General features: G+C 32.6%; 3 protein-coding genes across 6 annotated transcripts in view; 1 reads left to right on the top strand and 2 right to left on the bottom strand.

Moving 5' to 3' along the window:
- Nucleotides 1–44,262: 44,262 nt before the first annotated feature.
- LOC137835365 (myosin-2) lies at nt 44,263–55,057 on the top strand. 2 transcript variants are annotated; one of them, XM_068643840.2, is made up of 24 exons: nt 44,263–45,406; nt 46,043–46,144; nt 46,241–46,384; nt 46,469–46,619; nt 46,713–46,740; nt 46,884–47,052; nt 47,200–47,263; nt 47,397–47,410; nt 47,500–47,584; nt 47,845–47,948; nt 48,057–48,195; nt 48,367–48,485; nt 48,584–48,736; nt 48,821–48,910; nt 49,421–49,498; nt 49,675–49,833; nt 50,519–50,716; nt 51,386–51,591; nt 51,671–51,806; nt 52,355–52,484; nt 52,710–52,820; nt 52,902–53,014; nt 53,675–53,887; nt 54,251–55,057. In XM_068643840.2, exons 1-24 carry the CDS (start codon nt 44,999–45,001, stop codon nt 54,719–54,721), a joined length of 3,585 nt encoding a protein of 1,194 aa, XP_068499941.2. In that variant the 5' UTR covers nt 44,263–44,998; the 3' UTR covers nt 54,722–55,057. The 2 variants fall into 2 exon arrangements, with proteins under 2 accessions (XP_068499941.2, XP_068499940.2); XM_068643839.2 differs by having other exon boundaries at nt 53,672–53,887.
- Nucleotides 55,058–57,542: 2,485 nt separating this feature from the next.
- Nucleotides 57,543–59,271, bottom strand: LOC137835366 (chlorophyll a-b binding protein 13, chloroplastic). Of its 2 annotated transcripts, none has more exons than XM_068643842.1 (3): nt 58,921–59,271; nt 58,658–58,819; nt 57,543–58,142 (listed from the first exon to the last, which is right to left on the bottom strand). In XM_068643842.1, the coding sequence occupies exons 1-3, from the start codon at nt 59,056–59,058 to the stop codon at nt 57,633–57,635; spliced, it is 810 nt and encodes a 269-aa protein (XP_068499943.1). In that variant the 5' UTR covers nt 59,059–59,271; the 3' UTR covers nt 57,543–57,632. The 2 variants fall into 2 exon arrangements, with proteins under 2 accessions (XP_068499943.1, XP_068499942.1); XM_068643841.1 differs by having other exon boundaries at nt 58,658–58,822; nt 58,921–59,155.
- A 12,116-nt stretch (nt 59,272–71,387) lies between these two features.
- Nucleotides 71,388–72,089, bottom strand: part of MRE11 (DNA repair and meiosis protein (Mre11)) — a 10,451-nt gene continuing 9,749 nt past the window's right edge. For both annotated transcript variants that reach the window (XM_068643843.1, XM_090302138.1), the window contains exon 20: nt 71,388–71,673. In XM_068643843.1, coding sequence (XP_068499944.1) covers nt 71,641–71,673 — 33 coding nt within the window. In that variant the 3' untranslated portion in view covers nt 71,388–71,640. The remainder of the gene's footprint in view (nt 71,674–72,089) is intronic.

Raw genomic sequence — 72,089 nt, 5'->3', positions numbered from 1 at the left:
AGGATCCTCTTCTATGAAAGCCTGCTTCAGTATCCTCGAATCTGAGGTTGTTCCTTCCCACCCGGTTAGAACATACGTGAATTTCATATCCAAATCACAAGCTGGGAATACATTTTGAGTTGGCCAATCTTTTCTTCCTCGAAAACGAAGTGCATCAACAGCTGGAACCTTCACACGTACATGAGTGTCATTAATGGCCCCTAAACAATCCTGATGGTAACCAAAATTTTAGGTTTTAAAAAATACAAATACAAAAGACATTATGAGAATTGTAAAGGAAATTTGTAATAAACAAACCTTAAAGTACGGGAAAAATCGGTTGTTGTGTAAGATTTGGGGTTGGACATCAATACCATATGCTTACTTTATGAATTATCCTTCCAACATCAAAATTGCATTTTATACGTTGTGAAAGTGACGAGAAACTGTTTCTCCAGACCGATGGAAAAAATGAAACACTTCGATTCTTGACGTTATGTCCAATAATATGAAGAAATTTAGCAACTTGTTCTTCAACTGTTGAACGATATGCATCCTTAACAACTTCGGTTGCCCTAATTTGTTCACATAATTGAATGAATGTTTTTGGTCCCATGCGAATAATGTCACCAGAACGTTCGGTGTGCACCAAATACTCCATTAATTCTTGTCTGCGACGCTCTTTTCTTGGTTCAAACTCAGTAATAGAGTTCGTTGTATCACTTAACATACACAACAATTTCAAACCAAAAGCAATGATGCAAAGGATCATCACTGATGCAAGCTGAGTAATTCTTTTCAATTGTTCTTGTATTTTTGAAATTAGATTCATATTCGCACGAGCAAGATCATTATAAATTATAATTGTATCCTCAAATTCTTGCATGTCTTTGTCGTCTTAAAGTGGTTTCCAATTGTTCTCATTATCCATGTAATCTTGTCATTGACAACCATAAAATAGTTTATGGATACATGTGAAATAGTTTATGCTACGAATAACTCTAACCACTTTAAATTGGAGTTACGGTAATAGCATTAGAGTTATGATTAGGGTTATATGAAAAATACTAGTAGGGATAAAATGTTCTAAAAATTTATGAAAATGTATTATGGAAATCTAAATCCAAAAAATCCCGAAAAGTGATTTGGAAATCCAAATTTAGAAATATTTTCATAAATCCAAATTAGTAGGAGTGGCATGTGGGGGATGGGTTATGCCGTATGATTTTTTTTGTTTTTCATAATTCCTTTTCTGGAATATGTTTTCAGATTTTGTTTTTTAAAATTTTATTTTTGCAAAAAAATCATTTTCAGATATTTTTTTCCAGAATGTATTTTTTAATTTCAAATTTTCAATTTTAGAAAAAAAGAGGAATTTTTAAATTTCCAAAATTGATTGAGTGTAGATTCAAAAGCCCAATCCATGTGATCTAGAACTACATTTTCTTTCTGCATAGAAATTACTCAAAAAATGTTTTTGACACTACATTCCCGACAAATACAAAGAGGACAAGGAAAACAAAAGTTAAAGTAAATGAATTATCTGACAAGAGAGTACGTAGAGAAAGGAATTTTCATCTTTTAGAATGATGCGCAATCATAACCCTTCTCACTGTCTCAACATCACCTCACAATATACACTTGCAGTTGTAGAAGAAACTAAAATATTAGAAAAAAATAAAAGGAACAAATTTGGTATGATTGAAAGTTAGATGACAGTTAAAAAAACATTTTTATCCTTATTTAATGGTTTATTTTTCCGTATAACAAAATATTGTATTGAATTAATTTAAAATGTAATAAAAAAATTATTTCTTTCAGTATTCTCAACAATTTTACATTACTTAAGAATGAGAGTCAAGATGAATAATAATTTATATACAACATTTTTTTTAATTTAAATTTATTAAAGTATCTTTTAAAAATAAATTTATAACGAAACTACGAATTTTAATTAATAATACCTCATATAATTAATCATAATGATATCATCTTAATAAACTTGAAGTAAAAATATTATTTATAATATTATTTTTATTTTGTATTTTTTTAATTCAGTGTCTATCTTTTATGATTCATCAAAGTATTCTGATAAATTATAGTTACATTTATTATTTAGTTTGTTACTTTTTTTTATGATTTTATAGGAGAATGATTTACATTTTCATTTTCTTAAACACAACAAAGAAGATTGACGTTTATGTAAACGTTATACAGAATAGAAGTAATATTTATTAAAAAAATAAAAGAAAGTGAATGTATATTTTAAAGAGGAGTGTGAGAAACATTTAATATAATTTCGTTTCATGAGAGATAAACGCAATTTCTAGATATTTAAGAAAGATAGAAAATAAAATAAAAGTTAAATGCATTTGGTTAAAAATAAATAAATAAAAATATGTGAGGAATTAAGTAAAGAAATGTTATATTTCATTATTTTTATAATTGTATTTTGTATAACTCTCATCCATAAAACATTCTACGAATTTCATCTTCATCCATCTACCATGTTTTTTACCAAAAATTTAAGGATTTTGTTGTATGACAAGTTATGTTAGATGAGGATTTTGGTACTCTCTCCCTCATTTTCAAAGTAAAGTTAAAAAAATGGAGAAAGAACTCTATATTTCAAGGTTAATTCAAAAACTAAGCTTTACTAAAATTTGATTATACATATAAAAGAATAATGATTATGCCATTGACCTATTATCTGACATGCAATTCCCTAAAAAGATTACATTAAAAACCACATTTTTCATAATGTAATAATATTTTATTTGAATTATTTTCCCACTATTATCACCTCATTGTAATTGCCAAAAGCTTCAACTATCACTAACTTCATGTTCTGTTGAAAGTTTGGTTGAAAGGAAAATGTAAGTGAAAACATAAAGAAAGTACTTATTGGGTTAGGTAACAAAAAAAATGTTACTTTTCATTACATTCATATCTTTAATTTGAAAAATAAAATATTTATTAATTATTTACATTTTATAGTATAGTATATAAATGAGTATAAATTTCACCTTATGAGTCAATTGTCTAAGATTGAATTAAACTTAAAGTTAACTTCTTAATACGGTATTAGAGTTTTTTGGAGTCCTAGCCGAAATTTATTGAGTTTGAGATTGATCCATAAATATATAGTCTCATGATAGAGAAGTGCCTTCATGATTTTGTAGAATTGTTGGTGATCGACAGAAGCTCTGTGGAGTGTAAGCGAAACAAGATCTTCCTAGGAGGTATGGTGACCTTGAAGGTGCATACTAGGTAGGAGTTGAGAGTGGTGAGGCCATCTCTCTTTGGTAAGGGGGAAATTTGAAGATCAATAGCCTAACCTAAGAGGTTTTGGGCAAGAAGTAAAATTGGCTCAAATTTGGCAGCAATTCACTATGTATATTAATCTTGTAAAATCAAGAGCCAAGACACTCCTTAAATAGCAATGGAGGCCGGTTTACACCAAGGTGAAAAGAGAGGGAAATTCAAAGCTATTCTAAATGAGAATTGGCGCCTAGAATTGAGCACATAGGAGGTATGTTCTAGAATCTAGCATGTGCAATTAGATCTAGAACTTACGCTCCAATTTAGGCTAGCTTGGACCGGCCTAAGTTTAATTAAGAGTTTACGAAACTCTAATTAAACTTAGGTTGGTATTTTAGGTAACAATTTTCATTTTTAACAAAATTACAAAAGAAATATTCTATGCTAATTTTGACAAGAATTCTAAAAGCTATTCTACACTAGGAACTATGGCGTCTTTGAGCATGTATAGGTAGGTCTCTCTGCCATCAGTGGCAGTGTTCCAATCCTCTTCAAGCTTCCTAGATATGACCCTAGTGATTGGCCCAATATGACATGTTGGTGGGCTCTCAATTGAAGTGGTGCTTGGGCCTCTTCCATCATCTCATGCACGAGTTTTTGGATCTCGACGTGAGAGGAGTGTCACTAGTGGAAAAAAACTCATTTACGACATCAAATATACATTATTTTTACTGTCAAACATTGTCCATCAAAATGCGGTGGTATTTTTGAAATTAAAAAGGATCTGAAATGGCGGTTGTTGGTTAAATCGCCGTTTTACCTAAGAACCGTCGTTTCAGACCCCTTAAATTATCCTATTTCGAAGCACGCCACTTACACTTTCATTCTTTCGTTTTGTCTTTTCGCGAACTTACTCTCATGCGCTCTCCAAATCTGGTTTTTCATCTCCATTGCAACATTCTCCACTATAAGTTCTTCCTCCATATTCATACGTTGTATTCTCTGTTTCTCTTATTGGTTTCTCATTCCATTCATTTCATTAGTGAATGTTTTCATTGCCTTTGTGTTGTTTCTTTTCTATGCTGCCACCATTGCCACCACTGTGCCTCTTTATTGTTTCATTGCTGACGCCGTTGCCCGTCGCCACCGCTGTCACCACAGCCGCTGCCCTTCACCACCGGTTCTGCCCTTAACATAAGGTTGGTGGTTTTAATTTTTTTGAATAATTTTTTTATTAATTTGTATATCTTTTGTATTTATTATTAATTTATATTATGTTAATTGTTAGGTTAGAATATAATTATTAACTTATTACATTGTAATTAGAGTATAAAATGACGCTTATGACCATAACAGTCGTTTTATGTGCGTTGATACACAATGGTTCTAGAACCGCCTTCTATTTTACAATAGAATAGACTACGTGTTCATAAGCAGTGGTCCTAGATCCGCGGTGTAATTATCAAAATAACCGTTGTGTATTACCTTTTCTGCACCCATATCTCTTAAATAGGTGTAAACTTCACCTTCTATAAATCGGTTTTGTAAGATTAAGTTATAGTTAAAATTTACTTCTCAATATTAATAAATAAATCATTTTAATTTTTTTTTAAGTTAGCAAATTGAAGCTAATTTTTTAATCACAATTCTTACTACTTTTACCCCATTATAAAATCAACCATTACTTTTTTTTTGAAGAGAATAAATATTAGTGTAATTGAAGTTTTTTAACCTGATTTGAAATACACCCACTTATTTGTTTGTGAAATAATGATGAAATATAGCCATTATTTAAACTATCTATAGTTGGTTTTAAACATGTGAATTATTTTTCATTGAGAAGATTATTATATTTGTCCTTTTACAACTCCTAAATCAGAAAAACAAATGCACTTTTGAGTTATTAATTAATTAATATGATTCGAATACATGATTAATTTAAAACTTTTCATCCAAACTCCAAAGGGAGGAAGTATCATATTATATACACTACACTCATAAATTAACAGATTATGACAAATTAGTCATCAAACTGTTATTGTATTGATAATGATATTCGTCTCATAATCATGAATATGACAATGATATGCGTGATTATGATAAACATAGCTATTTGCCTTGTTTAATTGTTGAAGATAAGAATAACTGTAAAGTGAATGGGATGTGGAATATGGAGCTTCTTCATCACTTCATGCACTTTGCCATTAATTAAGACTTGTGTTGGCCCTACCTTCGTAACGGTCTTAAATATAATGTTCAAATATAAAACCAACTTTATTATAAATAATTGCTCAGATTTTTTAATAAAATCAATCTTCAATAAAAGATAGTAAATAATTCATATATAATATGATAATCTGAAATATATAAAATGATTTTTTCCACTTATTATATATATATATATATATGTTAATGTAAAATTTACCATTAACAATGAATTTTAACTACATTACAAACACATTTCAAAATTAATTATATCAAAATATTTTGACTAAAATATAAACCAAAAAACTACTTAGTAATATGTGTATATATCATAAAGAAAAATAATTTTCTTAAATTAAAACATTTAAGAAATAGTTAACATAACTAACATATTGTTCTTCCTTTAATTAAGTTGTTTATGATATGATCTTTTCAAAGATTATGTGTTAGTGTAAATTCATAATAGTCTCTCCTAATCTTTGTTAGTTTTTTATTATCAACAAAGAAAAAATAAAATTAATAGAGGTATTTAAGGGAGATCTCAATCATTATATAGAGCAGAATAAAAAGAAGCTGTAAAATAATAGAACTCTATAAAGCAGCATGCCTAGAAACTCTCAAACATTTTCAAAATAATAATCTAATTTGTTCTAACCTCCTACATATTGCAAACACATAGAATAAAAAAAGAGCCCCCTCAAGGACATAAAACTGCATAAAGGGCTCGTCTACGACACAACACAACAACTAGAAATCATTTGGGTTCCTTTCACATCAAATTGAAACTACTACTTATGTTCCTTTAGCAACACCTTTGGGTGGGAAGACTAGCTGGAGAAACAAAGGGTGAGAAACGACCCCTTGGATGGTTGTAAGCGTGTTGCAGTTGCTCTATGCATGCTATACAACTGCCTACCTACACTACAAACAATTCTCTCATCCCATAGATCACCCAAAACCTTAAAAATCTTATTCCTTTCATCCAAAAATCAAACTCCTTGGTGCTCCCTACAACTTCAATTTCACTGCCTCTTTTCACTGACGAAAGATCAAGATAGAAGTGGTGCAAAAAAAGCTCCAAACCCTCCTTCTTTGGCTACAACACGAAACAAAATCGTTTGACCTTTGTTGCACAAGAACACAATACACATCAAACAAAGAATGCGAAGACCAAAACCTACAAAATATATTCACCTTCCTACACTCATTGAATATATATATAAAGATCCTTACAAACACAGTCTACCTTTAAAACAGGATATAGACATGGAATAAGAAATAAACAACCAAAAAATAAAAACCACAAGTTTCACCAAAAAAACAAAACTTTTTAAGCATGATTTTATTTTCTATTAGAGCTCCTCACAAAACTACCAACCTATACACTCCTTATGACCGAAAACACCCATCATCAACATAACCAAGAACTTAGAGGGGAACCTTCATCAACCATCCTTACCCAACTTCAAAAAATCTTGCATTATGATAAGGTTCTTTTTCCTTATAATAGATCGCAAACAATCCTTTGGCTCTAAACACCATTGGGGATATGTGAAATTAGCCAAGTTTTCTTTACATGTTAACCAAGTCCACCCCTTGAGTTGTACACGTGTGAAAATCTCCACACTATCTACTTTACCCTTCCTAAAAATGATGTGATTCATTTGTCTCCAAATCTCTCCGATCACTGCTATCCATATACCCTCCACACTTTATTCTCCACTTTAGAGGCCTATTCTAAGTTATGAAGTAGAAAGTGAGCTCTTGCTTCCCCATGAAGATCCGTTGACATCCCTAACCAAAGGTTACACCTACTCCAGACCAACCATGCTACTCTACATTTGAAGAATAAATGATTCGTTGTTTCCTCTGATTCTCCACACATAATGCAGAGCATTCCATAACCATCCCTTTACTCTCCAAATTCATTCTTGCAGGAAGCCAATCTAGTAGAACCCGCCAATCTACCATTTGCGTAGGTGGTGAAGCTTTAATACTCCAAAAAGTATTCATATAAGAACCTTTCTTCCCCACTTAACTCACTTCACATGATTCTATAAGCAAATTTAACCGAATACTCGTGTTTTTCATCTTCCTTCCAGATCCAAGATTCGTTTCTCTCTTTCATCAGACTCTTATTTTCAAACAATTGCTTTAGTTGTCTTTCCTCACCAACTTCCCATTCAAAGAAAGTTCTCCTCCATTCCCGATTCCAAAACCATTGATTATTATTCCACCACCCCATATGGGACAAATTGGTAGTTTTAAAGAGTGAGATCGAGGAAAGCCTTGGGAAATTAATACATAATGCTTCATTTCCAATCCATTTATCTTCCCATAAATTTATGCTCTAACCATCACCTAAAACCCATTCATTTTGTCTTCAAAATTGTTCCCCCAATCATCCATCATCCAAATTTTCTTTAGGTCCCGCCACCATAAAGATTTCTTATGTTTCCTTACATTATTTTTTAGATCTCTCTAGCCTCCATACTTTGATACTAAGATTTCCTTCCATGGTCCCCCCCATCACAGATTGACTTTGCCAAATCCATTTCCCTAGTAAGGCGTTATTTAATCCCTAACTCCCCTCTTCCTTCAATTCGCATACATTCTCCCAAGCGACCCATGCTATTTTTCTTCCTTCCCTCATCCCCATAAAAACTTCCTCTAAATTTTCTTAATGGTATTAACGAGCGACACTGACATTTTGAAAACAAAACATATAGAATAGAAGGAAGGGAAGTAAGAACAAATTTGAGCAAACATATCCTCCCTGCCAATGATCAAAACTTACCTTTCCATCTGTCCAACCTTTTCCTAATCTTATCAATAATACCTTCCCAAAAGATGATCCTTCTATGATTACCTCCTATCTCCATTCCCAAATATTTAAAAGGAGTTTTCATAACATCACAATTGAGCATAGACGCGTAATTACGCATATGAAGCTGATTTATACCCACTCCACCTAACATGTTTTTAGAAAAATTCACTTTTAACCTTGATGCTAGTTCGAAACAACATAACATTGCTTTCATAGCCATTATATTTTGAGTGTCATATTTACAGAAGAACAAAGTGTTATCCGCAAAGTGTAGTGTATTAACATTACGTTATTCACACCTAATTCCACACTATGCAAAATACCTTTTCACACTACATGCCTGACGAACCTACTAACCCTTTTGCCACTATTGTTGAACATAGGCTTTGATGTATCCAAATCCATGAAGATTGCTTGAAGACTTTGTTGTTGCTTGTGTGTGTGGATTTTGTGTAGTTTGAATTTGTAAATCCACTCATAGATTTGATCCAAGGTTGCTTGATTCAAGTTCTTTTGAAAAAAAGTGTTTTCTAAAGAAAGTGAAAAATCAACCTGTTGAATTGCCGTTTCAACCGGTTGTTTCACACTTAGTGTTTTTGAAAACAATTTGAAAAAGCTTGAAATTGGTTAACTTTGTTGTCAAGCCAATTCAACCGATTGTTTCGTGTTTTCAATCGGTTGAGTTTTGAAAATTCTTAATAGAATTCAGTTGGACTAATTTAATCTGTTATATTTGTTTTAAAACTGATTTGGCTTTTGCATTAATTGTTTTTAACAACTGATTGGAGTATATATAATCTGTTTTACACTTCTAGTTGTTACTGATTCATAAGAATACTTTCAAATCAAGTTTTTCCAAGATTGCTTCAAGCTTTGGATTCTTTCTAAGAGTGGAATAAGATTACATTGTACTTCTTCTTTTCTGTGATTGTATCAGATGTTATCATTCCTTTTCTCTCTTGACCATTGTATTTTTGTAAGAACTGTTGGTGTGCAGATTTAGAGGATGTTCTTAATTTTGTGGTGTGATTGCCAAAGGTGGTGTGTTTTCTTGTATGGTTCAAGATCACCACTTGTCTGTGTGTGTTGTAATTAAGGTGTTTGGATTATTTAGTGGAATACTCAAAGGTTTTTTGGGGACTGAATGTAGCTCTTGGCTAAGAGTGAACCAATATAAATTTCCTGTGTGAATCTTTATATTCCTTATCTCTTTAAATCTGTTTTTGCTTGAAGTTTATATCTGCTGCTATAAACAACCATTTGTTTCGCAAAAACAACTGGTTGATTTTCTGCCGTTAAGTGAATTTTTTTTTAACTCAGCTGAACGAATTTTTATTTGATTGATTCTCATTGGCTTTCATTATACCTTCAAAACTTGCGAAAATCTTTCATAAACAATTCACCTCTCTTTTTTAAGGCGTACAATTCTAACAACTATGAGGAATAAGAAAGGTGCTAGAGGATTCCCTTGTCTAAGGTCCTTGCCCATATGGGACTCAACAGTTGGGCTCCTATTCACCAAAACTGATGTCGACGATGACACCAGGCATGCCTTAATCCATGTTGACCATGTATTGCAAAAGCCTACCTTCATTAGCATATAGAAAAGAAAATCCCAATTTACTGAGTCATATGTTTTTTCATAATCCACTTTCAGGAATAAGCATTTCTCTTTCTTTATATTAACCTCTTCTAGAGTCTCGTTAGCAATACTCAAATTACTTTCACCTAATACACTGTGCAAACTGCCTTTGATCAATAATTTTATGTAATAGTCTCTTTAACCTCCTTAACAAGATCTTCGTCACAATTTTATATAGACAACCTACTAGGGAACTCATTTAATGTGTTAGTTTGAATTCATAATAATCTCTCATCGAATCGAATGTGAGTTAGTCTTTTTTGGGACATGTTTGTCTACGAATCATTAAGACAAATTATTTCCACACATTTTTTTCAACCCTACTATTATTGGTTGGTAAACATGTTTAACTTGGTCTAATACCACATTATAGAGAGAAATCATTAGAAAGATTTGATACCAATGACTTAAGAAACCTATATACTATCACATATCATAACCAATAATTTTGTGGGGCCAAAATAATATATTCAAACTTAGTTTAATTTTAATGTTTAATTTCTATGCAAAGTCACTACACTAGTGCAGACAGGCCAAACGAGTGTGGCTATTTTACATTTACAAGGGCGGTTATATAGCCGCACTTGATCAGCACGCATTCTTAAATCGAAGATTTACAAGTGCGGCTATTTAACTGCATTCGTAAATGCGATTTATAAATGCGGTTATGGTAAATAGCCGCATTCTTATTTGATTTTTTTTTTAAATTTAAACCCTAAGGCAGCAATAGCGGTGACAACAACAACAACGGAGCAAATACAATATAGCAAAAATCTAAACAGCAGGCAATGAAGCTGGTGACCTTCGTCAATACAAGAAAACAAATAGATAAGAGAAACGAAAAAAAAAATATATAAATCAATGGTGAAGAAGAAAGAGAACTCGAAAAGAACTTACAATGGCACAAAAAAGACAATGAAGGCTCGTAGAAAATGGGAGGAAGCATGAGAGCATAAACAAAAGAGAAAATGAAGCATCAAAGAATCCTTCACCAATGTAAGAAAACAAACAAATAAACAAGTGAAACGAAAAAAAATTATAAACCATTGGTGAAGAAGAAAGAGAGCGAATCGAAACGAACTTACATTGGTACGAGAACACAATGAAACTCGCAGAAGAGAGGAAAATCAAAGCAGAAACAAAGAGAAAACGCGAAGCGCCAAAAAGGAAGAAAGTATGAAAGTGTAAGTGGCACACTTCAAAATTAGGGTAAAAAGTATTTAAGAATGCGGCTATTTAAATAGCTGCATTCGTAAACCATGCACTTTGATTTAAGAATGCGACTATTTAAATAGCCGCATTTGTAAATGAAATTAATTAAAAAAATGCCACCGCGTTTTGAATGACAACGGCTAACCCTAGAACTGCATTAAATAAATAGTCGTTGTTTATACATTTTGTGCTAGTGCTAAAGTCCATTTTTCACACGTCACAAAGTAGCATGGAAGAGTTTTCCTCCTTCCACACTTACACGTGAATAAATGATATGAAACAACTGACCACTCATTAACTATCAACGACCTTCTCATTTCTAATTAATATGATTTATTTTAACCAATACTTAAAATTGGTAATTAATTATTAACTAGTTGTATAATTAATATTGATTGTGAACATTATAATAAGAGAGTTAGTTGAGGTTTAGTATAGTTAAAAGTTCATTCTAGGATTTAGTTTTCATGTATTAGGTGAAAGTAATTTGAGTGAAAGAAAAAAAAGGTGGTGTACTAGGTGGGTACAAAAAAAGGCAGTTGGTGTTGTAATGTTATATGGCATATGGTAGGGAACAAGGCAAGCATATGTACTCATGGATGAAGTTTTGTCGGAGAAGAAAGAGCAAAAAAACCACACCAATTCACCTTAGTTGTTACCCATGATGGAAAATATGGCTACAACCATTCTATTTATCTTCTTCTTCTTACTTTTTTTTTTAAAAAAAAATTGTGCTTATTGTATTATATACAACTTAAATTTTGTATTTTTTTTATCACTGCCTTCTCCCATTTCACTGTTATTTGCCTTCTTTTTCTTCCTCTTTTATGTAAAATAATTTGAATTTTTTATGAACAATTACCACGGAGAAATTAAAACCTAAGAACTTTAGTATATATTCTATCCAAACTCTTAGGTCAAAAGATGTTTCATAATTGATTGTATAAAAAAGAGACAGGAATTGCAGAAAGAGAAGTGTAAAGTAAAGACGTGGCGAGTGATATGATCTTCACTACACATTTATCATAATCTGCATGTGTGATGAAAAAAAAAATGAATAGTACAAAATGTTGTAAAATAATGAGTGAGGATAATATTATTTAATTAATGATTAATAAGGTCACAAAAGTGTTATATTATAATCTAATTCTAATTAGGTAATTAATGACTAATAGTATTATTATAATATAAAGGAAAACGAGCATTGGATTTTTAATACTGTGCAGGACTGTAGGCCTGTGTATTATTTTTAAAAAATTTACTCGTATTTTATTTATTAATTCTTATATTCCAGAATTTTAGAATTGAATGCACGGCACACTATTAAAAAAGTTAACTATATATTTAATATTTTCACTCTTAAAATTGAACACACTGCAAACTATCACAAAAGTAATCTCATAATTATTTAATATTTTCATTTTTAAAAATTGAATACACCCGCGCGCACTATCAAAGGATAGTCTCATAATTATTTAACATTTTCTTATTATTTTGAATTAAAAAATAAAATAAATATAATTAAAATATTAATTTATTGAGTTGTTAGGTAACTGTATCAAGAAATTTACAAAAAGTTAGATTTTTTAATTAATACATTAAGAATGGATTAAAGATTTAAACATCACTAGAATATTATAATTTATAAAAAAAAGTAAAAAAAATCTAAATGCATTGATAACTTTTATTAATGAATAGTATTACTATAATTTCAGTGAAACAGTATTCAAAATTGAAACCAATAAACTTTATTTGCATTTCAAAAGTATAATGTGTTAAAAAATTGAATCTTACAAGGAGCAAAATCGAACCCTGTGGCAAGAGGGAGCAAAAATAAATTGGAAAATGCAGGCATTGTAATATCACCATCATCCAGAATGTTAAGTCTCAACTAACCAATTATGCACCATGGTAACTGCTGTGCATTGCATAAAACAAACAAGAAAAGAACAAAGTGGCCATGAAATGAAGCTTTACATGAACAGATTCATTGCACATGTCGTCTTCTAACTTGTATCAATTCAATTCAGTTGATTTAATTAGTGAAGGTGTGCAGTGGCCATTGCTTTATTGATTCCATAACTCTCCAATCTATGTGCGAGCCACATTTACTTAGAACTTGTATCAGCAACCTTTGGAGTTTGAAAAACTCTCCTCATGAACCATTTTACCCAAAACATAAAAATCTCACCCACCAAAATAATTGACATGACTCTTTATCTTTTATCAATCTCCCAGCTAATACTAGTTCTAGTACTTTTAATTTTTATCTGCTCACATCTTTAACTTTGGTTTTGTTGTAAGAACACTAAATATCCAACATATTGTTAGATAATGTATTCATGATGATCATCGAATATTTTATTTATATGTAACTACTTCTTTTTTGTATTCATGATGATCATATATTTTATTTATATATAACTACTTCATTTATGTTTTTTTAGTGATTATCAACATTGAGTTTGATGTGTTTATTGTGTAAAGTTTTGACTAGTGAACTTTAGTTATGGAATATTTAAAAAATGTTTTGTAAAATTATTGATTTATACTAATTATAACAAGAGATTTCATAGGTGTAATGTTGGTGTCAATGTTCATTTTCTTGATCATAAATCATTAAGATTGTATTAATATATGATTACGAAAAAAAAACTTTATGATTGTTTTTAAAGACTTATCTTATTTATATTGTGCAAATCACTAAGGTTAAATAGTCATGTAACAAGATTAAAATTTCGAGTAAGAATTGTTCCGGCCGGTTGACCTGGGTCGTCTTTATGCGTGGTTTGTTCTAACGAGTTAGGGCATCTTCGTTCTGCTTCGTCTGTGAGTACCTGAAAAAGAAGAACAAAGGGGCGGCCTCGCGGCCGTTTGCACTCCGACGATCAAGTCAGCTAGCGAGAAACACCAAAGTAACTAGAAACTGTGGAATAATCTCAACGACTGAAACTGTGTGGCTAAAACTGTGTTGCCCTAATTGCCTTGTGTTCTCAGCGGATGCGCCGTCAAGAACAATTAGGGTTTGTGCTCTGTGCGTCTATCTCAGAACTAGGTGAAAACCCGTGTCACTGTGAAAGCGTCCCTCACTAGGGTCCTTCGTGCCCTTTATATAGGTGAAAACTAGGGTTTACCTTTGAGAAGGTCCTTGCGCCGCTATCCTTAGGATCTTAGCGTATCTGGCCCATGGACTTCCCTTATCTATCTGGAGTGCAATTAATAACCTTGCGGCCACTTGGGCTCTAACTTAGGCCCTATATTCCTCGCGCCATCATACTATTTGGGTGCCCTAATTAATCACGTGTCATGCGTGCAGCCTTCCTTGGAGATCTTTAATGAGCACGTGGACATTGTCACGTGCCCCTTTGACTCGATCATTTATTCTGTGCGGAGGGTCCCACAGTGCCGCCACCCAACTTTAGGGCGATGTCTTACTTTGGGGCGATGTCTACACTCGGCGACGTCTTACTTGACGGCGTCTTACTTCTGCGCAATGCTTCTCTTGGGCGAGGGGCGATGATCCATCTTGGTGGTGACACATCTCGGCGATAACCGATTATTTATACTGCAGAACGCCGCTTCTACATACGACGACTACGTTGACTTCTTGAGCACCTACCTTTCTCTTGTCCACGTCATCACACCCGATGACCTGGTCGGTACAAGAATTTATATTAATGAAAAAATAAAATATATATCAAATAAAAGAATGGTAAAAAGGAAATAGTTCTCCTCATCACATGGGTAGGAGAGAAATTGACAGATGTTTGAATTGAAAAATGTCCAAGAGACCCAATCACATGTATCAACTTCATATGTGTGAAGTCGTGAATAACATAATATGAGACTTATGCCTTTTGGAATACATAAAACTACTACAATATTTACTATAATAATTGTAATATGATGGTAGTGATTATTGTGACAAAAATAAACATGATAATGATGGTGATAAAATCAAAAGTGGTGAAAGTGATGTCATAATGAGAATAGTAAAATGATAACAACGATAATGCAGACATTAAAAATAAGCGTAGACATTAACAACTTCATATGTGTGAGGTCATGAATAACATAATATGAGACTTATGCCTTTTGGAATACATCAAACCACTACAATGTTTACTATAATAATAGTAATATGGTGGTAGTGATTATTGTGACAAAATGAACATGATAATGATGGTGATAAAATCAAAAGTGGTGAAAGTGATGTATAATGAGAATAGTAAAATGGTAACAATGATAATGGAGACATTAAAAATAAGTGTAACTAAGAGGGGATGGAGTGATAGTATGAGAAAAATTAACTATCATATCATGTTATGTCCTTGTCATCAAATGGACAAAGTATCATGATCTCAAATAATATAATTAGTTAAAACAGAAAATCAAAATAAGTGCATGTGAATTTTGAAAACTAAAAATAACATATTAACACTTTTGAAACAATATAACTCACTAGTAATATATATATATATATATATATATATATATATATATAAACCTTACACTTTTAAACCATCATAATAAGTCTAACTTACTAATTTGATTGTATACAAATTGTTATAAAAACTACAAAATCAATGTAAAATTTGATTTTTAGACCATTTTTATGACAATTATGATAAGAATTAACACTAACCCCCCGTTTGCTTCTATGGATGTACTGTTCATAGGCAACAAAGAAGTGAGGGGATATAAACTATTTGGATCTATGGTTGTGTGAGGAAGAGAGGGAGAGGATATACCTGTGAACAGTAAATATCCCCTCCTCTCAAAATGAAGAGATGTAGAGGGAAAGCCATGTCAGCATCCCTTATTTCCAAATTTATCCTCATTTAAATGTGTCAAAGTGCTTCATTTGAATGTATTAGTATTTAAATTTTTTTACTGTACAATGTTTAAAATATATATATATATATATATATATATATATATATATGCAATATTTTAAAAAAAGAAACAAATCATCATAAATTTTAAGGAAGTTTTAAGTTTGTTTATTATTTTATAAAATATAAATTATGTAAATAATGATAAACCAGTGTAAAAAAAAATTATAGTTAAATAAAATCTTCCATTTATATATTAGTTATTAGAGTAAATCATGTTATACCTATTTTTCAAGTTCTAATAAGATATTTTATTAAATGTGGTTGGATTTAATTTTGTTTAAAGAAAAGAATATACTATATCTAATTAACATTGAAAATATTACCTGGGTTGGATCATGGGCATCACCAATACTAAACATTTTTCATTTTATTTTATCCTTATTTTTTATTATAATTTTTTATGAAATCCTTTTCTATGGTTAATTAAGGTATATTTTTGTTGCTGTAGTATTTTTTTATTGCTTTATTGTGAGGTTTTTTAATATTAAAAAATAGTAAATTTCTATTTATATAAAATGTGATTTATTTTCTAATTTTATAGTATATGTTTAATATTTAAAGAAATTATTTGAAGTTATATTTTTATTTAATTTGTTGTTGTATTTATATTAATATATTTCTATGTATAGTTATTATGTTTATGAGTTATAATTTATTTATTATAATTTTTTATGATTTTTTTTCTATTATTAATTACGTTATATTTTTTTTAGTATTTTTTATTTTTCATTACTACAAGGTTTTTAATTTTAAAAAATAATATTTTTTATTTATATAAGATTTGATTTATTTTTCAATTTTATAGCACATGTTTAATATTTTAAAGAAATTACTTGAAGTTCTGTTTTTATTTAATTTGTTGAATACGTATTTTTTTTTTCTAATTATAATTTTTATATTATACATATTTACATTTAACATATTCTTTTTTCTATTTATAATTTTTAAATCTACGAAATATGTGAAAGTTGTTATTTTTAAACAAAAACAACTCATTTTATTATTAATTTTTTTAATTGACAAGGGTAAATCTGTAAAGTAACATTTCACACCTTTAAAAAAAATTAAAATTCTCTCAAAACTATCACATCACTCACAAAGTCCTATAAACTTTCCTCACACATCCACCATAACATACCCCAATCCAAACACCCTCACTTTCTTCACACTTTCTTCACACATCCACTCCCTCAAATCCTCACACATCCACTCCCTCAAATCCTCACACATCCTCTGCCTAATCCAAACAGAGCCTAAGGGTGTGTTTGGATTGGGGAGGGTATGTGCGGGGATTTGAGGGAGTGGATGTGTGGAGATGTGAGAGAAAATTGTGAAGAAAGTGAGAGTGTTTGGATTGATGTATGTTAGAGTGGATGTGTGAGGAAAATTTATGGGTGTTTGTAAGTGATGTGATGATTGTGAGGCAGTTTTATTTATTTTTTAAAATTGTTAAATGTTACTTTACAAATTTATCTTTGCCTATTTAAATTTTTTAATAATAAAATGAGTTTTTTGTTTTGTTTAAAAATAATCAACTTTCACATATTTCGTATATTAAAAATTAAAATTACAAAATAAATATAAATAGATATAATTTAAAAATTATAATTAAAAAAAATATTAAAAAAATTAAATAAAAACAAAACTTCAAATAATTTCTTAAAATATTAAACATGCATTATAAAATTAAAAAATAAATCAGATCTTATATAAATAAAAAATAATATTTTTTATTATTAAAAACTTTATAGTAATGAAAAATAAAAAAAATAACGTAATTAACAATAGAAATTAATTTCATAAAAAACTATTATCAAATAAATTTCTAACTCAGAAACATAATAATTTGAAAAAAAAATATTGATATAAACGCAACAACAAATTAAATAAAAAGATAACTTCAAATAATTTTTTAAAATATTAAATATATACTATAAAATTAGAAAATAAATCACATCTTATATAAATTAAAAAAGATACTATTTTTTAATATTAAAAATCCTTGCAGATGAATGAGAGTAAATTTAGAAATAACACATGTTGATGTGGTTTTCCCTCTACATCTCTACATTTTGAGGGGAGAGGATATTTACTGTTCACATGTATATCCTCTCCTCCTGTTTCCTAGAAATCCCTTCATCCAAACTACTGATATCCTCTCACTTTTTTCCTTGTGAACAATACATCCATAGAAACAAATAGAGCCTAAAAGTCTAACTTACTAGGATAATTTTAGTAATATATTCTAATATCTTCATGCATGTAAAAATTAATTTCCAAATAAACAATTGTAAAAAATGGCTAAAATATAACATTTAGTTATATATTTAAATAAACTAAAGAATTATACAACTTATGAAAAACACTTAAAATAATGAAGTTTATGGAATCCTAAGGTCTTTTATATATTTATCATTCAACAGGGGTGAGTTATTGAATAACTACAAAAGAAAATTAACTTAATAAATAAAAAGTGAAATTTATAATTAAATAATTAAGGTATTTGAGTGAATTTTGTTTTACCTCTCTCCATGAGTCAATAATGTTTACATATGTGATTGTGTGTATGTTTTTTAGTACATAATATTCATACTCATAATTTGATGATTGATGTGGACCTTGCAAATTAAATACTAATAATTAAAATATATTTTATATTATAACTAATTGTAGTGAAATAAATAAGTTATGTTAGGTTCAATTAATTATATCTTCTTCCTAGCTATAGGTAGAAGTCCTTGCAACCTCGAAGTCATTCATTAAATCATTTTAATAATTAACATATGATAATAAAATAAAAAACTTACCCGTCTAGAATTTGTTGATGGCCAAAAAGTTTTTTTTATGTAATAAACACAAGAGAACCACGAGAAAATGGTGAGAAATAATGATTAACAATTGCTAATGTACGGTACAAGTTGTAATAACATTAATAACAAATAAGTTCTACATTAATTAATGTAATCTAAAATTGTATATATATTGATACAAGTAAGGTGCTATTATACAAGTTTCTTCAAATGTGTAATTTCTAGATACTATAGTCTCTAGATATTGTTGGTTTTGGAGGATTGACAACTTTTGATTTTTTTTTTAAATCATCTTAAATTTAAATAAAATTATTATACAAAGGATATATACATAATTATACCAAGTGTGAAAATACGCTTACTATAATCGACATTGCCAAGATAAAATTCTTTGGGGTCTGTCTCACTATTATTTGAAGCTCCTCTACGGACACAAGAACTCGAACAATATAATCTCGAACATCTACAACCATCACTCGTATCATATCATCCTTAATCGTTTGGTGGTATATGGCCTATCTCAACATATAAATTTTACCTAAGACCATAAAAATATATGGGAATAAACAAAATATAAACCAAAAATATATAATTGAAATAAAATTTACCTGCACTACAATAAAATCTTTAAATAAAATTAGTTTTAGAGACAAAAAAATAATTAGTTACTATATTGATTAAATTAGTTACAATTTTATAGACTAAAAAATTATTGGTATCTAAATTAGTTTCTATTATTAATAAAAATTTATAAACTACTTTCCAAATTTGTATCTGATTAACTAATTGATATCTAATTAGCTACCAAGGTTTAAGAATCTAAAGTAGTTGGTAGATAAAACCTTGGTAGCTAATTAGATATCAATTTAGAAACTAGTTTATAAATTTTTATTAATAATAGAAACTACTTTAGATACCAATAATTTTTTTTGTCTATAAAATAATATCTAATTTAGTAAATATATTAATTAATTATTTTTTGTCTCTAAAATTAGCTTCCATTTAATGATTTTCTTGTAGTGTGCTAAGACTAGCAAATGTTGGGGGGGGGGGGGGGGGGGGGGGGGGGGGAGGGGTTATGAACGTATAGTTCATAGTCAACAAGGGCATCAACACCACCATCCCCTAATTTTTTTAGGAGCATGACAACTTCCCTTTGTGTTGACAATAATAGGATAAGTATTTGGAGGTAGAGGGACAATAGGAGGCTAAATGGACACTCCCATGCATTCTAACTCTGCTTATATTTATGAAAACAACTCCTCCTTCAACATAGGGAATATTTCCTTCTTAAACTCATCTTTGAGAAGTTTTCTCTCAACCTCACTATGTTGTCATAAAGTAACATGTCAAGTTGGAGTACCAAAGAATTGTTTGATGCTCACCCTTGGTCCAGTACCACGTACACGTCCTGAATGCACTAATCGTCCGATGACAATCGTCAATATGTCTTCACACCCTGCACAATGAATTATCCTTGAGATCTTTGCTCCACCAAGTGATCCTACAAAAGAAACATTTTAATGCACATTTTACAAAATACGTCCCAAAGTAAGAGTAATAAATACATTAAAATAATTCCTAGCATCAATTACTTATAATTTACTCAACTATGATATGAGTTTCTTCGTATGTGTAATCTTTTGATAATGTTTTGCGATCGTCAGTGGGAACCGAGGAAGAGACCTCACAAATCATAATCTACTATAATCCATCATATCCCCCATGAGACAATATGCGAGGGTGGACATTCTTTTATGAATGTCCTGTTTCGCTTTTATCCTCACCTATTATATACATTACACATTGAAAGAATTAATAAAAAGATATGTAACAAACCAATTAAAATATTAACCTTAAATATAAAATTCAATTTACCTAATAGGCATGGTCTAATAGTCTCTTCTGAAAAGCCTGCCACATTTCCTCGTTGAGGGACTGGTGTATCTCATAGGGGTTCTTATCACTCAATTGACCATAAATATAATGACTAATAAAGTCGCTCTTAAAACCCCACCATCTCTGCCTAACATATGAAATTCATTTTGTCTTTAACACGTTATTTTTTGGGACGTCATATCTGAGCAACATAATAAATACCAATTATATATATGTTTTTTGCTAAGCTACACTTTCATGATTTTTTTTAGTTTATTAACTCGTTTCTATAACCAGATTTTTATGTATAAGTTAAACATAAGGTAGACATATATAACATTCTTTTAATAAGAATTAACTAATGTTTTGCATGTTAAGAAATAACATGAAGAAATAATGAAGTGAAGGAAAAAATTTATGAAACCAATCATAACTTAGAATTACAAAACAAGTAAGACATTAGCCAAGATACTCATTGATAGATGTTGTTTAATAGTCAAATTAAATTGATTTCAGTGGAATCCATCTAACACTAAAAAGATGATAGTATAGATAAGGTCAAATAACCTCAAGTTATCTTGAAACAAATCTAATAGTAAATCCATTTAATCAGTATTTAAAACATATCTGTAAGGTTAGAAATACAATAAAGATAAAAATATGGGTTTTGAGCTTTTTATGCAAAAAAGTAAAATATATGCTAAAAAATAATAAAGGAAACATGTTGACTCTTAGGTTCTTTTAACAATGAATTTATCATTCATTTTCTTAGATTAATATCATTTCAATTGTCTAACATAATCAATTTTAATTAAACAAGCGTTGATCAAATTCAACATAATTTTTATCAATAAAAACAAGTGTCCAATGATATATTTAGTGTCTCATTCATCTCCAAACGTTTACTCGTGACACATTTATCTTCTACCTTTTGAACTAAGCGAACAAGAAATTGACTACAACTTAGCGAACTAATCAATAATTATAATTAAAGAAAAAACTGGATTATTAAAAAGCGATAAAAAAAATCCTTTAATAGAAATTAGAATTCAAAAACACAAATAGCAAAGCATAAGTTGCTATAGTAAATTGAAGAACAAAAATTTATTGTACAGAAACCTCAAAATTCATTGCGAAATCACAAGAGAATCAACTCAAAAGAATCTACTCTTCCATTCAAAGGTGAAACGAAAGAATTACAACAAAGAAAATAAGAAAACTATTATGCTCTATTTTTCGAATGCTTCTCGCTGTGAAAACTTGTTATGTTCTACTTGAAGCTTGCATCTTTTTATAGGTTTCTTTACTCCAAGGATCTCGAAAATATGATATTATTCACAGTTGCTCAGTTTCCAACTTTCTAGAATTTTCGGATTTTGTTTCCAGTTTTGTGAACTTTGTTTCTTCATGTGTTTGCAAATTTGCTTTCAATTTTGTATATGTGATTTTGTAGATTCTTTAACTCTCCTACTTAGATTTCATTTCTCATTTTGATTCGAAGAAGCAATCTTGAGTTTTGATGGACATTGGTAGACGCTCCCTTCAAATCGTTTACCAGATCATGTCATCTTTGTAATTTACATTAGACTCTTTCTACACCTTCGTCTTCATTACACTTGATGTTTTTAAGGTGTTTTCTTCAGTTGAGTCTTGGTAGGTGTATCATTGGACCGTTTATTCCATGTAACCTCTACCCCAGATCGTTTACCCGGTTAAATATTAAACCATCTATCCTATGAAATTTTAGACTGCTATTGCGAGTAAAAGCACAAGATTACCAAAATTAACAATTTAGGTCCAGATAAATCCTAATTAAAATAGTAGATTTATTCATGACTAGAGTCCAAGAATTATATGATTAAAGCTTAAAAGTTTGAGTAAAACTATGCCCATCACTCTTATTTGTAATAGCATATGCACACAACAAATCACTGCAACTAACTTTTGTATTGAAAGTTGAGCACAAAAAAAGAAGTTAATTCACATTATGTTTAGGAAAAATTCAACATCCTATAATTTTGATTAAGTGTTGAAAATCACAAAGTATAAAACATGAATCATGCATCGTGTGTAAGACAAATGGTTTCAACAATAGATCATGTAAGTCGCAAGTGTTTCTTCTGTCAGACGATACAACAATGTGTAGTCATTTCTTATGTTTGATAAAACACTCTCATGATAAGATCATACACGTATGAAATCGAGTGAGTGAGTGCGTGCGCGCTTAACCCTTTGAAGCAAGAAATGTTCACTACCTTCCATCTGACCAAAAAGATATGTTCAACATAAAGTACAAGTCATTAGAAGAACATTGAGAATGTTCATTCAACCACCTAGGATAGAAAGCCTAAACTTGTATTCGTAAAAAGACGTAACTCGTCCCTAGAATGCAAGATGATCCAAACTATAAGAGAAAATTTAAGCCTCGTATTCGTTGAAAGATGCAAACACTTCCTAGTAGTCAAACTCAATGATCAGACGATCATCCAAACCTTCAACCTTCTTATGTTAGTCATGAGTGGCTAAAGGAAAAAGAATACTTAGTTAAGTTAGGAGTGACCTGTGGAAAGAATACTTATGGGGTTAGCTAGGAGTGACTATAACCCCCAAAAATACTTAGTTAAACTTGTGTCAAGAATACTCAAGGGGTAAGCCAAAAGTGGCTACAGACCTAAAGAATACTTAGTTAAGCAAGGAGTGACTATGAGCCCAAAGAATAAACAATTAAGTAAGTAGTGACTTGTGCCAAGAATACTCAATGGAATAGTTAGGAGTGACTAGTGAAACTCAAAATGTACTTCACAACAGTAGTCTGTCTAGTGAAACTCAATATGTTAATTAAGAATCAAATGTACTCTGTTGAAATAGATGAACCAATATAAATATTTAAGCATATTTCTCTTTCCTATCTTCTTTAAATTATTTGTTATTATGATCTGCACTGACCTATGAAGGAAAGAACTGTGAGATTATGCAAAGAAAAATGGTTTTTGCCTAAAGGATTTTGAATTGAGTTTTTCATTTGCTTCAATAGTTGGGTTTCATACATAAAGTATTAAACTTGCATCTGACTTTACCTATCAGACAAATGAGCCCATCAAAGACTAGCTTTTTTCAAAATATGTTTCTTTAACGGGAAAAACTATTAAACATTTAAGTTGGATTTTTTTTAGCTTAGTCACACATGTCTTAGTAAAAAAAACTTCATGAGAACACTTTCTTAGAAAAAGATTGATCCAACAAATCAATCTAACTCTAATTTTGTGTATGTTTCCTTTTCACATATGGGAAACCTAACTTTCTAATAAATATTAATATATTTTATTAGTAAAAGAATTAAGTAAGGAAAACAATTGTTTGGTCATTGAATTCTATTATACACCATTTGACCATTTCCACATTCCTATGAAACATAAAACCCTGAAAAGAAAGCAGTAGAACAAAAAACAAATATGGTTGCTTATTTGAAAAAGACTTTGTATAATTGGATAATGAATACAATTATAGGCCAATCAATAATTATAGATTAGAAATATAGACCAAACAAAATGTTCTTGCCAGTTGACTGTGTCGTAGGTTGACTTTAGGTTGAACGTTGCCTCCTAGATCTGTCTCCTCTAGAACTAGAATCACGTCTCCTTGTTGCACTAGAAGGAGGGCTCCGTTGGGATAGAGGGCGCCCTACCTGTTGATTACACTTCGACGATCAAGTTAGCTAGGGCTCACCAAAAAATAACAGTTTAGTAAAGTGTGCAAAAAAACAACGTCCCTTTTCCTGGAGACCTATTCTCCTTTTTATCACTGCTCATGCAACATGCAACCACTCTCCTTAGAGCTCAGCGAATCTTAATTGAAAATAATTATATTAAAATTTTATTCGTAATAGAAAACCACCTGCCACGGACACCAATGATCTTCAGGTGCTATCCGCAGGCCCACCTTCTGTTACCCAAGCATCTCCCTATATTACTAGGGTTAATAGCAACTAGCCACGTATAATAGATATACAACATATTCGTAACAGAGAAAATATTGCCACATACTAACAATCATAACAAGATTATATCTACCACACAAATATATCTTTTAACGGGTGCATCAATGAAATTACTTTGTGTACTCATCATGCGATCTAGGCCCAACCTGACCAAGATCATTGGCCCAGGTTTACTTAGGCCCAAGCACCGAACAGGTGCCTCACAACGCAAAGGAACCGAACAGGCCTATCGTGGTGCAAAAGAACCGAGCATACAAAAATACTAACGAGAACTGGGCACTGGTCAGTACACAAAATATATAACAAGTATTTGAAAAATATAGGGTATAAGCACACAAAAATGAGCAGTTCAACCCAAATAAGCACATTTCTTTAATGTCTTTAGCAATTCACTTTCATCAAACCTATCAACTTTGACCAATGCTTTTACATACTCAAAAAAGCTGAGGGATCATTATGCAAAGATGGTTGACTTTCAAATACTTTAATCACAACCTTATGATAATTTAGATGGTAAAGTTCCTTAAGATAAGCAACTTCAGTGGCTTCAACTGCATCATGTGCTCGATGAGCTATACTGCCAAGGTAGCTAGATTGAAGTCTTTCTTGGGAACCTAAAAGCAATTAGAACAAAGGGTTTATAATTAGATGAGAGCATCGATGGTGAGCACAAAATGTGAGTACAAATTGCACGAATCACAAACCACGAGCATGAGCATAATCCACAAATCATAAACTGACGAGAAGAAGGCACCACACGAAGCACAAACCACAATCACAACCACAACCACAAACAAGTAATCATAACCACGAAGAACGAAGAGAACAAATCACCAACGATGAAAAACCACAAATACTAAATTGACAAACACAAAATGTGAACAAGATTAGGGTTCGAAGAGAGAAAAGAGTTTGGAGTCAGAGAAGAGAGTGCGAAGTTTGAAAAAATTGAAAAGATAAAGTACTTACTATGTCACTTAAAGTTAATCTAATATAAACAAAAAGTACTGAAAAAAAAGCACTTATTATGTGAGTTTCGATTTCAAATAACATAATAAATTTAATATTTATAATAAAAATACCACGATACTGTAAGAAATTATGTAAATTAACTTCTATAAAGTGACTCACATGACTTAGAGTTGGGCTTTGGGCCCGAATATGATTTAATAATAATAATAGAATTAAAGGGCCCATTGGTTAACGTGAGAAATATATATATATATATATATATATATATATATATATATATATGATGATATACCTAATGAAAACCTACGTCTGATGGAGATTGGGAACTAAAGGCTATAGGGTTCTGTCTCTGCAAATAATAGTTGTCTTACTATTAACCATCACGCAAGTGTGAGACAAGAACGAAATTGCTAAAAGATAGATTGGGACAAAGGTGATAAAGTAATTGGTCAAGTAGGATCACTCATGGATCAAGGTAAGTGCTTATTCCTTCTTGTATGATTGTGTGAGAATCATGATATGATAAGATCTGTATGTGAACATTATTGTATGCGTTCATAATCATGTTTATTTATAATTAACTTACATGATGGATTTGTGTCTCTTTTCTTGCGGTTTTTGTTGATGAATGCGGAAGCTCCATGGATTGATGGTGGAACAAGGCTCTCCTAGGAGTTGTGATAGCCTTGGAGGTGCATGAGAAGTATGAAGAGAAGGAGTGGTTCGGCCAACTCCCTTTGTAGGTGAAGGTTTGAAGATTAAAAGCCTATTCCTAAGAGAGTTTAGGCAAAGAGTGAGAATGACACAATTTTGGAAGCATTTCACTATTCAATTAATCTTGAATTTACATGACCCAAACTCCTCTATATATAGCAAGAGTGGGCTGAAAATGAAAAGAGAATTGGAGGGAAATTCAAATGTTGGCACATGGGAAGGTGGCTCCTAAATTCAGCACATGTGAGGTAGGTTCTAAAATTCTTCCATGTGCTAGGGGTTCTAGAACCTTACGCTCCACTTAGGCTAAATGTGGGCTGGACCTAAGTTTAATTAGGAGTTGGAAACTCTAATTAAATTTAGGTTAACCTTTTAAGTACCACTTTGCATGTTTCAACAAAAATACAAAAGAATTAAACTATGCTACTTTTGACAAAAATGTAAAAACTATTCTACACTAGAGTTTATGACATGTAGAATGTGTCATCTTGACCCCTCTTTGACCATAACTCTAGTGGTTTCCTCAATTTGATATTTTGGTGGCCTTTCAATGGATTGGTGTTGAGGCCTCTTCCATCATCCCCTCCCTCTTGAAAAGTCCAAGGCTTCATCCTCGTCATTAGTAGGTGGATGTATATGGCTGGATGGTGTCCATCATCTCCTCCTTCTTGAGAAAATCTATCCTCAGATCCATAGGGTCGATTTCGGATAGCAGCCTCTTGCTTTGACAACTATGCTCGTCCTCCCGGATCAAACGTCCATCTATGGGAATCATCAAACAAAGCAAATGAGTTAGTTGAAGCAGTTGTATAAAAATCAACTTTATGAAGTTACCATTCCTCTTGTTTTTCTATTGTTTTTGGCAACTTCTCATTATATTTCTCTATTTGTTGTTGTATTTGTTCTTGAATCCTCTCATGCATTTTTTTTAAGAAATTAAGCTTTTATAACTCCTTCCTTATGCACAAAGGTATGTGGATTAGGAAGGGGTAATAAATCTAAAGGAGTAAGAGGATCAAACCCATATACAACTTCAAATGAAGAAATATTAGTAGCCTTGTGAACTACTTTATTGTTTGCATAATTATCCCTAGAGTTGTGATTGTCTCTCATGATTACTCTAAACATGGTAGAAAGAGTTATATTTTCAACTTCATTTTGGCCATTCGTTTGAGGATGATAAGAAATTAAAAAGTTCAACTTAGTTCCAAGTTTTTCCAAAAGAATCCTCAAAAAATGGTTTTCATATTTTGGATCTCTATCTAACACTATGCTTGGAGATAAACCATGAAGTCTTATCACTTCTCTAAAGAAGAGCTTATCCATAACCATAAAAATGGAATCAAAACCTTTTGTTGTCTTAGGAAGTTCTAATATAAAATTTATGCTTATGTCTTCCCATGGAGCACTTGCAAAAGGTGAAGGAGCATGGAGTTCATGAGACATTGCCTTAGAGTTAGTTTTAAAATAAGAAATACATATAGGGTAATGTCTTTGAACATCTTTCCTCATGGGTGACCAAAAGAATTTTCCTTTTAAAAGCTCTAGAGTTTTATCAACTCTAAATTGACCCATAAGTTCTCCTTCATGAAGAATTTCTTTTTTATGTGTGAAGGTAGTCTCGTTGATACGACCATTGAGCATGGAAATTTTAACACTTTGCAATGGTCGTCTCAATAAGACATGACAAGTTTCTTTAGGTACTACCTCACATAAAAGTTTATCTTTGTTGATGCCTATAAATAACTTGACCCTCACTTGTTGGTGGTATCTTAGCATATGCTCAAAATAATCTACTACATATTTATCTATGCAATCCTCTTTTAAGGGTTATTTTTTCACTATGCTTGTAAGGGATGTTGTAAGATATTCCTCATTCTTTCTAGATTCACACAACCCCTCACTTGGCTTTTCTATTTCTTTCTTCTTCTTTTTCTCATTAGGTTCATCTTCACAACTAATATATTCATCTATTCCTTTCAAAAATAAGGTTCTTTGGTTTGGACATTGTGCTTGCACATGTCCTCTTTTAAAGCATTTAAAACAGTTGACATCCCTAGTGTGAATGGCTGGAGTGAGGGTATCTTTGCCTAAGGGTTTGGTAGTCTCTTTTGGTTTTTCTTTGGATGTACTACCCTCCCTTTTGAAATCTCTCTTGGGAAAGGAGTTAGGATATGAACCTACCCTTTGACTTGAAGTTTTCCTTAAATTTTGTTGTTCAACTTTTGATAGCTTGAGCTCTTCATCTTTGCATTTTTGATGTGGAATTAGCGGAAGCATCCATGGATTGAGGTGGAATAAGGCTCTCTTAGGAGTTGTGTAAGCCTTAGAGGTGCATGAAGAGTGTGAAAATTAGAGAGGTTCGGCCAACTCTCTTTGAGGTGCAGTTTTGGAAGATTAAGACCTAAATCCTAAGAGATTTTAGGCAAGGAGTAAGAATGGCACATTTTGGTAGCATTTCATTACTCAAAATAATCTTGTGAAAACATGAACCATGCACCTCCTTATATAGGCTTGGAGGGATGGAATTGGAAGAGCCAAATACAAATGAAATGAGAGCCAAATTCAAAGTGTTGTCACATGTGAAAAGTGGCGCCTATTTTCAGCCCATGTGAGGTAAGATTCTAGAATGCTTCCATGTGCTAATTCATCTAGAACTTACGCTCATCTAGGGTCAAATTGGGCCGGTCCTTAGAATTTAGGAAATTCTAATTAAACTTAGGTTAGCTCCTTAGGTACGACTTTGCATGTTTCAACAAAAATAAAAAAAGAATTAAACTATGATAATTTTCTCAAAAAAATGTAAAAACTATTCTTCACTAGAGTTTATAACATGAAGAATGTGTCCTCTTGGCCCCTCTTTGACCATAACTCTAGTGGCTGCCTCATTTTGATATTTAGGTGGCCTTTCCATGGATTGGTGCTGGGGCCTCTTCCATCATCCCCTCCCTCTTGAAAAGGATTTGTCCTTAAATCCATTACTTCTTCTTCTTCATGGCTAGGGGGATGGATGTGGCTGGATGGTGTCCATCATCTCCTCCTTCTTGAGAAGATCTATCCTCATATCTACAAATTTGATCTCGGATAGCAGCCTCTTGCTTCTTCAACTATGCTTGTCCTCCCGGATCAAACGTCCATCTAGGGGAATTATCAAATAAAGCAATTGAGTTAGTTGAAGTAGTTATATAAAAATCAATTTTATGAAGTTGCCATTTTTGTTTTTCTTTTGTTTTTGGCAACTTTTTACGATATTTCTCTTTTGGTCGTTGTATGTGTTCTCTAATCCTCTTATGCATTTTAAAATTTTCAATTTTTTTTTACTTTTTCCTTAGGCACAAATCCTTTAGGAAATGGTAACAACTCAAAAAGAGAAATAGGATTAAGCCCACATACAACCTCAAATGTAGAAATATAAGTAGTTTTGTGAACTACTTTATTTTATGCATGCTCATCTCTAGAGTTGTGTTTGCCTTTTATGATTACTCTAGGCATAGTAGAAAGAGCTATGTTTTCAATTTCATTTTGACCATTCTTTTGAGGATGATAAGAATTTGAAGAGTACAACTTAGTTCCAAGTTTTTCTAAAAGCATCCTCAAAAAATGGTTTTCAAATTTTGGAGCTCTTTTCAATACTATGCTTGGAGATAAACTAGAAAGTCCTATTACTTCTCTAGAGAAGAGCTTATCCATAAAAATGGAATCAATACCTTTTGTTGTCCAAGGAAGCTCTAATATAAAATCTAGGCTTATATATTCCGATGGAACATTTGCAAAAGGTGAAGGAGTATAGAGTTCATGAGACATTGCCTTAGTTTTAGTTTTAAAACAAGAAATGCATCTAGGGTAATGTCTTTGAACATCGTTTCTCATGGGTGACCAAAAGAATTTTCCTTTTAAAAACTCTAGAGTTTTATCAACTCTAAATTGGTCCATGAGTTCTCCTTCATGAAGAATTTCTTTTTTATGTGTGAAGGTAGTCTCTTTGGTACGACCATTGAGCATGGAAAATTTAACACTTTGCAATGGTCGTCTCAATAAGACATGACAAGTTTCTTTAGGCACTGCATCACATAAAACTTTATCTTTGTAGGTGCCTATAGATAACTCGACCTTCACTTGTTGGTTATTTTCTATTTTCATATTTTCTTTACTCTCACTAGTTTCTTTTTCTTGGCTACTATTGTTATCTTTGTTCCTTAAGATCATAGATCTTTCATTGGAACAATGAGATGCTAATTGATCATTACCAAGGTATGTAAAACATGGAATTTTTCTAACTTGAGTGTGTGAGATATGCTTGGATAGGTTTTGGGAAAGTTCTAGAGATGTTTCTTTTATATGTTCTTCCCCTCTATGGAACTCATCCTTGTCATAAGATACATAGTATGAACTTTGTTTTCGACTTGATTGTTTTCTCAAAATTTGTTTTTCAACTTTAATGCTAAGTTGAATCAAGTCATTTAAATCTCTATAAGATAAAAGTTCAACTTTGTTTCTTATCTCAAGTTTGAGACCACTTAAAAACCTAGATATGGTGGTATGGTTTTCTTCATTAATCCTTGCCCTCTTAATATATGACATCATCTTTTGCCAATATTCTTCTACACTCATATTTCTTTGATGAAGTCTTTGGAGCTTGTCCATCAACTTCCTATTGTAAAGTGAGGGAATATGGTGACATCTCAAGGCTTCTCTAAGGTCATTCCAATATGTAATGGGAGGATCCTTGTGGAGATGTCTCTCTCTTTTTAGGGCATTCCACCAATACATAACATCACCTTGAAAACTTAAGGTAGCTAAGGGTACTTTCTTTTCTTCACTCACATGGTTGCAAGCAAACAATTGCTCTACCTTCATCTCCCAATATAGATATGCTTCTACATCTTCTTTTCCATAGAAATGAGGTAGCTCTACCTTAACCTCCTTTAGGTTTTCTTGTCTCTCTTTTCTAGCTCTCCTAGGGGAAGGTTGATGATATTCATTTATCCAAAGACTTTCTTCCCCAAAAGAATCATGAACTTGAGATCTAGATGCATGAGAACATATTTTTTTTTGTTGAGATTTTTCATCATTTTCTTTAGTCAACTCATTGATTTTGGCTTCATGCTCCAATTGTCTATATGAAAATGATTGAAAGTCCTTAGATAAATGTTTTAAAAGAGATTTAATGGACTTCATATCACTTTCATTAGATTTAGAGTAGTGAGTTGACATGACTAAAGATTTGTGATTAAAAGTATTTTACTTCAAGAAAGAAGAGGAAAGTTAGTGAAGGTAGCTTTCCAGGTAAGAGAGGTGGGTCACTAAGGACTTCTTAAGTACCAAGTCTTGCCTTAGCCAAAAACTATCCCTAAAAAACTTCACACAATTCTTTTTCTAAGTAAATTACTTGGAACACAATAAGGAATGAAAAATCAAATTTTATGAAAGGAAAAACAATGCAAACCTATTTAACAAATAAAGCAATTAATCAAAGCTTAAACAAAAGATAAACGTAAGCAATTTTAAGCAAAGCTAAACAAGGATTAACGTAAAACAATCTAGCTAACACAAATAAAAATTGCTAATCTACAAAGCTTTAAACTAGACGTTTCCTAGGTGAGGCTTCTTAGACACTTTGATCCTTTGAAGACACACTCACCGTCTAAACGTGATTAATCCACTAATTAAGCAAAGGTGAAATGTAATTACAACTCAAAGAAATACAAAGAAATTGAATTGCACAAATTTAATTTTAGCTTGCTAAACTATGCACTCCTTTGGCTTGTTCTTGCTCTTCTTTGTTGTGCCCTTCAAAGTGTATGGTTTGTTTTTGGTATTTGTATTTGATACTGCTCCTTGCCTTGAACCTCTTATGATTTAAGCAATTAAATTCTCCAAAACAGTACCTACTAAGTAGAGCTAGACTCTCTTCAAGTCAATTTCCACTTAACAAGCACCAATTGAAATTTATCCACCAACAATATTGAGGTCAAGAAAAGAAAGCAAGAAACAATTAACTTTTAAAAACAGCACCACAACAATTGGATTTAATGATATGACACAACTAGAAAGAATTCAGAATGATATTGGACAAGCAAAATAAAAAAAATAGGCACTCAACAAAGGTTGACACACAAAAGGAACCTAAAGAAACACATTAGAATTGATTTGAAAAACCAAAACATCACTATTGGAAAATTTAGGTTCAGAAAGCGTGACTTAAAATATTTATGCTGAGCTAGCTATTTTGAATTTGCTTCTGAAAATTTAAACACAAATGATTGAGTCTCTTAGCAAACTTTTGACGCTAGAATCACACCAAAAACATGCACCAATTAATTGTGATAAATTTTTCAAAATCAATGTCCAATTACCGTCAGTTTTAGCACCAGAATGCACACTTTTTTTTGTGTGATTTATCTTTTTTTTTCTATTTTGCCTTTTCAACTAATTATTTTTTTCTTCTTTTTCTAACTCATCAAACCACTGAAATCCATAATCTCAGAATTTTTCTTCCACGCATTTAATTTTCATAACACAAAACAGTCAGTACAGAATTTGTAAAAATAGAGGAATCCTAATTCTGGAATTAAAAAAAAAACAGAAAGAGAAACTTCAAAAACATAATGGAGTGAATGTTATAGAAATTTGTATGGATCTATCATACAAATATGAACTCAAACTAAAAGGAAAAAAAATGCACCAAAGAAACAAATCAAGTCAGAATTCAAATTAAACACTCAATTCAAAACAATAAACAAATGAATCAAGAAAAGTACTACTAGGATTTGTTGACATTCTTGGAATTACATGACTAGACAAAACATATAGATTCAGAAAATAAAATGACTCAAGAACATCATATTGCACCGAACAAAAATTCAAACAAGACTCAAGTAACCTAAAATCAAAATAGCAACTCAATTCACCATAGATTCCTACACAAAAATTGAAAATAAGGTGCTCAAGAACAATTTGAAAAATTTCTACCGATTGAAATGCTTAGAACAACATCTAAATCAAATTTAAAATGTAAAAACAGCCAGAAAACATGAACAAGAGCTGAACAACATGAAAATAAGAAGAACTCAAATAGAAAAATGAAAAGAGACACTTATCTCTTGAAGACCATAGCTCTAGATACCAAATGATAGTTTGAGCTCTTCATCTTTGCGTTTTTGATGTGGAATTAGCGGAAGCATCCATGGATTGAGGTGGAATAAGGCTCTCTTAGGAGTTGTGTAAGCCTTAGAGGTGCATGAAGAGTGTGAAAATTAGAGAGGTTCGGCCAACTCTCTTTGAGGTGCAGTTTTGGAAGATTAAGACCTAAATCCTAAGAGATTTTAGGCAAGGAGTAAGAATGGCACATTTTGGTAGCATTTCATTACTCAAAATAATCTTGTGAAAACATGAACCAAGCACCTCCTTATATAGGCTTGGAGGGCTGGAATTGGAAGAGCCAAATACAAATGAAATGAGAGCCAAATTCAAAGTGTTGTCACATGTGAAAAGTGACGCCTATTTTCAGCCCATGTGAGGTAAGATTCTAGAATGCTTCCATGTGCTAATTCATCTAGAACTTACGCTCATCTAGGGTCAAATTGGATCGGCCCTAAGTTTAATTAGAATTTAGGAAATTCTAATTAAACTTAGGTTAGCTCCTTAGGTACGACTTTGCATGTTTCAACAAAAATACAAAAAGAATTAAACTATGCTAATTTTCTCAAAAAAATGTAAAAACTATTCTTCACTAGAGTTTATGACATGAAGAATGTGTCCTCTTGGCCCCTCTTTGACCATAACTCTAGTGGTTGCCTTATTTTGATATTTAGGTGGCCTTTCCATGGATTGGTGCTGGGGCTTCTTCCATCAACTTTGATACAAAGTTGAACCAAGTCATTCAAGTGTTGATAAGGTAGAAGTTCAACCCTATCTCTTATCTCAAGATTTAGCCCACTTAAGAATCTAGCTATGGTGGTGGATTCATTCTCCCTAATAGAGGCTCTCATCATATAAAGCTCCATCTTTTGCCTATACTCCTCTACACTCATGGTTCTTTGTTGGAGTTTTTGGAGCTTGTCCATCAACTCCCTATTATAGTAGGAGGGTATATGGCGGCGCCTTAGGGCTCTCCTAAGGTCATTCCAATACTCTATGGGAGGCTCCCTATGAAGACGTCTATCTCTTTCTAAAAATATCCACCAATATATAGCGTTCCCTTAGAAACTAAGAGTGGCTAGGGGTACTTTTCTTTCTTCACTCACTCTATGGCAAGCAAATAATTGTTCTACCTTCATTTCCCAATCTAAATAGACTTCTACGTTTTCTTTTCCATGGAAATGGGGTAGGTCTACCCTAACCTTTCTTGGGCTCTCTTGTTCTCTTCTATCTCTTCTAGTTCTCCTAGGGGGTGGTTGATAATACTCATTTATCCTAAGGCTTTCCTCCCTAAAAGAATCATGATCTTGAGAACTAGATGCATGAGAACGTATTGTTTTTTATTTTTGAGAAATCTCATCCTTTTCTTTGTCATTCTCAACTCCTTGATTTGGGCCTCATGCTCCAATTGTCTAATTGAAAGTCCTTGGCTAATTGTTTCATAAGAGATTTAATGGAATTTATATCACTTTCATTAGATTTAGAAGACTGTGTTGACATGACTAAAGATTTGTGTTTAAAAGTATTTTACTTCAAGAAAGAAAAGGAAAGTAGTGAAGGTAGCTTTCCAGGAAAAAGAGGTGAGTCACTAGGACTTCTTAAGTACCAAGTCTTTCCTTGCCAAAACCTATCTCTCAAAATTCACACAATTCTTTTTCTAAGTAAATTACTTAGACATGAGGAATGAAATGTCAAATTTTATGCAAAGAAAAACAACGCAAAACAATTAACAAACAAAACAATTCAGTAAAGCTATACAAGTAATTGACGTAAACAATTAAGCAAAGCTACACAAGTAATTAACGTAAAGCAAACTTGCTAAGCACAATTAAAGATTGCTAATCTACAAAGCTTTAAACGAGACGTTTCCTAGGTGAGGCTTCTAGACACTTTGAGCCTTTGAAGACACATTCACCGTCTACACGTGATTAATCCACTAATTATACAAAGGTTGAATGTAATTACAACTCAAAGAAATACAAAGAAATTGAATCACAAATTAAATTTCAGATTTCTATTCTATGCACTCCTTGGCTTGTACTTGCTCTTCTTTGTTGTGTCCTTCAAAGTGTATGTGTTTGGTATTTGTATTTGTGTTTGTTGCTGCCCCTTGCCTTAACCTCTTATGAATAGAAAATTAAATTCTCCAAAACAGTACCTACTAAGTAGAGGTAGACTCACCACAAGTTCAATTCTACTTAACAAGCACCAATTGAATTTATCCACCAACAATTTAGAGGTCAAAAAAAGAAAGCAAGAAACGAATTAAATTTTAAAACAGTACCACAACAAATAGATTTGAATTATGTGACACAACTTAGAAAGAGTTTAGAATGATATTGGACAAGCAAATAAAAATAGGCACTCAATAAAGGATGACACACAAAAGGAACCTAAAGAAAGGCACTAGAATTGATTTGAAAAACCAAAACAACACTACTGGAAAATTCAAGTTCAGAAAGCGTGACTTAAAATATTTATGTTGAGCTGGCTATTTTGAATTTGCTTCTGAAATTTTAACCACAAACGATTCAATGTCTTAGCAAACTTTTGGCGCTGGAATCACACCAAAACTTTGCACCAATTAATTGTGATAAATTTTTCAAAATTACTGTCCAACTACCGTATATTCTGACGCCAAGATGCACTCTTTTTTTGTTTTATTTATCATTTTGTCTTTTCATCTGATTCTTTTTTTCTTGATTTTCTAACACATCAAACTGTATTAATCCAGATTTTCAGAATTTTATCCAACATATTTGAAATTTCATAACAAAAAACAGCCATTACAGAATTTGGAAAACAGAGTAATCCTAATTCTGGAATTTAAAAACAGAATAAGAAACTTCAAAAACACAATGGAGTAGATGTATATGAATTTGTATGGAACTAGCATACAAATTTGAACTCAAACTAAAAGAAAAATAAACCAAAGGATCAAAAAATACAGAAATACAAATCTGGACTCAATTCAAATCAAGAAACCAAAATTATCAACAAATTCAGCACAACAAGGATTTGATGACAAATTAGGAAATACATGACAAGACAAAACATCATAGGATTCAGAAAATTAAATGACTCAAGACACATCATATGAACCAAATAAAATTTCAAACAAGACTCAAACAACCTAAAATCAAAACAGCATCACAATTTCATATAGATTCCTACACAAAATATGAAAATAAGAAGCTCAAGAACAATTTGAACATTTTGTACCGATTGAATTGCTTAAAACAACAACTAAATCAAATTAAAAATGTAAAAACAGCAAGACAACATGAACAAGTGATGAACAACACAAAAATAAGAAGAACACAAACATAAAATTGCAAGAAGACACTTAGCTCTTGTAGAACCTATGCTCATGATACCAAATGATGGATTTGTGTCTCCTTTCTTGCGGTTTTTGTTGATGAATGCGGAAGCTCCATGGGTTGATGGTGGAACAAGGCTCTCCTAGGAGTTGTGATAACCTTGGAGGTGCATGATAAGTATGAAGAGTAGGAGTGGTTCGACCAACTCCCTTTGTAGGCAAAGGTTTGAAGATTAAAAGCCTATTCCCAAGAGAGTTTAGGCAAAGAGTGAGAATGACACAATTTTGGCAGCATTTCACTATTCAATTAATCTTGAATTTACATGACCCAAACTCCTCTATATATAGCAAGAGTGGGCTGAAAATGAAAAGAGAATTGGAGGGAAATTCAAATGTTGGCACATGGGAAGGTGGCTCCTAAATTCAGCACATGTGAGGTAGGTTCTAGAATTCTTCCATGTGCTAGGGGTTCTAGAACCTTATGCTCCACTTAGGCTAAATGTGGGTTGAACCTAAGTTTAATTAGGAGTAGGAAACTCTAATTAAACTTAGGTTAACCTTCTAAGTACCACTTTGCATGTTTCAACAAAAATACAAAAGAATTAAACTATGCTACTTTTGACAAAAATGTAAAAGCTATTCTACACTAGAGTTTATGACATGTAGAATGTGTCCTCTTGACCCCTCTTTGACCATAACTCTAGTGGTTGTCTCAATTTGCTCATTTTTTGTGATTCTCCATTAATGTTTTTCCAAAATCAAGGAACCCTAATTTTAAAATATTCCCAACTTAAGAATCATAATTTAAAATTAGGTTTATAGATTAAGGTTTTCGTTCCTCTATAACAGATCATTGATTGTCCTAAACCATCCAAAAATAAAAAAACCCTAATTTTAAAATAATCTCAATTGAAGAATCCTAATTTTAAAATTAGGGTTTATGGATTAAGGTTTTTAATAACAGAACCCTCTTCTTCTTGCACCCAACGCCATTAATTGCGTTAACACCTGTGAACCCATATGCGTCACCGCCGCAAGCCTTTGTCCCTGTCGGCGTGCACATCTCCGTCACCACACATATCTGCAGCCAACGACGCAGGTGGCCGCGACCTGGTCGGGATCAAGGAACGTGGTGGTTCGTGCGGTGAATGTGGATTTGTAAGGATCGAGCCCAGGGTGCGATGGCGTCGGCGTTTAGCGGTTCACTACCAACGCCGTTTTGCGGCGCGGTGATTCGCGCGGTGGATCGGCTGGCGGCGAGGTGGTAGTGTTGTGGCGGTGCATCACGTTGGTGTTCAGCATGATGGAAGAAGCTGAATGGCGCAGGTGGCGGTGATTATGTTTTAGGGTTTTTTGATTTAGTAAGAGGGAAAATAAACCATATGTGAATGATTCCCTGCAATTAATGAATCACGTGTGCACCTTACGTGCTGCACTTTTGATTGTGAATAATGTGGGGTAGCATTTTGGTCCCAGTTTTTTCTTTTAGAATTCAACTTTACGTCATCAATTTTATTTTATTTTGATAAATGTTTAATTAAAGTTTTTAATTCAAATTTTATTATGTTATAATGTAATTTAATTTGCATTAAATTAAATTTTAATTAATTATAAAAGTTTAATTAATTGATTGAAAGTGAGGAATAAAAAAAAATTAATTTTTCGTTTTATGTATTAATTTTTAAATTAATGATATGATTTTGGAATTATTTGTATGATGGATTTGTAATCACCAAAGTGATCAAATCTTTATGTTTTATTTAATTCTAAATTATAGATGAAATTTTATTTCAACTAATGATATTATTTATGGAATTATTTGTATGATAGATTTGTAATCACCAAAGTGATCAAATCTTTAAGTTTTATTTAATTCCAGATTACTGATAAATTTTATTTCAATTACCTATAGAATAGATGCTAAATTATTTATATATGGGTAAATGGAAATTCATTATTATAAGACATTTTTGGATCATCCAAAGGTTGATTAGTTGTCCTTATAATTAATGGATATGATTGTTGGTAGTGAGTATGTGTTATTAGTTTTTCTTGTATATCCAAAGATAACAAGTGTTTCTAGTTAATGCATATATCTTGCCAAATAAAGTTAATACTATTGGCATCATTATGTTTTGTGTATTAATGAATCTCCCAAAGGAGAACATTAGTATACATAGAATGTTTTATTAATCTGTATTGTGTGTTTAGTTTATGACTCAAAGTATTAATGTTAAGCATGTGTGTTTGCAGTATCTGTTCCTGTAGCCGGACATTCGCAAGCTATGTCTGTTCCAGTCTTTAATGGTCTAAATTTTTTTGACTGAAGTGAAAAAGTCCAATTTCACTTAGGTGTATTGGATCTTGATTTGGCCATTCGAATCGAGAAACCTGCTACTATTACTGATGATAATAGCAATGAGGAGAAAGCTCATTATAGGGATTGGGAAAAGTCAAATAGACTTATCCTGATGTTTATGTGAATAAGCATAACAAACAATATTAAGTATGCTCTTCCCAAAACCGAGAATGCAAAAGAATTTATGAAATTTGTGGAAGAGCGCTCCCAAAAAGATGATAAGTCTCTTGTTGAGACATTAATGAGTACATCAACCACCATGAATACTTATTATGTATGTTTCGAATCAAATTTAACTGAAGTTCCACATAACTCTTGGTGGATTGATTATGGATGGACAACTCATGTTTCTAACATGATGCAAGGATTCCTTTCAACCCGAACCATAAAGCCAAATGAAAACTTTGTCTTCATGGGGAATAGAGAGAAGGTTCCAATGGAAGTAGTCGGGACTTATCATTTAATCCTCGACACTGGATTTTATTTAGACTTGATGGATACTTTTTATGTACCTAGTATATCTAGGAATTTAGTTTCATTGTCTAAACTTGATGTTGCCGGATACTCTTTTAAATTTGGGAATGGATGTTTCAGTTTATATCAACGTACCTATTTGATTGGATCTGGTACTCTTTATGATGGATTATATAGATTGAATCTCGATAATCTATATGCTGAAACTCTTATGAACTCGCATCATAATGTTGGCACTAAACGTAGTTTAGTGAATGAATGTTCTGCTTTCTTGTGGCACAAACGTTTGGGACATATTTCCAAAGAAAGGATGGAAAGATTGGTAAAGAATGAAATACTTCCAAGTTTGGATTTTACTAATCTGAATGTATGTGTGGATTGTATTAAAGGCAAACAAACAAAACACACAAAGAAGGGAGCCACAAGAAGTACTCAACTTCTTGAAATTATACACACTGATATATGTGGACCTTTTGATGCAAGTTCTTTCAATAAAGAAAGGTATTTTATCACCTTTATTGATGATTTTTCACGTTATGGTTATGTCTATTTACTGCATGAAAAATCGCAAGCAGTGAATGCCTTGGAAGTTTATATAAATGAAGTGGAAAGGCAATTAGAATGAAAGGTGAAAATTGTCAGGTCAGATAGAGGTGGTGAATATTATGGAAAGTATGATGAAAGTGGACAACATCCTGATCCGTTTGCTAAGTTCCTTGAGAGACGTGGTATTTGTGCTCAATACACAATGTCAGGTACACCACAACAAAATGGTGTTTCAGAAAGGCGTAATCGAACCTTAATGGATATGGTTAGGAGCATGTTAAGTAGAGCATGTTAAGTAAGTCAACTGTACCTATTTCATTGTGGATGTATGCTTTAAAAACTGCCATGTATCTATTGAACAGGGTTCCTATTAAGGCAGTTCAAAAGACACCTTTTGAATTGTGGACAGGAAGGAAACCCAGTTTGAGACACCTGCATGTTTGGGGATGTCAGGCAGAAGTTAGAATATACAATCCGCAAGAAAAGAAAGTGGATGCAAGAACAATCAGTGGAAATGTACGAGTTAGTATCTGAATTTTACAGTTTAATGTGAAATGGATCTTAAAAAAAGTTAGAACTCCTTAGCTAATCTTAATATATGATCCCAATAAATTATATAGAAGAGTTTTTTTTTATCATGTGGTAAGCAGAGGATATTAATAAATTTTAATCAATGTTAATATAACATCTCTTAGTTATATTTCCCTATCCATAAGTTATATTAATAAGATGTGGGGATAATATTATTTTTGTTCAATTATTATGATGCAGGCATGCAGGGCCACAAATATATCCCCTCCCCATAAGGTTGTTGCCTTGTCTTTGGCTAAAAAGCACCTTTATTGACGTGATTTTCAGGTAACAAAGTGATAATGGAATACAAGTAATGTTTTGGCTCAACGTGCTTGTCTTCAATATTATTAATAACATTTTATGGTCAATGTAATATTAAGAGGAGATGATTTTTCATGTCAATTGTGTGTTGAAGTTTTTTTTTTTTTACGGTTTACTATAAGAAAATAATTAAAAAAAATTATTTTTTTATAAAGTTATTAATTATTAAATTAGATATTATTTAAAAGATTAAACAAATTATTAGTATTTAAAGTAATTTTTATTATTAATAAATTATCTTAGATACTAAACTTTTTATATATTTCAAAAATTATTTATTAATAATAAAAATCATAAAATAATATTTAATTTAATTAATATAATAATTAAATATTTTTTTAAATTAATTTTTATTTAATAATTTTTTTAGTGGTTATTTTAGATTATTTTATGTTTGGTTGTAGAAAACCATCTAAATTTAGGTGGCATAAAAAGTTTAAATAATTGATATACTTTTTTTTTTTATCTTAGTTAATTTTAACACACATAAATGTAAGATTATTGTTTAGTTCTTGTTATTTATTAGACATCTCAAATTTTTTATCCAACCAACTTCTAACTAGTTTATCCACTAAAAATTTATTAAATAAAAATTAGTTTTACACAAAATATTTAATTATTATATTAATTAAAGTAGACACCATATTATAAACTTTAAAAAATTATTAATATATAAAATAGTTTTTATTTTTAACTTAATTAATTTAATTAATTGTTTTTTATTTTAAAATTAGTTTTTATTTAATAATTTTCTAAGTAATATCCTCACTCTTTTATTTACGATACAATAAACTACTGACAAATAAAGTTAAATTTAAAATTGAAGTGATTGTATTAGCTGGATAAAGAAAACCAATTTTTTATCATCATCTTTTTTTTTTCAATTTTGTTAAACTATTTTAAATGTTTATAATTTTATTTTTTTAAACTGAGTCATTGTAAATTTGTCAAATTTATAATGACAACATAATTTCGTCCCTTGTGCTATGTTGTTATTTTTGTGAATAAATAAATTTTAATTAATAACATGTCATTTTACTTAAATTTTCATTGTTGTGACGTTGTTATTATTAATATAATGAATGAGATTATATTAGTTTATTTTTTAAAATAGTGAAACCAAGCTAAAAAGGTTTAAAATAATAAAAAAATAATAGAATGAAACTAAAAAATAATAATAAATAAGAAAAGCTATTAAACTAATTTTAAAATAACACTTTTTGTTTTATTGGACCGAATTTAACTAGCCTATTACTAAACTTTAGACTTTATTTAAGAAACCTTAAACACATAAATATCATCATACCCTCCCCTAAATTTTTTTATACACAATTTTCGTATAACATACACCATCACAAAAATTTATGATAATCTTAAAAAGTTCTAAAGTTAAGCATGTGTTACCTTTAATTATAATTAAATTAATAAACCATAAATGTGAAAGTATCATGTCAACTTATAGCTATATGTTAGACTAAGCTCTTACTCACATTGTTTAGTTTTATGACATGTTTTGATAAATAGTTTATTTAGTTGATTTTTTATTACACAAATTTCACTTCATAGAATAAATTAAATGCAGCATGAAACTAGGCTATATATATGTATAGTAGTAGATATAGAAGAATAATCATAAATGCTCTTATTAAATTTTTCGTATGGTAGGTATTAAATACATTTATATTTTCAAGACTTTAAATGTTTTATTAAATACATTTAATATTTTCTGGATAGTAGGAAAATGAAATATTAGTCAATACCTAAGGTAATAATAAAAAAGGGAATAGGTTGAAGTTTTAATTTTCGACATAAAGAAGTTAACATTTTATTATATGCCCACTGCTGTAAAAAAATTAATAGTGAACCTCTTTATCTCAATAGTTTAAACTCAATAAATTTTCTTAACTCCCATTATTTAAATCTTAATCACTTATCTTTATTGAGCATGCAATTTAATTTCCAGTTTCCTTTTAGCCATGCAATTTGCCATCCACTTGTGGCAAGGGGCATCCCACATTAATGATATATTTTGGGTTTCCCTAGCTTCAAAGTGAAATCAGAAATTCATTATGGTGTGAATCAGAATAAGCAATTCAAAGTGAAGAAGAAGACAAGGATTTGAAATTTAAATCAAATAAAAATAGAGAAAAAAGATAAATTTTGAATTTTACTTTTAATTTTTTCATACAAATTATTATAATTGTTTAAGAATTATTTTCTCTTGACAAACTAGTAATTATCCCCTTTGTCTTAAAATTGGAGGTAGAGTAAGGAGTAATTAACATACAAATAGAAAAAATTTTAAATGTGTTCTTCGTCCATGTAAAATTAGTTTTGCTTTTTATCTAAACTTTATACCTTCTAAGTATTGGTAATGAAAATATTAGAATGGATAATTATCAGTATTCTTAGATGATGTGAATTATAATATTAAAATATTTCATGATAATTCAGATGTTTTATAATACTATAATACAATTCACATTATAAAATTCATTTGTTATATAAAAAAATATTAATAAAAAATTATTTTAATAGTTTTTTATTATAAATATAAAAAAATCAAAAGTTTAAACTAGAAGAAAAATCAATTTGACGTAATAATACATTAATAAAAAACATACTTAACCCTACAAAAATAAAATGCACATTTTATATTAAAAAAATATGGTATAAGTTATTTTCTTAAAGTGAATTACTATTATATGCATACAAATGCTTTCAAAACAGTCAATATAAAAATAATAAATTTGTTAAGGAAAGTATAATTGTTGATAGGTTGGAGTTTCCAAATATAAATATAATTTAGTAATATTAATTAGGAAATGTTTTGATGAATTAATTAGTTTCAAAAGTGGAGGGTTGTAGCATGGTAATTGGATTAAAAGTGGAGCCCATTTAAGTAATATAGTTTTTGAAGCTAAGTGTCAGAGTCTTCCCACGTTCCCGCACTCACATCCATAACCATTTTGAAAAATAACGCATCAAAATCATTTCAAATCCACAACTTATTTTAATATTCAAATTATTATATTTAGTTTATTCATTTATTATACTATTCTTCCATTTAATTTTCTTTCGTAAGTTCAAATAAATAATAATACTATAATATTTTTTGGCCTGTAAGATGCAAACGGTTTGCCGAAGGAAGGAATTAAGAATATTGGAAGAGTAGTTAGTTGCGTCGCCAACTCATCGGAAAATTTGAATTTCTGGGCAGAAAGGAAATAAAAGGCATCATCACCTCCTACAGCGACAACAAGGACAAACTTAAAAGTTCCTGTTCTGTTTTCAGGAACACGATTTGCAACGATAAACGTTTCATTCCGTTTTGCAAAGAACAGAGCAGAGCAACACTCGCAATAGCGAATTTTCCCAAATTGTTCGTGTTCGGTGTTTCTGCCCTTTTTTTTATCTCTCTCCTATCTTTTTTTTGGTTTCTCTCTCTTTCGCTCTGTCTTTGAGACTCTGAGGAGGTTTGTTTTTGTTTCTCGTTCGCAACAACCTCAACCTCCTCATTCAAACCTCGGAACTTTCGCTTTCAGCCATGGAAACCTTCATCGTTCCTCGATTTGGCAAATGCACCTCTGGAGTTCGTTTTCGAAGGTTTTATTGATTGCTCCAACGACCCTTTTCGTTCTTCTTCTCACCCTTTTCGACCTTATCATTTTGAACAACCTCCGGAGAAAAAATACATTTTTTTTTTCATTTTTATTGTCATTTTCCGCGTCAATTCTGAAATGGGTTGGTGGAATCAGCAGATGGGGTGTTGAAGATTGAAAAATCTCGAGTTGGGTTGGGTATGAGAGTTTCTGAATTTGAGGGAAACGTTGTGAAATTTGGGTGAATTTTGTTGATTGAGGTTTTCAAGATGATGTTATCAGCTTCGATGTCTGCTCTAACGAGGAGTTCGCTGGAGGAGATGCTTGAGTCACTTCGCAAGAGAGACGAGGAAGAGAGGCCGAAGGACTTGCCGCCGGCATTGCCGTCACGGCCGCAGTCGAGGGCGCGGATGCCGCCGGCGAGGAGGTCGTTGCCTAATAGCTTCAAGGTTAATGGCGAAAATGATGCGATGGGACACCGAAGGAAGGGTAGTTTTGGGTCCAAGAAGGTCAAGTTGCATGTGGAATCCCCTTATGAAGTCATATCAGAAGAGAAAGTGGGTGAACAAATATCACCGTGTCCGGTTCCAACTGCAAATGATTCTTCTACTGATTGTGAAGCTCCTCCTCAGTCTGAAGAGTTGGAGGATGATAACGTTGCTTATTTCATAAAAAAGGTAATTGGGGACTTGAAAATGTCTATGATCATTAATAGTGATAATTAAGAACTGGTTGATTAATGGATTGGAGTTTTAAAAGCAATTCTCAGTGTTTTGAAATCCTGAGCTTGTTTTCAGTTGTCTGCCTTTTTGTGTGTTACGTTTTTTAGTCAGAGAATGGTAAGTTTTTGGTGTTTGGATAAAAATAATGAGCTTGAATGAAATGTGGAAGTTGGCGTTTAAAAAAACTGTAATTTGTAATTGTAACACTACTGCACAATCTTTTCCGAATTGCAAATAGAAATAGACTCCACTCATGTCAATTAGATTAGATATCTGTTTGGCTAATTTAAAATTTTAATTAAAAATTGGCTGATGTTTAGATTCACAGATTTTATTTGTTTGATGTTTCATATCGGCAACACTTATGCATAGGTAAATTGTTTGTGGCATGCATAGCGTACTTTCAGCTCAATTTTCTTTCTGTTTATTGTGTTTCCTAAGCCTCCCTACTCGTGGAAAATATGAAAGTTCGTTTTAACTTTTTACTTGAGGAGAATGTTCGTTTGCGGCTTTTATCTATTTGTATATCAGCATGTTTATGGCATGTCTTGTCTGTTAAATTTATTTTCTGTTTTTTGGTTTTTTCCACAGAAACTTCATGTTTGGTGTAGGCAACCAAAGGGGAAGTGGGAGCTGGGAATGATACAGTCAACTTCTGGAGAGGAAGCATCTGTTTCTCTCTCAAATGGAAATGTGAATTTCTGAGCCTTTTTTTGTCTTTCAAAAGTAGTATTCATTATCGAATATGCAAAGTAACATGTGATTTGGGCCATTGGGTTGTTACTGCAGGTTATGCAAGTGGCCAGGTCAGACCTCCTACCAGCTAATCCTGATATTTTAGAGGGTATTGAAGATCTTATACAGCTCAGTTATTTAAATGAGCCTTCAGTTCTTCACAATCTTCAGTATAGATATACTCAGGATATGATTTATGTAGGTCTGCAGCTTTGGCTTGTTTTTCCTACCCAGTTGATTATCTATCTATTCTCATATGCTGTTTGTACTCCTTGTATGCAGAGTAAAGCAGGGCCAATTTTAATTGCACTCAATCCTTTCAAAAATGTCCAAGTTTATGGAATTGATTATGTCTCAGCTTATAGGCAGAAACTTACGGATAGTCCTCATGTTTATGCTTTGGCAGATGCAGCTTATAATGAGATGATGAGAGGTGGATGAAATTACTATTTTTAGTCCCCTTCTTGAAACCTGTATAATGTAGTTGTCTGATTTGAAGTTTCTGTTTGCACATTGTACATTGCAGATGAAGCAAATCAGTCTATTATCATAAGGTTAGCACTCAGCACATTAAGCAGTCTATTTCTTGCACGCCTCTTAATATATGTTTCTGAACTTAATATCATTAAAATTTGTAGTAATAAGATGGTATAACCACTGGTATACTTGTTAATTGCTGTCATAAATTTGTTTACAGTGGTGAAAGTGGAGCTGGGAAAACAGAGACCGCCAAAGTTGCTATGCAATACTTAGCTGCTATTGGTGGTGGCTGTTCAGGAATAGAAAATGAAATCCTTCAGACAAATTATATTCTAGAAGCTTTTGGGAATGCAAAAACATCTAGGAATGATAACTCTAGCAGATTTGTGAGTTTGCATTTCTTTTCATTGTAGTGGAAGGAACTTACTCCACTGTTCTTGTTCTATAAGTTTTCTTTTTGGAGATTTGCAAATTTGTGGATGTTATCTACTGGCTGAGCAGTTTAGTTGATATATGTTTATAATTTGGTGCAGGGGAAGTTGATTGAAATTCATTTCAGTGCAATGGGGAAAATTTGTGGGGCAAAAGTTCAAACATGTAAGATTACTCCAGTTAAATGTTACATAAAATTAGCTCTTTTCTTTTCTTCTTTTTTGAATTTACTGACCTGACTCATTTGGGTGGTTTTGGTGTTTCTCATATGTCAATTCCTATATGCTAACTTGAACAGTTCTGTTAGAAAAGGTAACTTGTAATGCCCTATTTGAACAAGAGTGTGGATCTGAAATATTATTATTCTTCATTTCTGAAACCATCTTTTCTCTTGTGGCCAGTCAAGAGTTGTTCAACTTGCCTTGGGCGAGAGGTCATATCACATATTTTATCAACTTTGTGCGGGATCTTCATCCGATCTAAAAGGTGCATTTTCCATGTGATATATCTATTAATTTGTATACTTCTGTGCACCTTTGAGATAATCCATTTAAATGACCGTTCACTGCTATTATCCCCTATTATCATCTGCAAAGATGGCCTCTGCCCTATAAACTTATTTACAAGTTTTAAATGGATTGTTCATTTTATATTGAAATTCATGGACACCAATTTCTGTGTGTGACGTGATAAGTTGCCTTCTCATTTTGATAAACCGTATGGAATTATTCTCTTTTCCTGTGCAGAAAGACTGAATCTTAGGGCGGCTAGCGAATATAAATATCTTAACCAAAGTGACTTCACAACAATTGATGGTGTTGATGATGCTAAAAAGTTTAATAAATTGATGGTATATTATTTTACAACTCAGTTTTGAACATTAGCTTCTTTAATGTTATGTACAGCCTCCTAAGATCTCATGTCATTTTTCCTCCTTTTGAATGTGTTTTTTCCTCAGAAAGCATTGGATGTTATTCGAATGTGCAAAGAGGATCAAGAGCTAGCTTTTAAGATGCTGGCTGCGATACTATGGTTGGGAAATATAACATTCCAGGACACTGATAATGAAAATCACATTGAGGTGGTGAATGATGAAGGTAATGGTTAGGGTGTTCCATGTGGTCAGGAATATGGTCTAAAAGTCTATAAAATGATGAACTATCCTCCTCCCTTGATTCATATTGTCTATGACTAACATAGTAACATAAAGGATATATGTAAAACTTCAGTTACTAATAATGACTTTTGTTTCTCTTTTCTCTTGGCAGCTGTAACAAATGCTGCTGTGCTCATGGGTTGCAGATCCCAGGAGCTAATGGCTGCGTTATCTACCCATAAAATCCAAGCTGGCAAGGATACTATTACCAAGACATTGACCTTGCGGCAGGTCTGTGTATTACTTGAACAATTCAATTGATCAATTTTTCTGTTTCCTAATTGTATTATACTATTATATTATATCCAATTTTTTTATTCTATATTCAGGCAATTGATGCAAGAGATGCAATAGCAAAATTTATCTATGCAAGCTTGTTTGACTGGCTTGTAGAACAAGTTAATAAGTCACTTCAAGTGGGTAAACGATGTACTGGGAGATCCATAAGTATCCTTGATATTTATGGATTTGAGTCATTCCAGGTATGCAGTTTCTATTAACGTGTTTATTCATGTTTCATGTATTATTTTCTATTTTTTTCAATTGTTTATCAATTTTCTTTGCAGAATAACAGCTTTGAACAATTTTGTATAAACTATGCCAATGAGAGGCTTCAACAACATTTCAATCGGCATCTGTTTAAACTTGAGCAGGAGGTCAGAATCTATGTTAAACTTTACTTTGGTAAAAAAATTGTCATTGTGTAATATATAAGTGTACGTATTTTATTTCCATGTTTAAGATTCCTGGTTGCTTTCATGCCTGGTATGGTTGTATCTTTTATTCAAAAGCAATAGTGTGATATAATCCAGAAATATAGTTTGTGTGTATGTAAAAGGTGTTATCACTTCTGTTATCTTTCGAGAATGAGGGAGGGATTTGGTGAAGACTTTACCGAAGTTTTGGTCTGTATAGTACATGACTTGTAAAATGTCGTGTCATACTAAAATTTCTCTCAACAAGAAACTTTTGATGTACGATAGCTCAGCTTAATCCTGAGTTCGTGACTTACCAATCTGAATCACTGTGTTGTTTACTTCAGTAAATTGCCTGTCACACGATGGAAGAAAAAACTATAATACAACAAAAAGGCTGGTGTTGCATCATATGCTGTGTGTAATAGTCTTTGTATGCTTCATAGCAACATTGCAATTTACATGTTTCAGGACTATGAATTAGATGGCATTGATTGGACCAAAGTAGATTTTGAGGACAACCAAGTGTGTTTGGATCTTTTTGAAAAGGTATTTATATGATTTAAGATTTCTGAAATTTTATAGCTATTCTTTTCCTAGGCAGTACTATTTTTTACACTGCAGATTATTTTAAAAATCATATTATGCTCAAGTCCTAGTGTTGGAGTTCACAGTATTCTATGTGGCTAATTTTTTCATTATTTACTCTGGTGTATAATGTGCAGAAGCCTCTTGGGCTGTTCTCTTTGTTGGACGAGGAATCAAATTTCCCCAGGGCCACTGATCTAACACTAGCCAACAAACTTAAGCAGCACCTGCACGCTAATCCTTGCTTTAAAGGGGAAAGAGGCAGGGCTTTTGGTGTCTGTCATTATGCTGGGGAGGTTAGTATCAGTTCATATTGATCTTTGAAAGTTAACTCCTCTAAAATCTATTGCTTGTGATTTTTAAAGTCAAATTGATAAATTTAATTACTTCAAAATATTTGGCTGAAGTTTTTAAAGTTGAATTATCCTTAAATTTACTGGTTTACGCGTTGTGTTAATTTTCAAAATAGTGATCCTGGAGTATTGTAGTATGAACCATAAACCTAGTACATTTGATGTTATACTGTAAGAGTAGCATTACTGATAATTAATATCTTTGTAATTTGTCTGTTTGAACTAATATAATCATTTATAGCCTGTGTTTTGTAAAATCTAAGTTTTCTAATGTGATTATAGTTATTTTTAAATATAATAGTATATTTCTCTCTTTCAAACACCTCCCAGAAAACTATGCTTATTTAGTTTCTTCTATTGCTTGCAATTCAATATCAAAACTGAATGTTGGGTTGCTTTATCTTTGACGTGAGAAATTTTATGACACAATTTTCATTCTGATATTAAACACAGTTGTACTTTCAGACGAAAAATGTTTTAACCAAAGGTTTTTGTCGTAGCCTGTTATGATCAATTCCTGCTTTATGATTTTTGTTTTTCCTAGGCTGTCATATATGCAGAATGCATACCATGGGAGTCAATTTTGTATTTCTATTTCTGACTATTCTAATATGTGGTCCTCTATTAGGTTTTGTATGATACAAGTGGCTTCCTAGAAAAGAATAGAGATCCACTACCATCTGATTCCATTCAACTACTGTCATCATGTAGTTGTGAACTGCTTCAGTTGTTCTCCAAGATGTTTAATCAGACTCAGAAGCAATCGAATTCCTTGCATGGAGGTGCTCTGGACTCACAAAAGCAGAGTGTTGGCACAAAGTTCAAGGTATTCGTGTAGCATTACTTGAACTTGTTAACCATCTTTAATACTTGGAAATAAATGATTTCAATGTTGTTGATATGTGGTGATGTAGTCCATAGTAGTTAGTATCTTACGATTCACGATACGTATCGTACGAAATGATACGGTTTCACCCTCCCACGATACGAATCGTGTGAAGAATCTTTTTCGTCCCTGAATCTTAGCTGTATCATGCGATTCGCATAAAGAATCGCTGAATCCCGAAACGAAACGATTCCGTATTGTGTGAATCAGTGTAGATTTTAAAAAATGAGTAAATAAAAAAAGATAAACATAATTTGTTTAATAACATGTATGCACCATAGAGGTTGTTTTGGTGAAATTGTGTGGTATATATATATATACACACATATATAGACATATATATAATTTATTGTATCTTGTATGTATATCTTATATATTTAAGTATATATTAAATTTTTTAATGTTTATGAATCTTATGATTCACGATACGAAATGATTTACGATTTATAATATCAGCTCTCCGATACACTACTTGTATCTCGATTCTACTAGTCCCCTAAAAGTTATATGATGTGGTAACTGTACCTGGATTTTAGGTGTATGCTGATAAACAAGTGAAACACAATAATTTGAGAAAAAGTAAGCCTAACAAGTCTTTTTTTCTTTTAGGGTCAATTATTCAAGTTGATGCATCAGCTGGAGAACACCACACCTCACTTTATTCGATGTATAAAGCCAAATACTAAGCAACTTCCTGGCATATATGATCAAGATCTAGTACTACAACAGCTCAAGTGTTGTGGAGTTTTGGAGGTTGTTAGGATTTCGAGGGCTGGATATCCTACTCGAATGACACATCAAGAATTTTCTAGAAGGTAGTGATGAAACTCCTATTTATTTATTCCTTTTTTTATATTAAATAAATGGGTTGATTTGTTTTCGTACATATGTTAGGTATGGGTTTCTGCTTTTTGAGGCAAACACATCTCAGGACCCATTGAGCATTTCGGTTGCGGTTTTGCAACAGTTTAATATCCCTCCTGAAATGTACCAAGTTGGCTTCACCAAACTGTACATTCGAACTGGGCAGGTATATGTCTGTAATTTAATGTTTTCACTTTAGCATTTATGTCAGTATTTTATTTGTTTCAACAGATAAAGAGCCATAGTATTGGGAGATGGATCACGCTTAGGGTGGCAATTGGATCCATTTTCCATTACCCTTCCATATTCAAGTTCATTTCTATATATCTTTTTGTTATATTAATAGATTGGATAATTTTTAGTTAATGAGAAAGTAAGGTGTTGATGTGTTAGTTTGTTCATCGGAGATAGAGAAGAATTAATCGCAGATTTCTTAGAAAGAAGTAAGAGAGGTGGAGAGAGTGATATCTTGTCTTTTGTGCAAAAATTAGGTATTGGGAGAGGTACAAATCCTTGAACTTTTGCTAATATTTAGCTATTCAAGAGAGATTTTCCCTATCCTTTTCTAGTTCCAGTTTGATTTCTTTTTCTCACAAATGATAAGATATCCTACTCTCTCAACCTCTCATATTTATAGGAAATCTACCTTGTTTTATATTAATTTGTGTAATGGTTTGTCTGATTTAATTTTTCCTGTTCTGGTTGAGTCTACAGATTGGGGCACTGGAAGACAGGAGAAAATATCTTTTGGAGGGACTACTTGTTATTCAAAAAAGCTTTCGTGGTTATCAAGCTCGCTGTCATTACCATGAGATTAAGAAGGGAGTGACTACTTTACAATCATGTAATGTCTGGCTCTTGATAATACTTTTGTTTGAATTGAACGTTCTCATTTTATTCTAGCTTGCAATATTTTACTTCTACTTTTGAAAAATAACCTTATCAATATGAATTAAGAACTTTAAGCCCTTATTCCAATGGCTCTAATAGTCAAAATTATTGCAAGTGTTTGATTAGCCTTGGTTATAGTTTTTATCTGTAACTTAATTGCAATTTGGTTATATTGTAGTTGTTCGGGGAGAAATTGGAAGAAGGGCATATGGTGTTTTGGTGAAGTCTTCTATGACTATTTCTTCTGAAAATATCAAGGAAATGCTGGCAGCCACAACACTACAATCTGGTTTGTGTGTTTCTATTGTTATGTTTGCCCATACCAGAAGCATTGCATATGGTTTTGCTTACACTATTCATTTCCCTTCAGTAATTCGTGGATGGCTGGTTCGGAGGAATTCTGGTGACTTGAATTACTCAAAGAAAAGTCATGAAAATGCAAGATCTAGGCGAAGGTCACGTGTGAATATGCCCGAAGAAAAGGTACTTTACAGTGCTTATTTTCTCAATTTTTTTGGACAACTAGTTGATTTGGTTCTTTTTCTATTGTTTTATTCATGCAATGGTACTTTTTGGCGTTTATTTCTTCTATCCAACTAAAAATTGCATCAATTCGGAGTTTCAAATCTGAAGTTGTATAATTTTCAGTTCAAGACGTTCCATACCTACCTTGAACTATTGTATTATTGCCTTCATCACAAGCATTCAAAACTTATTTTCCTTTTGCAAATCAGATTTGTCATGGATGTAGAGCGTTGAGCTTCATGATTATGTAAACTTCCTAACTACTCAGCTATGATGCACGGATACGACACATGTATAAGATCGTATTGGATACGATGCATATCCACTACGACAATATGCTTATTTTAAAAATAATAAGATACAATACGTGACATATACATATTTAAAAATGTATAAGAATTCTTAAAATATAATAGATATATAATTGCTCTTTTACAAATCCAAATTAAAATCACATTTATCAGACAGTCAAAATAAAAAATTATAAATTATTGTCTTCATAAAAGTATTGCAGCTTTATAGATTAGATATTTCATGTGATACGTGACACAAATCGAAGTATCATGATCATAGCCACTCAACAATCCCATAAATGTCTCATATTTTTCGGTTTAGCAGGATGTGCCAAGTGAGCGGGTCCAGAATCTACCTTCAGCTTTAGCTGAACTCCAAAGGCGGGTTGTGAAGGCTGAAGTTACCATAGCGCAAAAGGAAGGGGAAAATGCTGAATTGAAGGATCAGCTAAAACAGTTTGAGAGTAGATGGATGGAGTACGAGAAAAGGATGAAATCAATGGAGGAGATGTGGCAAAGACAAATGTCATCTTTGCAAGTATGTTTTCAGCTGTCCTTAACTTTTGTAATATACTCGTGAATATTATTGTAATAGACAAAGTTGGTTGACTAACTCATTTTGCTTTGGCCTCCTTGAAAAAAATGTCTAGTATTAGTATAACCAAACAACTGCACTTTAGTTGCCTGTGTCATTTGAAAGAGAAATTAGCAGAAACTCTTACAATGTGCTAATTTGCTTATTACTAATAAGACTCATACCTAGAAAGTTATTTTTAAATTGGTGATTTACTAATTTATTATGAGTTTGTTGCAACCTCATTTGTTGAAAAGTCTCATCTATAAATGGTCTCAAATATAGCTTAAAATTATATTGATCTTTCTGGTTGCAATTTCAATGCAGATGAGTCTTGCTGCTGCTAGAAAGAGCCTTGCTTCTGAGAATGCCAACAATCAACATGCAAGACGTGATGTTTCATCACCTTTCACCTATGATTCGGAAGATGCTTCCATGGGATCTCGAACACCTAGTGCAAGCACACCTTTGAAGTATTCTACTAGTATTTCTGAAGCTGGACTAGGGAGAGATGCTAATGGTGCTTTGGCTTCAGTGAGCCACCTGATGAAGGAATTTGATCAACGCAGACAGACCTTTGATTTTGATGCCAGAAATCTGGTTGATGTTAGAACAGGTCAATCTACTAACATGAATTCCATTGAAGAACTTCGGAAACTCAAACATAGGTTTGAGGGGTGGAAAAAAGAATACAAGGTTAGGTTAAAAGAAACAAAAGCAAGACTTCATAAATTAGGGAATTCAGAAATGGATAAAAGGCGGAGATGGTGGGGGAAGCTGAGTTCTAGAGCACTATAGCTGCTAGCATTCAACTTACAAATATTCTCTTTACCAAAGGTGAATAATTGGTGAAAGATTAAGCAAATGGGTAAATGATTGTTGTCATAAACTCTTATTTTAGAAGTTGCTTCATCTGTACATCTTATGGGAATATTTGATAAATGTCACTGTACTTAATTGGTGAAGGGAAAAAAATGTATATCTACCAATTTTGTTACATGGAGAAGTGGTGTATAGTTGTAGACTTTAGGTTGCATAGTTGTATTAGTAGTGTAGCTTGGTGATGTATATGTTTTGTTACTTCTGTAATGTAAAACTTAGTCTAAAGGATATAAATATTAAGTATTGATGTCATCTTGAATATCAGTATATAGCAGGGGTTAAAGGAAATTCATCTTTCAATGGGTATTTGTTTGCTTGTTTTGGGTGGTCTAGTTTTTGTTTCTGTTTTGGTATATGTATAATATTGCAGTTCTTTTGGTTCTGGTTAAATCAGAGGCTTAAACCGACAGATTTGCACATGGTTTGATCAAGTTTTCATTTGAAATAAAAAAAAAAGAGAAATCAAATGACAGTTTTTTAAGGATAAAAAACTTAGATAACCATTAAACCTTTTTTCAATCGTAAAACATACATGGTATGTTTGCCTGTTCTGTGAAACTGATAATGGAAAGTTCGGAAACAAAAAAGTAGGGGAGAAAGATACAAAATTGAAGATAAATAAAAAATTACAACAGATTTTGTACTATAATAAAAATACATAATTTTGTTGCAAGGGAATTATCACAAATTTGAGATTTAAATGGTTGGTGTCAGTTTGTATCTATACCAGTATTTAGAAGCTAAAATGTGAATTGTAAAGATGTGATGCTAACTTCATCTTCCACTTTTAACTTTTAAGTCAATAATTAGCAAAATCTAAATATTTGATGCTTCTTAGTTTCTCACTTGCAATTCATGATATGCTAATACTCACTAAAATTTGATGATCATAGCCAATTTCTTTTCTGATCACTGCTTAACTCTCTTAAAACTGATTTAATTTGGAGAATTGTGATCTGATCACTGCTTAACTCTTTTTAGCTTTCTTTTAACTTTTGTATATTGTTGACCTTTTTACTACCCTAACACTTTTTCTTTCAACAATTCATTGGTTTATTTATCGTAGCTATTAATTATTTTCTTCAACTCTAAATAGCAAAAAAAAGTGTATTCTCAATTATTGTTTTCATAATCATAGGTTCTTTTAGAAACACAAGATGGTGTCAAGCCAAAGAAAGACTCCTAATTAAAAATGTGGCAAATTCTTCTTGCACCATACCAATTTTAACCACAATATCACCTTTTAACATTTTCAAAATTATCCTCTATTTCAGATTTTAAAAATATAGTTCCAAAATTAAATTATTATTCTGGAAAAGTAAATCCAAAATAAAAAAATACATTTGGAAAAAGAAAATTCGGAATACAATGTAAAAATACATTCTAGAAAAGAATTTTCAAAATTCAGAAAAGTGTTCCAGAAATCCATATCCAAAAATATATTCTGGAAAAAAGATTTTTAAAGTATTTTTTTAACTAGCCTCTTTTTATTTAAGGTTAATTTTGTCATTTTGTAGGGACGTTTTCATTATTTTGCTGACAAATTGGGTGAACTTCAAATTGATATGGTGCAACGAGAATTTGCCAAAAAATGTTTACAACCAAGAGAGATCAAGTGGGGCTGTTTCTTATTGTACCCTACATTTTTCCTCTGGCACCCCTATATTCATGTTCAATTACTAAATTAGGTCGGGAGTTTTTAAAAACCCTAAAGGCAGCGTACCACCACCATCACAACGTTTCTTTCTCCCTTTTCTGCAATTTTCTATCCAAATTGCTATTGAAAGTGCGACAACAAGCGATGATACCTTAGTTTAGATTTTTCTCACTGTTTTGTGTAGAAGGTTGGTTTCAGAGTGGTTATTTGGTTTTCGTGGCGGGTTTTCATAAAGAGAAAGTGCGTAGGTGTTTTTTTCTTTTTTGGAAATATGTATTCCAATTTTTTGGTGGATCAATGAATCCGTAAGTCAATATTATGGCTAGCAATCCATATAAGCTAAACAGAAACTGGATCTAGAATGATAATCCATTATTGATTTTTGTGTTGTTTTTTCTTATTTTATGTGTTGTTTTTGTTGGGTGAGGTTCTATGTAATTTTTTTGGTTGGACGAACTTGTATTGGTGTGTTATGAAATTTTTTGTTATTGGTGATTACTTGCAGATTGCTTCTCCCGTAATACAGTCGCAAAATCCTATAACCACCAAACGTCCTCTATCAACACAATAATTATACAAGCCATGGAAGCCATCAACTATTCCTTTTCAAATAAAAATGACAAGGCTGGTGCAAGAAAAAAATGTAGGATAGGAATGCAGGAATAAAGTGTCACTAAACCATGAAAGGAATCTATAAGGCTTTAAACTTCATCCAGTGAAATGATTGAAAAAAAACTTTAAAAAGTCAATGTAAGAAATTAAAAATGAAAACCAATATATTAAATTCAATAAATAAAAATTTTTGATATTTTCTTTAAGTGGTCACTAAAATCACTAAACATTTGATATTTTTATTCTTTAAGACAGGATAATTTGTTAAAGACACCTTCATTATAATACATGAAGATATATTAATAAACTAAAGAATGGTTAATTTGATATTCAGGCCTGGTTTACTAATATTAAAAATTTAAATTCTATTTCAAAGATATAAAAAAGAAAATAACAATGAAAATCTATTTATACATTTTATGATTAGGAAAAAAAACACCTTTCTCATTGGAAAAAGAGGCTTAGTCCTTAAAAAGTACACTAATCCAACAATTATTATTTATGATGATAATCTACATATAAATGAGAATAATGATAAGGGGTGGATAATAGGGAGATTTAAGATCCAGGGGCAAACTTGGTGGCAAAGACCCAAGCATTGTTAGCCACAGGGTTGTCAAGGTGGTCCAACAGGTTCTCCAATGGGCCTTTGCCAGTTACAATGGCTTGAACAAAAAACCCAAACATAGAGAACATGGCCAACCTTCCATTCTTTATCTCCTTCACTTTTAGCTCAGCAAAATTTACTGGGTCATCAGCCAGGCCCAGTGGGTCAAAGTACTGGCCCCCAGGGTAAAGGTTGTTGCCCTCTCCTACTCCATCAAGCCCATTGATGCGGAACCCTTCAACAAGGCCCATCAGAACTACTTGGAAGCCCAGCACTGCCAAGATGCTTTGGGCATGGACAAGGTTTGGGTTCCCCAAATAGTCAAGCCCACCTTCTGAGAATATCTGGGCCCCAGCTTTGAACCATACGGGCTCCTTGAAGTCCACTCTCAACCACTTCTCTAGCACCTCCGGGGTGATGCAGCCCAGTGCTCCAAGCATGGCCCAACGCCCATGGATCACCTTATTCCACAAAACAATTGTTATTATTGGGAAACAAATTTATTAAGTGCTACAACCATAGTTATGAAACTTAGACATGTAGATATGATCTTAAACTTCTTTAGCAGTTTATTACTTTCAGAAAGGTCAACTTTTATGTATGAGTAGGAACTAAGATTTATGATTTTATTGAATAAAGATTAAAACTTAAAATGAGGAGAATTATAGAAATCAAAGGAATAATTTAACCAAATTATGTGCTTACTAGTAATAGCCAAAGTAAAATTTGCTCTATCATTGATTTCACTAGGACAAATGATAGTCCATCATCATAGAATTGGGAAGATTGAATAAAGTTTGGATGTAAGTGAGTATCATTTTCTTGTTGTAAAAGAGCAATGGAAGTTTAGAACTTTTGCACAATTTTAAAGTAAAATCAGTTAAAGTGTTTTGTAGCATGCTGAATTAGTTTGAAGAATGTTTTAAGAAGGAAATAAAGAAGCATTATGGTAGAGTTTAAGACTAAAAAATGTAACCTCAAGAGCCCTGTTCTTGGCAAATGCTTCTGGGTCAGCAGATAAGCCAGCAGTGTCCCATCCATAATCACCTGGGAATTCACCCTTCAAGTATGAAGGGGTTTGAGCTGAGAAGGGTCCCAAGTATTTCACTCTGTCTGGTCCATACCACAACTCATTGCTCTTCTTGTTCACAAACACAAACACAATAACAATGTATCAGTCACAAACCAAAACCAAAAACAATTGTGAGAGTGAAAAAGAAAAGGGTGTTTGGAGAATACCATGGTGTACTTCCCGGTTCCCATTGAGACAACATCCCTAAGAGGGTTGGCATTGGCACCCTTGCCTTGGCCAAGGAAAGGAGTTGACTTAAGAACAGTACCAGAACTACTTGTTGCTGCCATCAATGTTGCTGCCATGACTTCCAACTTCCTAGGTTTGAAACCTCAAGTTACTTCAAAAAATGATAACTAGTGGTTTGCAGAGAAGTGAGTAGAAGAAGGGAATGTAACATCATATGTAGGGAAAGAGAATAAGAGGGATATGTGGTTAGAAACAAGAGTAGAAGTTGGTGGTGGGGATGGTGTGCTTTGGAGCAACCAATGAGAAGGTTCCAAAGGATTTTATGTATCTCTAACTCATATCTTTCTATCCACATTTTATCTTTCTCCACTATATCTATCCAACTAGCCCCTTTCTTTTAAACCTTATATTTGGAATTTACATGCCACACCCACCTTGCTTCTAACACCACTATCATATATTTACTTCAATCAAATATCTTTTATGAACGTTAATGAAATTCTCTTTTGGTTTAATTCTATTATATTTTTTAACACAATGAAAATTTTAAAATGATTGTTTTCAGCAAGCAAGTACAATTGTACCAATCCTTCCGCAATACAATATACAAGTAGAAATATAAAATTGAGTTGAATCCGGCGAATTTATTTAATTCATTTTGAGTTGAATAATTTATATGTTAAAAATGATCTATGAAAAGTCATTGTATTTTTAGTCAGAAAATTTAGCTTCACTAGAAAATAGATAAGCATTTATTTAATATTTCTATTACACGTAATTTAATTTCATAAAGTATGGTATAAACAATTTATTATTGTAAAACTCAATTCAAAATTTACGAAAATAATCCAAAAGAACTTTAATTTACACAACAGCTCCACCAAATACAGAAAAAACCCTTTTTTATATGTTTGAGTTCATGATTTTATATACTAATCAATTAAGTATATAAATTTAACCGATGGTCTATCTGCTTTTTGAGGCATTAGTTTCTTTGTTAACTTCAAACATTTGTTAAATTGTTATTTAATTACAACAATACCCTGACTATTTAAAAAGGCAAGGCTCTGTTTAATAAAAAGTTACCCAATAAAATATAAAAATTAAAAATGATTTAATTTCATATAAAATCTATACAAAACTAAATTAATTATTTTCAGTTTAGTTTAAATGGGTTTTTATATTTTTTACAGAATAAAAACTGCAAAATTGTCAAATAAAGGTACCTATGATGATTTTTTTTAATAATTATTGTATATTTATAATTTGAAGTTTTTCTTCTGCTAAAAAATAAATTACAAGTTTTTTATGATTTGTTAATACACTACAATTAAACTCTCAATTTATTAGGCTCTAATACGCAGCTTAGTTCAATTCCAATTCGAAATCTAAACCAACCGAATCGTTTGAAAAAAAAATGTAAGAAATTCTTAAACAAAATTCAGTTGTGATTGACTTTTGATTTTTATAGAATCATTTCAGTTTCTTTTTGAGTTCCATTTTAAAGAACTTCTATCTCTAACTATATTAAATACTTGATAAGTAATTTACTAAGAATTTTTTTTCTTTATTTTCCTTTACGTGTAATTATTAGTTATATTAACCTCTTCAAGTCTTCTAGCTATTGAAGCTTAATAACCTTTCAAACCATCTGAAAGTTTTATTTTATAACCTCCTTAGTGTCACTCCTATTTTCATTGACATATTTCTAACCTCCACTTTTTAACTACTATCCATCTAATAATATAATATTTTTTTTTCTATTATAACACTCAATATTACCACTTTTTAGAAGGAGTGACAAAGTGGGACGGACCGTGCAGGCTAGCCCGTGGTCTGCTGAAAAAAATGCGGGGTGGGTTGCTTATTTCAACCTATTGGCCTGCTTAGGCCCACCCTGTGTAACACCCCATAATTTACATATAACTATTACATGATTAGGATTTATAGAAATACAAATATTTACATATCCACAGCTCAAAATAAAACTCTGAAACTTCTAAGACTCTCTTGCACATGTATGATAATCTGCTCGTGTACATAGTACAATCATCGCAGCTCAAACACAGTAAGAAAAGCAAGGGTAAGCTAGTGAAAATAGAATTTTATAATATACACACTTAAATCCAAAGAGAAAACCAAGTTACATGATCAATTTATCAAATTATTCAATTTTCTTCAAATCTCAACAATAAAACAATCACATAGATTTCACATGGATCTACACATCCAGAATATTCGACAAACAACATCTTCCGGAAGACTCGTATTAAGTAAGTCCTACCAAAGACTAACACCTGATCCAAAGATTACCAGCAAATCCAACAGAAAGGATCAAGGTAATTTCATTACAACCCAAGTCGTGCATCTCATATGTCACGGTGTGCATGAACTCCCCCATCAACTTCTCACCACCTGATATCTTAGTCTATGCGACTTAGATCATCAGTGAAGCTCGGAGATCTTTGTTACCACATATGCATCAATACTTAATACACAACAAACATCAGTCCATACATTATCCCAAATGTATGAATTCAATTCCATACCATTCCGTCATACAATATCATTCAAAAAGTGATCCACAATATTCAAAAGTCTATTTGACATAAAAAAATAACACTTTAATACTAAATAATCAAAACCTAATATTTCCACAAATTTAAATAACATATAAACAAACAACCCAATATATATAAACACACAACATCCCTACAAGAGAAATTGAATATTGGGACCACGTCCCTTCCACATCCAGATCTTCTAGCCTAGGGTTCTATTAATAATTAAATTTAGCTTCTCTTACCTCAATTGCTTGCTTTCCAAGCAACTTCTAGAATTTTATTTCCCACAGTCTGGATAAGCTTCAAGATTTACGGGCCTAAAGCAAGTTATCCAAACAGAACAAAAATTTAGTATATAGTAAAATAAGTTGAGAGGGTTAAACTTCTCAACTGACCCCACCAATATTGATGACTAAATCCTAAGGAAAAACAGAGAACAAATGATATTTAGAGTAAAAATGAACTTACTCTGTTTAAAAATCTGTTCAGGTAGAAATGTTTCTTAACTCGCCAGCTACAACGTGGTCCGATCAGATTTTAAAATAGATGAAGATTGGGAGAGAAAATTAAGAGAGAGGGAGAGAAGAGAATATGGCGAGAGAGAGAGAAATGGAGATAAGGAAGAAAAAATGCGTGCAGGGGATTTTGTGTCTATTTTGAAAAAAGTGTTGTCACATTATCTCCAACAACAAAAATTTTCGTCCTCGAAAATGAACTTACCAATATAGAGATTAGGGTATGATGCTCGTATCTCCTCTTCAATTTCCCAAGTGGAGTCTCCAGATATGAGATCCCACAATACTTTTCACCATGGGAATACTTCTTCCACGAAGTTGTTTCACTTGTGAATCTAAAATTCTGATTGGCCTCACTTCAAATGACAGATTTTCTTTCACCTGGATGGAATCAGACTCTAGAATGTGGCTAGGATCAGGTACATACTTTCTTAGCTGGGATACATGAAAAATACTGTGAATGTTAGCTAAAGGAGGAGGCAAAGCAATTTCATAAGCCACGGGGCCTATTCTTCGAAGAATTTGGTAAGGTCCTATGAACTTAGGAGTCAATTTCTTGGATTTGAGTGCTCTTCCTACACCAGTGAACGGTGTAACTCTCAAAAAGACATGTTGACCCGCAGAGAATTCTAAAGGTCTTCTTCTTTTATCTGCATAAGATTTTTGCCTGCTAAGAGATGTTTCCAATCTTTCCTGAATCATTTTGACTTTCTTATTGGTTTGTTGTATTAAATCTGGTCCAATTAACAAGCTCTCACCATCCTGAAACCAGCACGGAGGTGTCCTGCACTTCCTTCCATACAATGCCTCAAAAGGAGCCATTCCTATGCTAGCTTGGTAACTGTTATTGTAAGTGAACTCCACCAAAGGTAGAATTTCATCCCAACTGCCCAAATGATCTAACGCATCTTTAGCTTTGTCAGTATTTAATAAGCCCATGAAGTTCTTCAATTTTGAATCTTCCAACTGCTTCTCCTTTACTAATCCTGCCGACAACTCAAGCGTGGAGGAATTGCCTCGTCGCTTCCTTGCCTCGCCTATGGCAACTGTGCTATCTGCAAGAGTGCTCTTAGAACCTTCTCTGGGAACTTCAAATGCAACCTGCAAAACACACAGACGGCGCCTCTAGCGGCCGTTTGCACTTCAACGCTCAAGTTATGTCACAAAATCACTAACAAAATAATGCGTGTAAAAAAGTGTGTTTGTATTTCTCTCTGATTTTCTTTTTATCTCCCTTTGTGTCTGTGCCTAACAGAATTCTGCTATGCTGTTCTCTGCGTGTGTCAGAATTCTGTTGTGCTTTTGTATGAAGCGTACCACAGTCAAGGTCGTGGGTGTCTGGGTTTTCTGTCTGTGCCTTTCACGACACGGAGTGCACCTTTATCTGGGTCGCGCCCCTCTCAGACAGCGACACGTGGAGGCATGCAACTCACATCTAACCGTGCACGTGCCACCACTTGAAGGGCTCTAGCGCATCTCTTTGTGCGCCTAAGTTATTCCCTTGCAGAGTAACTTAGCGCGTTTCTTCCATCTAGATGAATCGCACGTTCCCAGGAGAACGCCAGGTGTGGGTGGACTAGGCACACTCACCAAGCATTGCTCTCTGCATACACGATTTCCCCTTCGCGATGCAATGCACGTAATGGGTTGAGAGAGTAACCAATCACTGACCGGTTTACTAACTCCCTCAGGCCACTCTCGTGCACGACTATACCGACGAGGAGCTCTTCTTTCTCTGAGGTATGATCATGCGAGGTCCATGCGTAACGCTCTCGTTGGGAATCTCAGTCCCAGTTTAACTGCGTGTAACACGAGACCCCGATGAATGATCAGTGCTCTATTGCTTCTCGCGTTCTCCCCCGGGTGTTTATCTTGGAACTGATCTGTCGGCGGCCACTCGGTTACTGACCACCAATCACCATATCGGGTGATCTCCTCCTTGATTACCCTGCCACCTGATCCGCGTGTCACCCTGTGAGTGGTCCACGTGGTTATCTGCTGCTGACGTCATCGACTACCGATGACCGATCGGATCATTTACCTTCTCCAGAAATTCATTAGTTATAACAAGTGCATTACAACTAATGCAATTAGAAGACATGAAAACCTCAAAATTCATACTCTTGAAATCTTCAATCAATGCTAGCTCTCTAATCATAAGCGATGATATATGTATCTTTTTACGACTCAACGCATCTGCAACAACATTTGCCTTCCCAGGATGATATATTAGCTAAAAATCATAGTCTTTTAAAAATTCAATCCATCTCCTCTGCCTCATATTTAACTCCTTTTGATCAAACAAATATTTCAAGCTTGTATGATCACTGGACACATTAAAACTAACTCCGTAAAGAAAATGTCTCCATATTTTTAAAGCAAAGACAACTGCTGCCAATTCTAGATCATGAGTTGGGTAGTTTCTTTCATGCACCTTTAACTGACGAGAAGCGTAGGCAACAACTTTCTTATTTTGCATTAGAACACAACCCAATCCCTGATAGAAAGCATCGCAAAACACTTCAAAAGACTGATTGGTATCATGAAGAATGATTGGTATACCCTAAACCCTAAACCTCCACTTTTTAACTACTATCCATCTAATAATATAATTTTTTTTTTCTATTACAACACTTAATATTACCACTTTTTAGAAGGGATGACAAAGTGGGACGGACCGTGTGGGCTGGCCCGTGGTCTACTGAAAAAAATGTGGGGTGGGTTGCTTATTTCAACCTGTTGGCCTGCTTATGCCCACCCTGCATAACTCGCAGTCCGCACGAGCTAAGTGCGGGGCAGACACGGGTTGACCCGCATAACCCGCATAACTTTAAAATGTAGAAATTTTTTTCCACACCCCCATATTTTCTTCATGTAACCTCATATTTCACATTCCAAAATTTTTAATAACATCTTACTATGCATGTCTCGTGAAAATAATATTATGAGATCATTTTACCTAATGCATCTAAATAAAAAAAATCAAATTTTTTATTTAAAAAATATTTTTTTTAAAAATATTTCTTATACGAGCTAACCCACAGGCTCGTAGGCCAACCCTTATGTGGCGCGAGCTAGAAAAATCAGCCCGCAGATTCTATGCAGCATGGGCCAAGTATGGGGTAGGCCTATACAGGGCGGGCCAACCCGCATTACCACCCCTAATTTTTAGCATTACCACCCATACTTTTTAGCGACAATCTATCTAATAACATAATAATTTTTCTATTACAACATTCAAGGTTATCAAACTCGTGGGTTCACCCTTAAACACGTTTGAATGGTGAACACGTTCGAGTTTACGAGTCTAGTTCTGCTTGGCAAGTGTTAACTCGTGAATAAACTCATTTTTTGGAAGATTCAATGTAGACTCGGACTGACTCAATGAACTCGGTGCAAACTCACAAGTTTGAGATAGAGTCAACGAGTTCTGAAAAAAAAAACAAAACGATTTAGAGAGGTGCATTCTCATTGTCGTCTTCATCATTGTGGCTTCTCCTATGATCGCATTGTCGTTGTCCTCATATCGCAGCGTTATCATCGTCATCACCCATGCCTCGAGATCATGCCACACCTCACTGTGCCTCAACATCATGTCGTGTCTTACTATGTGATGGAAGAGAGCCAAGCACCACTACATGGCTAGAAAGCTTGAAGAGGATTGAAACACTGCTACTGATGGCAGAGAGACCTATCTCTACATGCTCAAAGATGTCAAGTTTCTAGCGTAGAATAGCCTTTAAATTCTTGTTAAAAGTAGCATAGACTATTTCTTTTGTAATTTTGTTGAATATGCAAATTGGTACCTAAAATGCTAACCTAAGTTTAATTATGACTTACTCATAATTAAACTTAGGACCGGCCCACATTAGCCCAAAGAGGAGCGTAATGTTCTAGATCTAATTGCACATGATAGATTCTAGAACTTACCTTCCATGTGCTGAATTTTAGGCGCCATTCACCTTTACATCACATTTGAATTTCCCTTTCATTTGTGCCTTGTGTAAACCGACCTCCTAAGCTATTTAAGGAGTGGCTTGGCTCTTAGTTTTGCAAGATTAATATACTTAGTGAATTGTTGCCAAATTGTGCCCATTTCACTTCTTGCCCAAAAACCTTTTAGGTTAGGCTATTGATCTTCACAAATCCCCTTTCCCAAGTAGAGTTGACCTCACCACTCTCAATCCCTACCTCTCATGCACCTTCAAGGTCACCATCACTCTTAGGAGGACCTTGCTTCGTCTTCAATCCATGATGCTTCCACCATTCGCCAACAAAATTCAAAATCATGAAGGCACTTCTCCATCATTTGGTATCTAGAGTCATGGTCTTCAAGAGATAAGTGTCTTATTTTGTTTTAATTTTGTGTTCATCTTGTTTCCGTGTTGTTCTTCATGAATTCTTGATTGTCTTGCTGTTTTTGAGTTTAATTTTGTGTTAAATGTTGTTTTGGTTCAATCCAATCGGTGCATTGATGTTCAATTTCTTCTTGAGCTTCTATTTTGCAAATTTTGTGTAGGATTCATATAGATTTGTGTTGTTGTTTTGTTTTTGGTTTATTTGAGTATTTATTACAATTCTAATCGGTTCATATTGTGTGTTTTGAGTCATTTTGATTTTTGAATCCAATTGTGTTTTGTCTAGTCATGTTTCTCCTAAATTGTCATCAATTCCATGTAGTGTTGTTTTTGATAATTTTGGTTTCTTGATTTGATTTGAGTCCAGTTTTAATCTGAGTTTATTTGATCCTTTGGTGCATTTTTCTTTTTAGATTTGAGTTCATATTTGTGTGTTAGATCCATACAAATTCATATAAATCAATTTCATTGTGTTTTTGAAGTTTCTTCAAACTGTTTTTAATTCCAGAATTAGGATCACTCTGTTTTCAATTCTGTGCTGGTTGATTTTTCTTATGAGATTAAAATATGTTGAAGAAAAATTATGAAACTCTGGATTTATACAGACTGATTTATTAGAAAAAAAAGAATAAGATCAAAAGACAAAATAGAAAAAAAAATGATAAATCAAACAAAAAAAGTGTACATCCTGACGCCAGATACGGTAATTTGACAAGATATTTGAAAAATTTATCACAATTATTTGGTGTGATTCCAGCGCCAAAAGTTTGCTAAGATCTTGAATTGTTTGTGGTTCAAATTTCAGATTCAGATTTCATATAGCCAGCTCAGCATAAATTTTATAAGTCACGCTTTTTGTACCTAAAATTTCCAATAGTATTGTTTTGGTTTTTTTAATCAATTCTAGTGCCATTCTCTAGGTTCAATTTGAGTGCCACCTTTTGTTGAGCACATCAAGGAAGGTCAACCGCAAGCCAAGGAGTGCATAGTTTAGGAAATTTGAATTTTATTTTGCGTAATTCAATTTCTTTTGTATTTCCTTTGAGTTATAATTACATTCAACTTTGATCAATTAGTGAAATAATTACGTATTAGACGGTGAGTGTGTCTTCAATGGCTCTAAGTTTCTAGAAGCCTCACCTTAGGATTCGTCTAGTTTAAAGTTTTTTAGTTAGTAATATTTAATTTGTGCTTAGTTAATTGTTTTGCTTTAATTACTTGTTTTGTATTGTTAATTGCTTTGCATTGTTTTTCTTTGCATAAAATTGTGTTTTCATTTCTACTTGTGATTTATGTAGTTTACTTAGAAAAAGGTTTGTGACAAGTTTTGAGGGATAGATTTTGGCAAGGAAAGACTTGGTACTTAAGAAGTCCTAGTGACTCACCTCTCTTTCCTAGAAAGCTACCTTCACTACTATCCTTATCTTTTTTGGGGTAAAATACTTAGAACACAAGTTTTTAACCATGTCTTCTCCATCTCGCAATTCTAATGAAAGTGAAGGAACAATTCTTAAAATCTTTTGGAAAAAGTGCCCAAGATGTTCAAGCACTTTCATTTAGACAATTGCATCATGAGGCCCAACTTAAAGAAAGGGATGCTTAATTTGCTCTAATGCAAGATGATTTGAAAATGGTTAAAGATGAATACACTAAATCCAAAAAGAGTTTGCATACATCTAGCTCTAGGGGTAATGAATCATATGGAGAACAAAGCCTTAGGATCAATGAATATTATCAACCACCCCCAAGAAGAGTTAGAAAAGAAAAAAAAGAAAGCCCAAGAGAGGTTAGGGTAGATCTACCTTATTTCCATGGAAAAGAAAACGTCAAAGCCTATTTAGATTGGGAGATGAAGGTAGAACAATTATTTGCTTGCCATAGGGTAAGTGAGGAGAGGAAAGCACCCCTAGCCACTTTAAGTTTTCAAGGCAATGCTATGTATTGGTGGACGACCCTTGAGAGAGATAGGTGTCTTCATAAGGACACTCCCATAGAATATTGGAATGATCTTAAGGGAGCCTTAAGATGCCGCCATATTCCTTCTTATTACAATAGGGAGTTAATGGACAAGCTCCAAAGACTCCAACAAAAGACCATGAATGTAAAGTAATATAGTCAGAAAATGGAGTTATATATGATGAGAGCCTCCATTAGGGAATCCGAACCCACTACCATAGCAAGATTTTTAAGTGGGCTTAACCTTGAGATTAGAGATAGAGTTGGACTTTTGCCTTACCAAGACTTGAATGATTTGATTCAACTATGTATCAAAGTGGAACAAATTTTTTTGAGGAAAACTTCAAGTCATAGGGAAAACTCATACTCTAACTCTTATCCCAAAGAGGAGTATCAAGGGGAGGAAAGTGTATCTAAAGAAAAACCAAGGGAAACTTCCAAAAACGTAGGAAAAGATATTCTCACTCCACCTATCTGCTCTAGGGATGTCAAGTGCTTTAAATGTTATGGAAGAGGTCATGTACAAGCTCAATGCCCAAACCAAATAACTTTGGTTTTAAAGGGGGTAGATGAGTATAGTAGCTGTGAAGACGAACCTAGTGTGAAAAAAGAGGAGAACAATGAGAGAATATATCCATGTGAGGGAGAATTAATGATGATCCGAAAATCCATCAACAACCAATCTAGTGTGAACCAATATAGACACAAAGAGAGAACATTTTCCAAACAAGATGTAAAGTTTTTGAAAATGTTTGTTCTCTCATTGTGGATAGTGGCTCTTGCTGCAATTGTTGTAGCACTAGAATGGTTGAAAAGATAAATCTACAATTAATACCTCATCCTAAACCTTATAAACTTCAATGGATCAATGAAGATGGGGAATTGGCTGTAGATAAGCAAGTGAAAGTCGAGTTGTCTGTGGAAAACTATAAAGACAGAGTTTTATGTGGTGTAGTTCCCATGGAAGCTTGTCATATTTTGTTGGGTAGACCTTGACAATTTGATAAAAAAAACTATGCACAATGGTTTTACCAATGAGATTACTTTCACTCACAAAGAAAAGAAGTTTATACTTTATCCTTTATCACCTTCACAAGTGGTAGAGGATCAAGTGCAAATGAAAAAAAAAAAAGAGGAAGAAAAAATAATAAAAATAGAAAACCAAGAAAAAATCCTTAGAGAGAAAAAGGAGTGGGAGAAACGTGTTCCTTCCCACAAGGTTATGCAATAAGAAGAAACAATTAAAAACACATTTGAAAATATGATTCTTGTTGAACAACCTTCAAGCCTTTTAAAAGGAACACATGAAATGATTCTTAAAGAGGTTACTAACAAAAGTTTAGAACAAGGGAGGAAAAACTTAGAAAAGAAAATTATGTACTCCTCTCTAAGGAAATCTTGTAAAAAGATGCCAAAAACAATAGAAAAACAAAAGGAATGGCAATTTAATAAAATTGATTTTTATACAACTGCTCGAATTAACACATTTACCTTGTTTGATGATTCTCATAGATGGATATTTGATCCATGAGGACGAGCATAGTTGTCAAAGCAAGAGGCTGCTATTCGAGATCGACCCTATAGATCTGAGGATAGATCTTCTCAAGAAGAAGGAGATGATGGACACCATCCAGCCACATACATTCCCCTACCAATGAAGAAAATGACGCATTGGATTTGAGGACAAATCCTTTTAAAGGGGGAGGGGATGAAGAAAGAGGGTCAAGCACCACTACAACTGTACCTTGCTATATTGGGCCAAGCACCACTACATGGCTAGAAAGCTTGAAGAGGATTGAAACACTACTACTGATGGCAGAGAGACCTATCTCTACATGCTCAAAGATGCCAAGTTTTTAGCGTAGAATAGCCTTTAAATTCTTGTTAAAAGTAGCATAAACTATTTCTTTTGTAATTTTGTTGAATATGCAAATTGGTACCTAAAATGCTAACATAAGTTTAATTAGAGTTTCCTACTCATAATTAAACTTAGGACCGGCCCACATTAGCCCAAAGAGGAGCGTACTGTTCTAGATCTAATTGCACATGATAGATTCTAGAACTTAACCTTTGATGTGCTGAATTTTAGGCGCCATTCACCTTTGCATCACATTTGAATTTCCCTCTCATTTGTGCCTTGTGTAAACCAACCTCCTAAGCTATTTAAGGAGTGCCTTGACTCTTAGTTTTGCAAGATTAATATACTTAGTGAATTGCTGCCAAATTGTGCCAATTTCACTTCTTGCCCAAAAACCTCTTAGGTTAGACTATTGATCTTCACAAATCCCCTTTTAGAGTTGGCCTCACCACTCTCAATCCCTACCTCTCATACACCTTCAAGGTCACCATCACTCTAAGGAGGACCTTGCTTCGTCTTCAATCCATAATGCTTCCTCCATTCACCAACAAAATCCAAAATCATGAAGGCACTTCTCCATTTCTATGTCTTAGTCTCGTACTGCTACTACCGTGTGGGTTTCGTGCAAAATTATTTTTAGGGTTAGAAATTTTTGGCATTGGAGTTGGAGATTATTTTTAGGTTGAGTTTAGAAATTTTTAAGCTGGTTGAGGATTTATTTATTTTAATATTATGAAATTGGTACCATGAATTTTTTTTATTAAGTTTTTTATATGAAGTAAACTCTTACAAGTTTACGGAGTCGAATTTGAGTCAAATTTACAAGTTTTCTACAAGTCTGAGTAAACTCTCAAGACTGATAACACTTATAATACTATCACATATTGAGTGTTATGGTTTTTACCTTAACCACCCTGCCATCACAAATAACATGTAAAACATCTTAGCGAGCCATAGATTGGCGAGTCTACCCTAAATTCTTTGTATGTGGTTTTCTTTTGGAGTGTCAAGGAAACTTTTCTCAAATTCTTTTGTCCACTAAATAATCATGCTTTGCTTCAGTACACGTGTTTGTGTAATGCTCTTACATCACTTTCTCTTTTCACATAAAACATCAATCAATTGTGCCGAACTGAATGTCATTATGGCGCCTAAAAAGAAAGAATGGTAGGAAAAAAAAGAGCAAAAAATGCATTCAGGAAAACACAAACTAATTGGAAGGCTGCAGAACCTATTCTGAAGTAACTGACAGGGTTTGCTTTCGTCTTCATATACCTAGGCCCACATATAACATTACTTAATTCCATTCTGCGTAACCGATGTATCTTCGAATCTCAGTAAGATGTTATAAGTTAGTTGACATTTGACAGACTCACTCAATATTTTATTTATACAAGGTAGATAATGATTAAACCTAGGACAGTATTTATCTTGTCACCGGGACCGTTTACCTTCTTAGAGCTCCATAGCTTTTAGTAACCTAGAAACAAGAGAAAGGGCTTAGTTTCAGGAAATCACAACTCCAAATAGGTTAAAAGTCAGAAGGTGCATTGTATTAAAAGAAATTTCCAATATCAACCCCATTTGTATTTTACGTTTGCTGGAACTATATCAGAAATGAACATTTGCCTGGCAACATGGTTCAACGACAAGATAGCAGACCACTAAGTAAAATCAATTCCCTTCCAGTAATTTCAACATCTATGCGTAATTAAATTCATATAGGAAGTGGATAAACTAATTTGACATATAAAAATATCCCCAGAACTTTTTTTTTGTTTTACTAATACCAGTTGCTGAAAATTCACAACCATGCTTTTCTTAAGGGTGACACATCAAAAGTATCCCAAGTAACTTTTTGGTATGTCAGTCATTACCAACCAACACCCATGCATA

The sequence above is a fragment of the Phaseolus vulgaris genome, chromosome 5, assembly GCF_051622355.1.
Source record: "Phaseolus vulgaris cultivar YP4 chromosome 5, ASM5162235v1, whole genome shotgun sequence".
Taxonomy (NCBI): Eukaryota; Viridiplantae; Streptophyta; class Magnoliopsida; order Fabales; family Fabaceae; genus Phaseolus; species Phaseolus vulgaris.
This window is presented reverse-complemented; position numbering and strand designations above follow the sequence as displayed.

Excerpts from the sequence above, each read along its gene's own strand:
- LOC137835365 (XM_068643839.2), top strand. The coding sequence starts at position 44,999 with ATGATGTTATCAGCTTCGATGTCTGCTCTAACGAGGAGTTCGCTGGAG. Across the intron at positions 46,620-46,712 it reads TTATAATGAGATGATGAGAG|ATGAAGCAAATCAGTCTATT; the intron begins GTGGATGAAATT and ends TGTACATTGCAG. Across the intron at positions 52,485-52,709 it reads AGTGACTACTTTACAATCAT|TTGTTCGGGGAGAAATTGGA; the intron begins GTAATGTCTGGC and ends GTTATATTGTAG.
- LOC137835366 (XM_068643841.1), bottom strand. The coding sequence starts at position 59,058 with ATGGCAGCAACATTGATGGCAGCAACAAGTAGTTCTGGTACTGTTCTT. Across the intron at positions 58,823-58,920 it reads GAACCGGGAAGTACACCATG|AAGAGCAATGAGTTGTGGTA; the intron begins GTATTCTCCAAA and ends TTTGTGAACAAG. Across the intron at positions 58,143-58,657 it reads CCAAGAACAGGGCTCTTGAG|GTGATCCATGGGCGTTGGGC; the intron begins GTTACATTTTTT and ends TTGTGGAATAAG.